General features: G+C 36.5%; 1 protein-coding gene across 1 annotated transcript; it reads right to left on the bottom strand.

Moving 5' to 3' along the window:
• Positions 1-222: 222 nt before the first annotated feature.
• Positions 223-46,092, bottom strand: LOC124594775 (glutamate dehydrogenase, mitochondrial-like). The gene is made up of 5 exons (XM_047133181.1): positions 45,916-46,092; positions 45,620-45,824; positions 20,882-21,024; positions 555-691; positions 223-382 (listed from the first exon to the last, which is right to left on the bottom strand). Exons 1-4 carry the CDS (start codon positions 46,090-46,092, stop codon positions 575-577), a joined length of 642 nt encoding a protein of 213 aa, XP_046989137.1. The 3' UTR covers positions 223-382; positions 555-574.
• Between the last annotated feature and the right edge of the window lie 14,856 nt (positions 46,093-60,948).

Below are 60,948 nucleotides of genomic sequence, written 5' to 3'. Positions count from 1 at the left end.
AATTATTTCAATTTGTATTTTTCTGTTTTCATTCTTAATTTTCTTTATCAAAATTGGTGTCAAATTCATTTTATAGAACAGTTCCATTTCTTCAAAATAAATGAAAATCTTTGTGTACCCTTGGTTTACTTTACAAATTTTGTATTCCAGTAATGTGACATATTGTACATACATATAGCTACACGAATCTTACAGTAATTTGAACAATCACATTTGTATCATTTGAAGTGTGTCAAATACAAAAAAGTCTTGCAAAAAAGGCTTCATTCAATATTAAACCTTTTAAAAAAGACCCCGTAGACATCAACTCTTATTTACTCATCCATATATTGTATAGCGGTGAAGTCTACGAGTCGCTCACTAACCTTGTGACACCCAGGAACTGAAATGTAAAAGAGTGAATATCAACACATCCAGAAAGCCTGAACATCCTTATTAATTTTAAATTTATGTTCTAAATAACTGATATGACTAAACAAATGAAACTGCAACACATTTTCAAATATTGTTTACCCTTGTAATAGAAACGTCTAATAAAAGATGACAACGTTTACCTGACATGTAGCTGAGGGGCTTACATAGCCAACCCAGCATTATCATAAGTTCTGAATATCTTTTCAATAGCATTGCAGTATGCTGCTGTTCTCAGGTCTAAGCACAATTGTAGTTCACTTGCTGTACGAAGTGTTTCCTGAAGAAAAGTAAACAAATTAAATATGAAATTAAATCCCAAACAAAAAGTTTCTTTGGATTCCAGGACTGTTATTACGTTTTTTCCCTTTAAGGTTTAGTAAATTCATTTCAATATATTTCATCTGGAGATTATACATGCTATCAATGTTGTCAAAGTTTGAACAAAGAAAGTAACTTGGAACACAGCAGACTAAAGAACAACAAAATTCAGAACAAAAATTTAATCTCAGTGTAAGGCTCTCTCTCTCTCTCTCTCTCTCTCTCTCTCTCTCTTAATTCCAGATGTAGTTCTCCACACTGCTCAATCATGTGCAAACTTCTTCATCTTTAAGTAATTACAGCAACTTTTACATTACTGTATTTGCCTCTTGGTCTCCCTCTACAATTTTTTCCTTTCATTCTTCCCTTTAACACTAAATTGATCATCTCATGATGTCACAGAAAGTGTCCTATCAATAAATCTCTTCTTCTGGTCAATTTATGCCACAATGATCTTTTCTCTCCAGTTCTATTCAGTACTTCCTAATTGGTTACATGAGCTACCCATCTAACCTTGAGCATTCTTGTGTAGGACTACATATCAAAATTTTTTAGTCTCTTCTTATCTGAGCTGCTTATCATCCACATTTCCCTGCTGAACAAAACTCTGTTCCCAAAAAATACCTTCAGAAAAAACTTCTTAACATTTAAATTTATGTTCACTATTAATAAACTTCTCTTCAACAGAAATGCTTTTCTTCCCATTGCCAGTGTACACTTCATGTCCTCTCTACTTCGGCCATCATAAGTTATTTTAATGTCCAAACAGCAAAACTTATCTACTACTTTTAGTGTGTCATTTCCTAATCTAATTCCCTCAGCATGAACTAGTTTAATATGTCTACATCCTACTACCATTCTTTTGTTTTTGCTGATGTTCATCTTATATCTTCCTTTCACGACATTGTTCATTGTAATCAAATGTATTTCCAAGGCTTTTGTTGTCACTGACATGTTTACAATGTCATCAGCAGACGTAAATGTTTTGCTTTCTTCTCCCTGAACTTTCATTTTTTCTCTAAATTTCTCTTTGGTTTCCTTCACTACTTGCTCAGTGTACAGATTGATTAATATTGGGGATAGGCTACAGCCCTGTTCCACTTCCTTTTCAACCACCACTTCCTTTGACTCTGGTTTCTGTATGAGTTGTCAATAACCAACATTTGAAGAGAGTTCGTAACTTTTATTCAGTTCTGCCTTAGTAAATTTTGAGGCAACCATTCATTCGTTTTGTGATTGGTGAATGTAGTTATTGTCTGCCATTCACACCTGTTTCCTAAGTTCTAATTTATACTTCTTTTTTAGTTGGAGGGAATGGAGTCTATCTGCTTCAATGTTCTTTGATCTATCAAGAAGGACCATTACTAAAGTCTTGGATATTTAGAGATCAGGTGCAAAACTCCAAACTTCAACTGTTTTATGGTTTTTCTTTGTGGTATATTTCTGCTTCTGGGCAACACAACCTAAATATATGAGAAGGAAGTTTAACAAATCTGTTTACTCATCATCAATAATTGTATTGAAAGCTGCGAAATATGGGCACTTAAATTTCTGCAGCTGTAACTTCAAAGCATAAGAAATCCTGATGTATTTGTATTGTTCACATTTGAATGCGACATATTTTGCCTGTGATTATTTATATTGGTAGTCTTTGTCAATCTAATTAAGCAGTACAGAAAAGGTGTGTTTCAGAGAGATTTATCTCTTAATTAAACAATGTAAAATCCAATGTAATAATATTATGAAAAGGATAGTTGCTACTCACCATATAGTGGAGATGCTGAGTCGCAAATAGGCGCAACAAAAAGAGTGCCACAAAATAAGCTTTCAGCCAACAAGGCCTTTGTCAAAAATAGACAACATACACAAATGCAACTCACACACACACACACACACACACACACACACACACACACACATGACCACAGCCTCCGGCAAGCTGAAGCCAGACTACGGTTGTGTGCAGGGATGAGTTGGAATGAGGATAGGGCAGCTACATGCAGTCAAGAGGTTAGGCGACGGGTTGGGGGGGGGGCAGAAAGGGAGGGAAGTGAAAAGAGTGGGTGCGTTGGTGGAATAGTGGGCTGTGTAGTGCTGGAATGGGAACAGGAAGGGGCTAGATGCTTAAGACAATGACTAACAAATGTTGAAGCCAGGAGGGTTACAGGAATGTAGGGTATATTGCAGGTAGAGTTCCTACCTGCACAATTAAGAAAAGCTAGTGTTGGTGGCAAGGTTGCCAATGGCACAGGCTGTGAAGCAGTCACTGAAATGAAGACTGTGATGCATGGTGGCACGCTCAGCAACAGGGTCGCAGTTTGTCGGTGGCCATTCATGTGAACAGACAACATGTTGGAGGGAAGTGAAAAGAGTGGGTGCGTTGGTGGAATAGTGGGCTGTGTAGTGCTGGAATGGGAACAGGAAGGGGCTAGATGCTTAAGACAATGACTAACAAATGTTGAAGCCAGGAGGGTTACAGGAATGTAGGGTATATTGCAGGTAGAGTTCCTACCTGCACAATTAAGAAAAGCTAGTGTTGGTGGCAAGGTTGCCAATGGCACAGGCTGTGAAGCAGTCACTGAAATGAAGACTGTCATGCATGGTGGCACGCTCAGCAACAGGGTCGCGGTTTGTCGGTGGCCATTCATGTGGACAGACAACTTGTTGGTTGTCATTCCCGCATAGAATGCGCCACAGTGGTTGCAGTTCGGCTTGTAGATCACATGACTGGTTTCACAAATAGCTCTGCCTTTGGTGGGATAGCTGATATTTGTGACTAGACTGGTATAGATGGTGATGGGTGGATGCATGGGACAGGTACTGGATCTAAGTCTATTAAAGGGATATGAGGCAAGGGGTTGGGAGCAGGGGTTGCATAGGGATGGATGAGGATACTGTGTAGGCTTGGTGGGTGGCAGAACACCACTGTGCAGGGTAGGGGAAGTTGTGGAAGTCATTTCTCATTTCAGGGCACAATGATAGGTAGTCGAAACCCTGGTGAAGAATGTAATTCAGTTGCTCCAGTGCTGGGTGGTGTGGCCAGATGGTGAGATTTTTGGTGGTGGTGAGTAACTGGAAAGATACGCTATAGAAGATTTCTGTCTGTACAAGGTTGGGAGGGTAATTATGATCTGTAAAGACCTCAGTGAGACCCTTGGTATATTTTGAGAGAGACTGCTCGTCAGTGCAGATGTGACCCCCACGGGTTGTGCCTACCATTCCTTGCACTCCTAAATCTTGCATGCTTCCTAAAGTACTTAAACCCTACAACCCAAGACACCCCATTGTGGCCGGTTGCAGTGCCACGAGAATTTCAGTGTAAATTCTAGAGACACTCAGCTTTCCACCGTCTTGAACACCCAATATTTTAAGTATGAGGGTGAGAGAGTGGAGATCTGTCTACCTTGACGCTGGCTTCTGTGTGTGCAGGAGAATAGAGCAATACCGATGATTGATCGGTGCGGACAAGTGTTTTCAGCATGCGTCTGAGAAGCTGCATGTCCAGTACAAAGAGCGAACACGCTCTATTCCTTAATGGTGTAATGACTATTGTTGTGAACAAATGAATTAGGTATTGAACTAAAGACACTTACACTTGACTTTTGGGTGTTGGACTTGCGAGAACCAAGAACTTGTTTCATAGAGGTTATTAAAGCAAACACATTATAATTGCATCTGTTAGTTTCTAGTGGTACAAAACGGGGTTGACTCGCGATATTAGAATGCTTGTGTGAATCTCGTGAAATTGTTTTATTGTGGAGATGAAAATATAACAGAGTTGAACAAAAGTATCCTGGGAGTACAGAGTCATTTCAAGAATGGAAAAGAAGACTATTTTGAAATTCCCATAACCAACTATAGTCTTCAGAGAAGAAGAGTTTGTGAAGATTGATGCAGCCATCTGACCTTAGAAGAAGATCACCGCACACAATATGCGAGTCAGCTGTGAGAAACGTGAGAGTCTTGCACCCCAGTACCACACTGTCTCTCTTGTCATCCGAAGACCATTAGAACGTAGTGACCTATTTAACAGGACCCGAAGAAAACGGAAATTTAAAGACAGAAACGGAAAGAAGATATTAGGCATTGCCATAGCAACCAAGCATAACAACATACGAGAACTGTTTCCAGTAATCGCGTTGAGTCCAACGAACAAATGGAAGAAAGTTGCAAGTGCAGCACTGTAAAAGACTTGAGAAAGTAATAGCGAAGAAAACTGGAGAGATGACCTCAGTTTTTCGAATAAGATGATTGGGTGTGGAGAGTAAGCAGTCTCCACACACGTACATTGGGCCGACACTGACACAGTAACCAGTCACCAACGCCAACTGCAGCAGCTGCTGCTCACCAGTGCTGACTCCACCTGTGCTTGCCTGTGATGACTTTCAAACCAACACTTGATGCCGCCAGTGCCAGTGCTGTCCAACGGAACTGATTACACATTCGCTCACCTATGCAGCAAGAATTCTATGCTGGGTGAGCAGAAATAAAAATTTTATTATTCTAGTAAGACATGTTACAAAATACTGTGGGGTGAATTTTTACTGTGTAATTGGTATAACTGAAATCAGTATTGGATGCTCACAAGAGCTAAAGTCTATAGAAGCAGGGACAGTATACAACAAGTTGGAGAGACGTCAGAACCAGCCATGGCTATGAGAATTGCTAAAGAAGGGGATGACAGGTCTGAAGTAGTGAATTTAATCAAAGCTCAAAATGCCCAAATGGCAACTTTGAGACAAAAACTAAATGCTAGATTAAATGACCCAAGTGCTAAGCTGGATGACCAGAAGGCTGATTCAGCCACTCTTAAGTGAAAAATGAGATGCTCAGAATGAAATTTTAAGTAATCAAAGTGAAACCTTTAACAGTCAAGCAACAAAAATAGTTTTATTAAAGACTGAATTTGGATCTATAAATAATAATGTAGAAAATCTGAACTTACATTTAAAGAGTGAACTCACTAGTTCTTTTAATACTCATATTAATCAGCTATTTACTGAATCTAACCATAGACAGTATGAGCGATTTCGGAATTTTACAAAGAAACCAGAATTTGATGCCAAAAGTAATAATATAGAACCTGAGCTTAATGAAAAATTAGAATCTTGTGAAATGTATGTAATGTTATATTTAATTCTGTAAGACAGGAAATGAATATTTTGAAAGGGAACACAGATCAACATAAGGATGTAATATCGATTATTCAGTGGAAAATTCCAGGGATGTTAGTGTATGAGCTGTTACTACACAAGCTGTCGGTTCACAAGTAAATAATGTAGAATTGAATGTCAGGGAAAAATTAGTCAACTTTGACATGCTAAATGTAAGTAGTCTGGCAGAACCTTTTGAAATAATTATAGATCAAGAAATTACTGAGAGTATAATTTTTGGAAACATATTGACTGTTGCTTTTTCCAAACTTAATGATAATAGAAATGTTAGAAATGATTCATGGAAAGAGTTCAAACCAGTCCAGGACAGATTAGAATATAGAATAACCTTACTAAATGTCATGCTTCCTAGTAAAATGGTAATTGTTTCTTGTCCGAGATATAATATTTGGAGTGACCTGGATAAAATAGGAGCAGAAACTGGGCACACGAATGTGGGGTTTGTGGAAGTCTTTCAGTGCCATGATCAGCCCTGGGTAAACACTGCTGTAAGGCATGTTAACACTGAGCTGAACGGGATGCTCCAGACATCTGCAAAGTCTCACATGAGCGTTGTTCTGGTTGATGCTATTGGTAGGTGGGGTTACACTACACATGGCCTGCACCTTAATAGGAAGGGGAAAGATAAGTTAGCTTCTCTATTAGCAGATACTGTAAGGGGGGCCACAGTCAACAAGGGGTGATCCCTGTGGTTATTGGGACCAGGCAGACAGGTTTTTTAGCTTAAACCCAAATTCCAGATAGACAACAACCAAGGAAAATAGAAGAAAAGAAACTTAATACACAGCAAATAGGGATAAAGCTAAGGGTGGTATCAACTTACTTCACCAAAATATGAGGGGAATAAAAAATAAAGTAGATGAGCTGATAATGTGTTTAGATGATGTCACAAATAAGAATAAGATTGATATACTTTGTCTGCCTGAGCACCATATAACTGTGGGGATGGAAAATGTCGGTATAAATGGGTACAATTTAGCATCTTACACTTGTAGATCTAGTATGGATAAAGGAGGAGTTGCCATTTTCATAAAACAAGGCTATAAATACAGAACTGTTGAAGTAAGCAAATTTTGTGTTGATCAGCACTTTGAGACTTGTGTATGTGAAATTCAGTTAGATAATGTTATGTTGATATTAGCAACAGTGTACAGGTCTCCACTAGGAGATTGGGAGCTATTCATAAAAAAGTTTGACTCCCTATTATACTGTTTGTCACACAAAAAGAAGAAATTAATCTGTGGTGATTTCAATGTTAACTTTCTAAGCAATTCTGATAGGAAAAGTGAGCTAGAAGTGTTGTTAACAACATATAACTTAGAATCAGTGATCAATTTCCCTACACGTATAGCTCAGGAGAATAGTACTCTAATAGATAATGTATTTGTACAGAGAGAGGATGTAAAACAAACACATGCTTTCCCAGTGGCAAATGGATTATCTGACCATGATGCACAACTGATTAACTTACAAAACCTAACAGGGTGTACACTTCAGAAATCATTAAGTAAAAGTGTGAGGGTGCTCAACCCGGTATCTATAGATCACTTCAGAGAAAGTTTGCGAAATGTAAACTGGGAAGATGTATATAATTAGCCAAATGATAATGATAAATGCAGCATATTTCTTGATAAATTTACATCTCTTTTTGAACAATGTTTTCCAAGGAAAATTACTAATTGTAACACAACAAACTTTTCAAAGAAACCTTGGATTACTACAGGTATTAAAGTGCCTTCAGAAAGAAAAAGAAAACTGTATGAGAGAGCAAGAACTAGTAAAGATCCAAAAGTAGTTTCACACTATAAAAATTATTGTAACATACTGAGAAAAGTTGTAAGGAAATCAAGAAATATGTATGTTAGAGAACAAATTAGCAACTCCAGCAATAAAATCAAATCAATATGGAGTGTTGTTAGAAGGGAGACAGGAAAAGTAACCACTGGGGTAGGTAGTATTACTGTTAAAGAGAATGAAACCATCTTAAACAACATTACACAGATAGCCAATGTATTTAACAATCTCTTCTCAAGTGTAGGAGAAAAAAATGGTGATAATAGTCCAAAAGAAAAAGCCAGGCAGTACATGGAAGAGACAGTTTTGAAAAATTTTACTCAGATTAAGTTCCATCTAACAACCTCTTGTGAAATAAGGAAAATTATTAAATCTTTCAAAAATAAATGTTCTGCTGGAGTATATGACATCTCTAACAAGTTATTAAAACAATGTTGAGCAATTACAGCTCATGTTTTGAGTCACATATGTAATGCATCACTGACTCAGGGTATTTTTCGAGACAGGTTAAAGTATGCCATTGTTAGGCCTCACTACAAAAAGGGGGAAACCACAGATGTCAATAACTATGGGCCAGTGTCCTTGCTTACAGTGTTTTCAAACATCTTTGAGAAAGTAGTGTACTCAAGAGTGGTTAGCCATCTCAACAGTAATGGGATACTTAGTAAATCACAGTTCGGATCTCAGAAATGCTTTTCCATTGAGACAGCAATATACAATTTCACTGTCCACATAATAGAGTCTTTAAATAGTAAAATGTCACCAGTAGGAATATTCTGTGACCTATCCAAACCATTTGATTGTGTGAACCATGACATTATGTTAGAGAAATTACATTTCTGTGGTATAAATGGAACAGCATATGAGTGGTTTAAGTCATATCTACAGAACAGGAAGCAAAAAGTCTCTCTATATGCTTCAAGTGATTCAAAGGAGTTTACCACTTCATCTAACTGGGGTGAAATTACATTAGGTGTTCCACAAGATTCAATCATGGGCCTGCTCCTGTTCTTGATATATGTGAATGGTGTCCCTTCCTATGTGAAACAAGATGCTGAACTGACACTGTTTGCTGATGATACAAGCATAATTATTAATCCAGTAAAAGAAAATCTGATAGAAAATGATATAAATAAGGCCTTTGGAAAAGTTATTATTGATTTTCTGCGAATGGGCTTGCTCTGAACTTTGAAAAAACACAGTACACCACTACCACCACCAGCCGCGGCAGCAGCTGCAGCAGATGAATCAGCATCATCACTAATCCCAGTAACAGGACCAAATACTAACAGGGTGAGTAAACGGAAATCAGTGCTTCCTTCCCATCTAAATGATTTTTTAGTGGTAGGCCAAAGGGGGAGGAAGATCTCAAGGTAGACAGACTCAGGCACAGATCAGACAATTTTAATGTCCTTCACTGCAATGTACAGTGTTTATCTAATAAGTTGGAAGTGGTGGAAGATGTCATAGAGACTTATCACTTAGATGTATTCTGTCTCGTAGAACACTGGTTAAAGCATGACGAAATAGATCTATACTGTCCTGAGGGCTACACCCTAGCTGACAAATATTGTAGAACTAATAAAAATCATGGTGGGTGTGTTATATTTCTAAAAAAAGGGATTAAATATGAACCAATAGCAAAAGTTAAAGCATTATCTCTAGAAACGTTATGTGAAATTGCAGCTGTTAGGTTAACAGATTTAAATTTAATAGTTGTAGCTTTGTACTCAACTAAGACTGGAGGCAATTCAACAGATGATTTTTTTAACAAGTTAGTGTCTTTATGTGAGACAGTCTGTAAGTATAAGTGTAGGATACTAATCTGTAGAGATTTCAATTTGAATTTTCAGTTGTCCACTATCTATAACTCATATGTAAATAATTTATTAAATTCTTTTGGTCTTTATATTACAACCACTGAAATAACAAGGCCACATTGTAAAGGTACTGGTACCTGTATTGACAATATAGTTGTATCAAATGAGTTAATGCATCTCAAGTCAGAGGTAATTAAGACCTGTGTATCTGACCACTGGCCGGCCGGAGTGGCTGTGCGGTTCTAGGCGCTACAGTCTGGAGTCGAGCGACCGCTACGGTCGCAGGTTCGAATCCTGCCTTGGGCATGGATGTGTGTGATGTCCTTAGGTTAGTTAGGTTTAATTAGTTCTAAGTTCTAGGCGACTGATGACCTCAGAAGTTAAGTCGCATAGTGCTCAGAGCCATTTGAACCATTTTTTTCTGACCACTGGCCACTACTTCTTAGAACAGATATAACAAGAAATTGTAACACTGACTCAGTGCACATGGCAGGAAAGAAAGTATGTGTCATCAGTTACGATAATCTAAATATGTTTCAGCCTCATACTGATAAAACTAATTGGTTGCAAGTTTATCGAGAACATACAATAGATAGAAAGGTGGAAGAACTCATATCTACTCTTTCTGTATATGCTAAGATGTCCTTTCCCATTAAGTTACTAATTAATAGAAAGGCACTTAGAGTAAATAAGGTCAAGGATGAAAAGGTGTTGAAGATCAAGAGGGAGTGTGATCAATATTATGACTGGTATAGAAGTACAGGTTCTCAAGTATTTAAAGACATGCTCACAGTGAAAAAGAAAAGATGAAGACAGGCCTTAAAGGAAGCTAGGTGTAAAAAACAAAAAAAAAAAAAAAAAAAAAAAAAATACAAGACCTATATGTATCGTGGAATAATAACACTGAACTTGAGCAGAGCTCAAATGCTGTTAATTTCCTTGGAATCTCAATTGATTCAAAATTATCCTGGGGTAACCATATAGAAGAACTGGGAAGCAGCATTAGCAAAGGAATATTTGCTCTAAGGAAGCTGCGTCTTTGTCTAAACATGCCAGTACTTAAAGTGGTTTATTTTGCTTTAATACACGGTCACATTTCCTATGGTACAATACTGTGGGGACATCAAAGCAAGGCAGCTAATGTCTTCAAACTACAAAAGCAGGCAGTAAGACTGATATGTAGCTTGGCACCCAGAGCTCACTGTAGGCCAAGCTTTAAAAAATTACAGATTATGACCCTGCCGTCAATATTTGTACTACAGTGTGTAATGCATATTAAGGAAAACTATCCGAGTTATCAACAGTATGACATGTGACATAATTATAACACAAGAAACACAAGAAACTATAAAAAAACACAAAAGTGCTTCTTATACAAGTCTACAAAATTTTTTAATGCCATACCCCAACATATCAGGGATCTTCCAATTCAACAATTTAAAAGAAAAGTAAAAGAATTTCTTCTTGAGCTCAGCATTTATGAAACTGATGAATTTTTAAGGGAGGCAAAGAATATGGTATGACTACACTTTGTGATCAGTTTTTATATGCTTCTATATATGAGTAAGTCTGTAATTGGCTAAATTTACTATGCAATATCAATTTGTACCAGAAGTTTCTCTGTTTTGTATTTATGTGAAGGTACCATAATTATTTGTGTAATATTTATATTGTGTAATATTTTTCTTGTTTTTGTAATTATTTGTGTAACATTTATACTGTGTAATATTGACTTTTGTAATGCCTCAGATGATCTCTGAGGTCTCTACAACAATAAAATCAATCACACAATTTTCGGCTGCAAAAACTATAATTCCTTCAATAAACATAATACATCAAAAGAAGTCAGTAGCCAGGATAGAGCATACTAAGTTTTTGGGTGTACATACAGATGAGAATCTTAATTGGAAAATTCATATTTTGGATCTCCTAAAGCGACAAGGTTCAGCAACTTTTGCGATCAGAATAACTGCCAATTTTGAGGATGCAGAAATTAGTAAGCTAATATACGTTGCATACTTCCACTCTCTAATGTCATATGGAATAATATTCTGGGGCAACTCAACAGTTAGGCAAAAGGTATTCACTGCTCAAAAGAAAGTAGTTAGAATAATGTGTGGGGTTCATAGTCGCACATCTTGTAGGCATCTGTTTAAAAGGTTAGGAATTCTTACAAATGCTTCACAGTACATTTACTCAGTAATGAAATTTTTTCTCAACAGCATGGACCAGTTTAAAATCAACAGCGACATTCATGATTACAATACCAGAAAAAAGAAATACCTACACTATCCTTTACTCAATCTATCTTTGGCAGAGAAAGGGGTATAAAACTTTTGATAAATTACCAGATGAAATAAAATGTCTGACAGACAGCAGTAACAGTTTCAAAAACAAATTGAAATCATACCTCCTTGACAACTCCTTCTATACCATAGATGATTTTTTGAATATGAGTAAATAAATCTGGAGATATAATATATGCATTTTGTGCCATTTAATGGAATGAGATAAATAATAGAAATATTTAGTTATAACACTATAACGTAAACAAAAAAAAAAAAAAAAAAAAACAGAAAAAAATTGTTTCCTGTGTGCATTTCTTGTGCATTTGACACGTTCCACATCATAATGGTTTTTCCGTGCTATTGATCAATGGAACACGTAACTAACTAACTAACTGTAGGGAGACTTTCACATAAAATTTAACGAGAAGTATTGGTCCATAAGCAATCGAGTGAAGTTAATGTCAGATCCATGGGATCTGGGTGGAGTCACATCTATCCCCCAGGGACGTTAACGTTCTGTGTTAACGGGCGGAGTGACAACCGCCGGCTCCTGAGTTGTTTTCGGTGTTCCTGCTGACATTAGTTTTCCTGCACCAAATTCCCTTCAATTCTTAAGCTATTCTGTAATCTATTCTTGAATTCTTAAACTATCCTATAATGTTAGTAATTAGGTAACTGGATATGGATACAGGATTAGGACCTATTTAAGAGAATCACAGATGAACAGTGATCTCTAGACATGAAATGAAACTAATAAAATATTGTTTGAGTGAAAAGTATAAAGTCATGGCACTATTCAAACAAAGTAATACCTATACTTCATAAACTGAACTGAGTACTTTATTTGTGTATATCACTCATCACTGTTTATGCCACCTCTCTTTACAATGATATCCCTAATGCCCATGGCCCTATGTTATCATAATGTATAATTTTCTATTTTTATATTTTATACTTTTTGTGAGATATAAGGTAAATGGGAGGGTTTGTATAACTTTTGGAAGAGGTGAGTAGTTTAAGTACAAGCATGAGTAACACCAATCACACACCCCACCTTTCTGACAACCCACGCAGACAAGTGTAACTAATTCTTCACCATTTGCCATTCAAGAGATGTTGCTAAGATAATTCTTCAGGGGCTTCAAAGGTGAAGGTGAGAGTGTCCATTCTGTAGGAGACATTTAACATCATACCTCCTCTGGCTTCTCACTCGAGTACCAGTGAAGTAGAGATCCTGGGGAACAGGGGTGGGAAGGGTTTCCTGTCTTTGGGGCCATCTTCTTTCACTTCCTCGATCTTAGCAACCATCTCTCCTTTTTTCTTTCTTACTTCTCTATTGAGTACCTATCTATCTTTCCCTCTTTCCATATGCATATGCTTCTATTGCTGAAGTCCTTCTCAATTTCCATGGTATAATATAACCTTCAACTTATTTCACATAAGTCAGCCGAAGAATCAGGATACACAAACACACTTAACCATACACACAACATAACACAAAGACAGAAACAGGGAAAGTACAAATTGAAATGTTGTGAGAACTGTCTAGTGTTGTAGGGTGAAAGTATGTGCACATAGAAAAATATGCATACATTGTTGTTAGCCGTGACGGTTCCACATCACATATATTTAGTACCGATGTGTAAGAACTATTATGATTACTGTTCCTATTGGTGACAGTTCCGTTAATTTTGTCGATCTCAAATATATATTTACATGTGCCATGCTAGACCTTTGAGAAAAAGCATAGTATCTACTGGGAGAGTTCCTCCAGGTTACAATAGGTAATGAATAAGAACATACTTAGAAAAAGTAGTACGGGAAGTAAGAATGAAGCAGCAGAGTATTCATGAGTTACGTACACCTGTCATTTACAATTGTAATAGAAACAGAAAACAGAGCTAACTCCAATATGGATTGAAAGGGTCATGTATTATAATTATGGTAAAATATGCATGGTCATTAGTAGAAAGAAAGACATTGTTAAAAGATAAAGACTTATCTTGTGTAATTGTACATAATGAATATGCATAAAATATTGCATGTTTGAGCTAAGGGGAGGGATATGTAGTGTCTCGAGAATTTCAGTGTAAATTCTAGAGACTTTTGGCTTTCTACTGTGTTGAACACCCAATATTTTAAGTACGAGGGTGAGGGAGTGAAGATGTGTCTACCTCGCCGCCGGTTTCTGTGTGTGCAGGATGGGTGTGTATCAGGAGAATATGGCAATAGTGATGGTCGATCAGTGCGGACAAGTGTTTGCAATGCATCCCTGAGAAGCTGTATGTCCAGTACAAAGAGCAAGCACATGCTAATCCTTGATAGTGTAATGACTGTATTGTTGTGAACAAATGAATTAGGTATTGAACTAAAGACACTTATATTTGACTTTCGGATGTTGGATTTGCGAGAAGCAAGAACTGGTTTTATAGTGGTTGTTAAACTAAACACATTATAATTGTATCTGTTAGTTTCTAATGGTCCCAGATGGGGTTGACTTGCGAGAGTTGAATGCTTGTGTGAATCTTGTGAAGTTGTTTTATTGTGGAGATGAAAATATAACAGAGTTGAACAAAAGTATCCTGGGAGTACAGAATCACTTCAAGAGTAGAAAAAAAGTCTATTTTCAAATTCCCTTAACCATCTATAGTCTTCAGAGAAGATTATTTTGTGAAGAACGACACAGCCGTCTGACCCGAGAAGGAGATCAGCTGCACACAATTCGCGAATCAACTGCGAGAAATGTGTGAGTCTTTACCCCAATACCACACTGTCTTTCTTGTTGTCCAAAGACCGTTACACGGGTGCTGTGCCCCCACTGAGAGAATCTCTGTTCTTATAGACCAACACCTTCAACATATTGCCAGTGACCTACCCTCCTGTATAAAAGATATCAATCGTTTCCTCCACTGACTTCCACAGTTCTTGTTCCTTTACTACATGCCACCCTGCTCATCACTATTTATGCCACCTCTCTATGCAATTATATCCCTAATGCCCATGGCCTTACCTCTATTGAACACTACCTTTCCCAACACCTGACGGATTCCAATTCTGGAGCCACCCATCCACAACGCATCTACAGGACAGGTGGTCCCTCTCAGAATATACCAAAGGTCTCACTGAAGCCTTTACAGGCTGTAATTACCCTCCCAACCATGTACAAAAACAAATCATCTGTGCCTTATCTTTCTAGTCACCTACCACCTCTCAAGTCCTGCAGTGTGGCCACAGAGGAGCATTACCCCTGTTGTATTCAGTACCAGCTAGGACTGGAGCAACTGAATTACTATCTTTGCCATGGTTTCGACTACCTCTCATTTTGCCCTGAAATGGGAAATATCCTACAGAACATCCTCCCCACCCACCCTCTACCCCACCGAAATGGTATTCTGCCATCTAGTTTCCAAACTTATTTTATTTGGCTACAGTTTTGGCGATTTACTACTCTATCTGGTAGCCAAATAAAATAAGTTTGGGAACTAGATGGCTGAAAAGTGTTTGATTTGACATCCTGTACTGAATAGCTGAGTCCCGCATAATCTCTAACCTACACAATATCCTTGTCCATCCCTACAACAATCCCTGCTCCCAACCCCTTGCCTCATGGCTCATATCCCTGTAACAGACCTAAATTCAAGACCCATCCCGTAACATTCACCCACCAACACTTACTCCATTGTGGTCACAAACATCACCTATCCCATCAAAGGCAGGGCTACCTGTGAAACCACTCATGCGACCTACAAGGAAAACTGCAACAAATGTGCTGCATTCTACATGGGCATGACAACCAAGCTGTCTGTCCACATGAATGGCCACTGACATCCGTAGCCAAGAAACAACTGGACCACCCTGTTGCTGGGCACATTACCCAGCATGACATTCTTCATTTCAATGACTGCTTCACAGGCTGTGCCATCACTCCCACCAACACCAGCTTTCCTGAATTGTGGAGGTAGGAACTCTCCCTGCAATATATCCTACATTCCCAAAACCCTCCTAGCCTCAACCTTCGTTAGTCATTGTCCTTACCCATATAGTCCTTTGCCTGTTCCCATTCCAGCTCTACACAGCTCACTATTCCACCAACGCACCCAGTCTTTTTACTTCTTTTCTGCTACCCCTCCTCTCCCCCCACCCTCCAATTAATCCCCCAACTTCACCTCACTGCCCTACCATCTCCTCACCTCATCCTTGCATCCTCCCACTACCCCTATCCAGCCATCCTTCCCCCCTCCCCCCTCCCTGCCTCAGCCTCTTTCTTACCCCTATATCATTGCCTCTCCCATCATGTGCTGCTGCTCATAGTCTTGCGTCAGCTGCCGGAGACTGTGATCACGTGTGTGTGAGCTTGTGCATGTGTGTGTGTGTGTGTGTGTGTGTGTGTGTGTGTGTGTGTGTGTGTGTTTATTTTTGACGACACCCTTGTTGGCTGAAAGCTTATTCTGTGACAGTCTTTTTGTTATGCCTATCTGTGACTCAGCATGTCCATTATACAGTGAGTAGCAACTACCTTTTTCATGTTATCTCTTAATCAACTATAACATCGTCTAAATATGCTAACAGTCTTGTTGAATTATTATTTGCACAAAACATTTTTGTGTCCTATGGACATTTAGCAAATGTGTATATATTGTTATTTTAACCCTAAATATGTATATTGATATCTCATACTGTAAACTTAAAAATCATATCATGTCTGTATTTTCACTAGCAGGAAATACGAGGGCCGTTCAGAAAGTAACCTCCGGTTGATTTAAAAAAATACACCAAGTTAAATAAAAATATTTTAATATATACATCTTACAACTACATCTTTGCACTATTTTTCTACATAGTCTCCATAGCGATTGAGGCACTTATCGTATCTCTTCACAAGCTTTGAAATTCCTTCTGCATAAAAATCACCCGCTTGTGCCTGGAGCCAGCCTGTGACCGCATCTTTGAGCTCTTCGTCGTCATCAAACCGCTGTGACCTGAGCCATTTCTTCAAATGCATGAAGAGGTGATAATCACTTGGCGCCAGGTCTGGGCTGTAAGGAGGATGGTTGATAACATCCCACTTGAAGGACTCAAGAAGGGCCGTTGTTCTGCGAGCAGAGTGAGGACGGGCGTTATCGTGCAAAAAAACGATACTGGAAGTCACTTTTTTATTGTTTCACAGTACACGTCTTGATTAATGGTCGTACCACGTTCCATGAATTCAACCAACAACACCCCTTTGGCATCCCAGAACACCGTTGCCATCAGTTTTCTGGCAGAAAAATCTTGCGAGGCTTTTCTTGGTTTGGTAGGCGAATTTGAATGTGCCCACATCTTTGATTGTTCTTTTGTCTCAGGGTTCACGTACTTAATCCAGGTTTCGTCACCGGTCATGATTCTGTTTAACAATGGTTCTCCTTCGTCCTCATAACGTGACAGAAAGTCTAATGCAGAGGCCATTCTTTGAGTTTTGTGGTGGTCGGTAAGAATTTTGGGCACCCATCGTACACAGAACTTACGGTAACCCAATCTTGCTGTCACTATCTCGTACAAGAGAGTCTTAGAAATCTGTGGAGAACCAGTAGACAACTCCGACATTGAGAAACGTCGATTTTCACGAACTTTTGCATCAACTGTCTGAACGAGTTCGTCAGTCACCAATGATGGTCTACCACTCCTCTCTTCATCATGAACGTTTTCTCGTCCACTTTTAAATAAACGTACCCATTCACGGACAACTCCTTCACTCATAACTCTTGGTCTGTACACGGCACAAAGGTCACGATGAATAGCTGCTGCAGAATATCCTTTGGCTGTAAAAAACCTTATGACAGCACGCACTTCACATTTGGCGGGGTTTTCTATTGCAGCACACATTTCAAACTGCCACAAAAACTAAACTAGCGCAGGTATGACGTTCACTCGACCACGGCTTGATGCCGACTGACCTGTTGAGTGCGTGAACGCACAGATGGCGTCGCTACTCCCCCCACAACCCGCACTGTGACCAATCGGAGGTTACTTTCTGAACCACCCTCGTATATTTGATGAGCTACAGTCACTGTTGTCAGTTTCAAATCTGATAATGTTACAGGAGATACATAAAATATACTTCCAATGGAAAAATTACAAATACCATGGATAGCACATTTTGTTGGAAGGTCATTACTGAGATATTTTGAGGAATCTCGATAACTGTCAGAACTCTCATGATTCCAGAAAAGTGTGAGAAGTCGGATTTTGTGCATGAAGTGTTGAAACACATTCCATTTTTGATGTGGGAAAGAAGATCCATCATTGAATCGAAGGGATAAAACCATTAGGGAATAATGTAGATCAAAAACTAACAGGCCTGTGATCAGAAACAGAGAAATGCCTTGATGTTGCATTAAAGCATTTAATGAAACTTCCACCTGCAGAACTGAAGCCAAGCACATGAAACTCAAAAACGTTCATATTGGAGGAAATTTTGACAAAATCAGAACTGGAAATGCCACTGATGCATTTAGATCATCTAATGAGAGTTATTTCTGTAACTCTTGCACCATTGCCAAAAGAGGCAGTATGGAACCTGCTGCTGAAATAAGGAAAATAAATACTGCACTAATTGCAACAGAAAAAATTACAACAAGAAGTGTGGTTCAAGAAACATGGAGGAAAAATCGTCACATATCAATTATACTCCAGTCTGACAGCTTTGGAAGAGGAATGGCTACAGAAATGAAGACCTTGTCAATACCATAAAAAGTCCAAAATGAAGATATTGTGAATACCAGTACAAGATTCGACCAACGCCTTATACGCAATGAAGATTCCAGAAATCTGTCAACCTATGACTTTCCAGTTTTCATAGGTGGGTTCAGTTGTGTGTTTCACACTGGAACAACTGCAGCAATGTCACTGTTGGAGACAGTGTTGAGGAACTTAACAAATACATGTGTTACAGTACTAAAAATACATAGACACTACGAGCTACAAGAATTATTGTGTGTAAACAGTGAGATACCTAATGCTAATAAATATTTTTAATCAACCTGCAGACAATTTAAGAATGTAATATTTACTGATATTTAGGACTGTATTACTTGTAATCATCAAATGTGAGTAACTGTAATTCCCTAAACGTTTGCCATAGAAGAATGGTCAAAGCCTAGGTGGGTTACAGAAAACTTTGTTGACCCAAAAAATACTTAATGTGGTAAATAATAGTTTATTCTGTTCTTACAAGTCAGACAATATGCCTCAACACTCTGAATCCGATTAGGGAAATGTGTAAGTCTGACAAAGCCCAGGATATATTGGTTTTAATCAAAACAAAGAGCATCAGAATATAGTATAAAAATATACTAAAAATAAATAACTAAACTAGGGCAATTGTAAATAGTGTACCTACCAGCAGCAAAAACAAGCCGATTCTGTTACATATAAATGCAGAATCCTTAAGAAGTAAAGTTACTGAATTCCAGCACTGGCAGAATGAAATTCAGTGCACCATTCTCTGTGTAAATGATCACTGGGTCAAAATATAGAAATAAATGTGTTCATACCATTTGTTGCCTGCCATACAGCCCAATGATCAGGAGGGTGGCACTTCTTTTCATAGCAGAACCACTTTGGTTGTGCCCCATGGTATCCTTAGATCGCAGTGATAAGTCGACAATGTTCTATGCTTTGTTGCAGCACATGAAAAGAGTTTCTACTGCTTGTCTTCACACTTGACAAACCCTCCATGGGCAAAAAGGTCACTGGATCCCTTCCCAGTTGAGAACATTTGCCACATTATGCATAGGGCCATTTTTTCCTGTTGTGTTTATTGGTTTCTTTGATGGTCACAATGAGTTACTGCCTTCTGAATATTTTTGGCATTATACCTCATTTATTTTAATTTTAACATCATGTAATATTCTTAAAATATTAAGAAGTGTTCACCTGCTAAGACATTTGCATGGACAGCAGTCTATGTGTTTAACATCTGTTGTGCCAGTAAGTTGGTTTTTAATATTTTCCTTGTTAGTTCACAGTTTTACTAAATCAGAGGCATGCCATCATTTTTAAGAAAAGTTTGTATTATCTTTGTAGGCCAATCTGAAGATGCCTTAAATAAGGCAAAACATGATTTTGGCGCACTATAAAATAATAAGGCTTGTTTTGCAACCCATATAGTTTCTCATTTCAAAACATATCAGTGATTACTGTAATAAATCATCTCATTATGAATTGGAAAAAGTTCAATGTATTATTCACTTGCTCAACTTGTGAAGCTCTTTCTCTTGAACACACCATCCAATCTTTGTGGAATAGTAATTGTTTGTCTTATCCATTTTGCTTGGTGAACTCTGCAGCTGATCCCATCATCAGATGGTAGAGTTGATTGCTTTGCAAGTTTTACATTTCTGTCCTAAGGTAATGTTATCATCTGACAATGGACTCAGGCCTGAAACTAGTAATGGTATACCAAAATAATTTCAAGAAAACTTGTGGGAGCAGCACTTTATCATCCACCACCCCTACCCTGCTATCTCTCCCCCTACCTGCCCAGCCTCCTCCTTACCCCCACTATCCAGTTGCCCCCATCATGTGCAGCTGCTCATAGTATGGCCGCAACAGCAGCCAGAGACTATGGTCATGTGTGTGTTGTGTTATCTTTGCACTAGTATGTGTGTGTGTGTGGGGGGGGGGGGGGGGGGGGGGGGGGGGAGGGGTGTTCTCTCTCCTATGAAGGCCTTGTTGGCCACAAGCTCATTTTCAGACAGTCTTTTTTGTTGTGCCTATCTGAAACTCAGCATCTCTGCTACAAGGCGAGTAACAATTACCCTTTTCATGATATAGTTTCTATACTTTTCTGTACTCTTTCTGTCCATGTTCCCAATTTTGTTTTTGTAGCTAGCAGAGATCGTCAGTATTACACTTAGTTTCAGCTGTTATGTCAACTGGTGAGTACCACAGTGTCAAGACATGATAAAAGAAAAAAGGAAATCACTAACATATGAAAAATAGTCATACAGTACCATAATCTGTGAACATCCACAACTACTAACACATACGAGTGACTACATTAGAAGGCAGAGTAAACTCTTAAGTTACTCACAACACCAGCTCGTTCTATTGTGTATCTCAAGCCAGCATCAACTATATCCTTCTCAGAAGGTTCACACAGTCTTTTCCTGAATGTTTCTGTTGGATTTATCTCACAGTCAATCTTACATTTTCTTAAAGACAGCTCTACTGACTCTGTAAAAAGATATAAGAAAACTGTGTTTATTTTTAGAAATAATACCTGATGTAAGGTTATGTTTTCCACACAGCAACAAATAACAATGATGACTACAACAACTAAATTTCTATGATACATGTATATAAAAAGCAGCATTAGTGTCTTTGTGGAATGCAATGACCAAATGTTAACAATGATGTTGACTAACTTCATTTAATTAATAGCACAAAGTAAAAGTCCACAATAAAGATTCAAAAGCAACTATTCATAAGTCTGGAGATAAATTATGGAAAGAGTATCAAGACGAGGGTTACCACTTTATCAAACATATTTCTACAGTTCTCTTAGTCATGTTTCCACTTGAAACAAAGGGGAGTAAAAATACAGAAGTGTGAAATGGAAAGAACATATATCTAAATTAAAATACCCCATGCCAGCAACACAGCATTAAATTTAATTCAGAGGAAAGATCATAAATAAGAGCCAGAATTTCATTAATAGCAGTATTAGTGTCATCAAAAAGTGAAAAAATGTGTACCACAAATAAAAAGATAAAATCAATCAAATATAATCTAGTACATTAATAAAACTGAGACAGATAAACAATTCAGTGATTATTTTATGAAAGTAAAAACAAACATTGTACCATCTGCTATACACAAGCATTACATTTTCTTCAAATATGTGTTGGTACTCACACAAAAATACAAAAATCAAAGATAACTAAATAACAGTGGTATTTTTCATGAGTGTTTCTAGCAGAATTCTAAAATTTTATTCTGTCTTGCACTATTTTAATAAACAATTAATGGGTCAAGGCATATCTCCTAACAAACTTAGGATGTCGTCCATCAAACTGAAAACTGGCTAATTACATTTAATTATTAACCCATTTCTTCCAATCTTTTCTAAAAAAAAAATTGAAAATTTGAACACAGGAACATACTTATTCATTTTTCTCATGACAGAACTTGGTACATGGCTCTCAACTCAACATTTTCATGTATTCATCAAAAGAATGCAACAAATGTTCTCACACATAAAATCATAAAGCTAAATAACTAAAAGTATTTTGCCTGGATAGCTCTGTTAGGAACAGTGTAGCCCATGAAAGGGAAGCTTCCAGGTTTTATTTCCTGTCTGCACATAGTATTGATCTGTCAATAAGTTTCAAAAATCATCCTCTTGGTATTTTCAGGTCTTTGACAGTATGGAGCATAAATAAAAATAAAGTAAGTTTGCTCCTCTTCTTAAACTGCATGAAAGACCAGTCTTACAGAATTTATCTTTTCTGCTGACACAAATAAGCTAATCCATGGCACAAACACAGTCATACCAGAAAACTGTACAGATGATAACTGAGCAGACATACAACTGGTTCACAGGAGATATCTGAAGTCTTGAGCTCATCAAGACTTTTATTATACAATGTCCAATGAGCAAAAGTAGCTTACTAAGAATAGTAAGACCAAGAGTAAAACTGCTTATAGAAATCCTTTGAGATGAGACAGATAATGTGCGTAAGTGATTTGATGAAATTTTATGGGGAAATTTGAGTCCAAGAAAATGATCTGTTTTATGATAGATGTTGCCACTAGGGCATCATAAACTAAAATGTCATGTATGTGAATGTGTTTTATAAAGTCATAAGGAATATTATATTCATTAATCAACCAAGTTCACAATTATGAAACTCAGAATAGGAAAATTCTGCATGGGGAAGTATTTATTTATGTGCTTATTCATCCAGGCATCCAGATCATAGGATGTGTCATCACGATACAATGGAAATAAATACCGTAACACAAATATACACACATATATAACATATAAAGATGTATTTTATGGGGAAAGGATTGGTAGTTGACTGTGGTAATCTTAAAGGATCCATGCTGACATTTGCCTGAAATGATTTGGGAAAATGATGTAGAATCAAAATGAGGATGGCCAGACAGAGGAAACTTAACCCCCAAATTTGTGTTCAGTGCACTATTTCTCTCAGTTTGGCATTTTTGTACAATGTCCTTTCAAATATACACAATTTTCTCAATGCAACTTATAATATAATATCAGCTTTGCATTGTTTCTTCACACCTCTTTATTCAATCACTGCACACACTATGGACACCCACTATTTTCTCCAGGATCACAAAAATACTGTTATGTTCCTCGCACTCTCTTCAGTCTGTCCAGAAAACTAATGAATCTAGGCCCATAAATATGCTACTATGCCACATGCACATCCCCATGACCTTCCTTCAGTCCTTCTGGAGAACTGAGTAAATGTACTGACTGCTATCATGAGTGAGATCTTGAGCTCAGGACAATGCCAAAACATTAGTTTCTTTAATATACATCTCATCACATGACTGAAGACATTACTTTATGATAATGTATTGTGATTTCATTATTAACCACTACTCTGAGTTCACTAAGTAATCTTAAGTTGTGTAGTGTACATTACTTATGAAATGTGTTTTAACTATCATTTTAAATAGATTCATTTTAGTAATCTTTTTCATTTGCTTGGGCAATTTAATACACAATTTTATTCCCTCATGGGAATACATTTTTGAATTACTTGTTTGTTTTTCCTTGGTAGAGTCCAAACTGGCTCTTGTTCCATGATTATATATAAACTATTAATGAGTCCCCAATATGTACAACAGATTGTTGGACAGATTCACTTAATGCAGACAGGACACCAAGTTTTTCAAATAATTCCTTATAATGAGCCTGACTAGCACTTTATGTTAGTATTCTTACGGCCCATTTCTGCAGTAAGAAACTTGGGTCTTCGATCCCAAGAAAATAATCCCGTGGCTAAAAACTGATTGTACATAGGAACGGTACGTCACCATAAGACACTGGTATTGCAAACTGACAATCCCAAGAGCCTGTGTGTGTGTGTGTGTGTGTGTGTGTGTGTGTATGTGTGTGTGTGTGTGTCAGTGGCTGAGAGATAATACACACAAATGTGTTTCCTTCTTTGAACTGATCATGTCCAATGGTGTAATGGTGTAAATGAAACACAGAAGCAAAAGTCTTTCATGAAACCACATTAAAGAGATATTTGTGTTCCAATGTTAGGCTTGTTATTGATAATTGTCATAAAATTACAGTAAGTAAAGTGTGTAACACAATACTTGTTAATACACTTAAGATGGCAGTCTTAGCAAACAATGAACAATTTACACTTTTTTTGGGACAGTCCACTGAAAAGTGTAAAAAGTATTGCTATTATTATTTTTTTATTAAAACTGTAACAGCAAAAGGGTCACAGGAATCTTTCAACTTTTATTTTAACAGAAACATAATCGGTTTTTAATGTCTTTCTACCAAACTTATTGACTTTTCCTCATTTCTTCTGCTCGTGCCATTCGTGTACTGCCATTTTCTGAATTTCCATGAGTTCAGGATTTTTTCATGAAGTATACACAGAAGTTTTTTGGGTCAACAACTGATGCCTCAAATGATGTAAAATAACTTTATAGTTCCCAGAAGGTAGGAGACGAGATACTGGCAGAAGTGAAGCTGTGAGGACGGGGTGTGAGTCGTGCTTGGGTAGCTTAGTTGGTAGAGCACTTGCCTGTGAAAGGGAAAGGTCCTGTGTTTGAGTCTCAGTCCAGCACACAGTTTTAATATGTCCGAAGTTTCAACTTTATAGTTGTATTTTGTCTGTAGCTCTTGTTATTCATCTCATAAGTGAGGGTTTCTATTTGTCCTGTAACAGGCATTTCAGTGTTGTCTTATTACAGAAGAGACACTGTGTGTTTGGAGAACTCACATATTAGATTAGAAAGTGGATTATCAGATTTGTGTGGTGAGTTTCTGCCAGAGACAACTGACACTCATCAATAGATGAGTGCCAATCTCAATTCTTTCCAGAACACTCTCAGGATTCAACTGTTGCAACAGTGAAGATGGCTGTGGAACAGAATGGAAGGTCACTGACATGCTGTTGCCTGGAGGGAGGAAAGCTTTGAATGTCCTGAAGGTGAGAGGACGATCCTTTGCACATGCCTACCAATTGGATGACTGTATCATTTTGATTAATTGATGCTGCATATTATGTAAAACAATCAAATTCTTGGATTAAATAAAAACAGAAAAACAGCTCTTGGACCAAATCACAGTAGGAACTGGAAACAATGATTGGAGTCATGTATTCAAGAGGTGCTTCTTGTGGCACAGGTATTCACTTGGGTGACTTTTGCTCATGTTCTTGAGGCCCTAATTTTATTGGGGATTAAATGACAATGGAAAGATTCTGCAAACTTAGAAAAGTTTGTCCAAAACTGCCTACACTCCTACTACCATGGTGGAAATATTAGTGATGAGCAGTTACCTCCAAGCAAACCAAAGTGCAGCTTTACCCATTTTATGCCAACGAACCTGACAAACAGAGACAGCTTCAGATGTGGCATCCAAGTAGATTTGCAATGGCTTAAAGTATCTTGATTAAAATGAATTCCAACCAGACGGCCACTATAGGGAGAGTATTTTGTTCCTTGCCTCCTTGAGTCATTTCTAAACCATGGAAACATAATGACAACAAACAAGTCCTTTGCATCCCTTCAGCTTGCCAAGGAACTCCAACAGAAGAAAATAACTTTAGCAGGAACAATGAACATGATTTGCCCAAATCTCCTCAACTATCTAGAAAACAATTATGACTTACATTCCACCATCGTCTTGAAGGAGAATGATAAGCCAGAGTGGAGCCAGACAGTGTACAAATGGAAGGAGAATAAGAGTGTCATTATTCTCAGCACACTACTTTCTGAGTTAGGAATGAGTGAAGAAGGAAAGAAGAAACCTGAAACTGTTATCTTTTATAATGATTCAAAGTATGATGAGGAAATTGTTGATCAAAGGATTCATAAGTATTCAACTAAGGTTGCTTGGAGGAGATGGTTGATGCAGGCCTTTCAGTATCTTGGATGTGACAGCAATAAATCTGTGGATCATCTGCACTTAAATAACCAAAAATAATCTGAAAGGAAGGCAGCTAATAAATGAACACATCAACAGGAAACAATAAAGAGTGAACCAAAAGCAAGCAAGCTAACTGACTGAAGTCACAGCTGTAGAACCAGACAAGTGAAAGAAGTGTCAAATTTCTCTTGCAAAAAGCAAAATTAGCAGGAATAAGTGGTGTTGCAGGCAATTGGCTACAGTCATACCTCCAAGACAGAAAACAAAAAGTTGTGTTGAATAGCTCGTGTGGAGTATATGACACTTCCTCAGATTCTGAATGGAGTTCCATTACATGTGGAGTGCCCCAGGGCTCAATTCTTGTGCCACTATTATTCCTGATTTTTATAAATGATCTACCATCATGTACAAGCCTGCCGTGTACATTTACATTATTTGCTGATGATACCACAATTTTTATGAGCAATAGAACAGACAACAATCTTGAGGAACTCATTAATCACATACTCTCAGATATGGTTAATTGGTTCAAGGTGAATGGTCTCTCATTAAATTCCAGTAAGACCAGCTTTATTCAATTCTGTACAAAAACAGAAAAAGAGAGAGAGATAAGTGTGACATGTGGTAATCAACCAATAGTTAGAACGGAAACAACAAAATTTCTTGGAGTGCACATTGACAAGAAAATGAACTGGTCTTCCCATATTATTGATCTCTGTAAGAGGCTTAGCTCTGCTACCTATGCTTTACGGGTTGTCACTACATGTGTTGAACCTAACACTGCAAAAGTGGCATATTATGGCTATTTTCATTGTCTCATTGAGTACGGAATTATTTTTTGGGGCAATCAGCCATTAGCAAGGAAAGTGTTCATTGCACAGAAGCGAGCTTTAAGAATTATATGTGGATTGCACCCAAGAGACTCTTGTAGAAATAGTTTTCGTAATCTTAAAATATACACAACTACATGCCAATATATTTTTTCTTTCATGTGTTTTGTTTATAAAAATATAGATATACTTCAACCAAACAGTAATTATCATGAGCATAACACACGGAGGAAGAATGACATACACAGTGAACTCAGAAATTTGAGCTTGGCACAAAAGGGTGTCCACTACACTGGAGCAAAACTCTTCAACACTCTTCCTCCCGGAATAAAGACAAAGATTCATAACAAGAGTGAGTTTAAGAAAGCACTAAAAATATTTCTGCTAGAAAAAGCTTTTTACAGTCTAGATGAATTTTTAACTAAATAAATTGTAATATTTTAATGTTATATAATACAAGTTGACATAATGCCACTAAGAATTTTATTTAGCCTGAACTCTGTATCTGTGTGTGCTCCGTATCTGTTTTCTGTAGTGTTTTAATGATTCTTAGAAAATATGTATTTTCTTTTTCTGTATTGCTGCCCAAAGAATTTACTGTATAAATTTTTATATAATTATTTACTCAAATTCTTGTATATGCTATAAGATTATCAGATTGTATTTGTAAAAAACTGACTCGTTCCATGTCCTTTGTATCCAACACAGTTGGACCTATGGAACACGAAACAAATCAAATCAAATCAATCAAATCGAAAGAAGACCAACAACTTCTAGGAGAAATGCAAAAAAGCCATCTGCATGAAATGTATATGAAAAGCACCAATGTAATTTCAAAGTTCAAAACAAAGTGAAATGACGATGAAATGTCAGGAACTTTAGAAATAGCTCACATTTGTGGATATCCTTTCATTCTATCCATCTTATCTCAGACTCAATCTGGCTCTATACTAATGTACAATCTGACTCCTCTATATTTCCCTTCATCTTCCTTCATCTGTCCTCAAACATGGTAGGTCTCTCAGTCTCGGTTTTGATTGGTCTGCCCCATTGTGATGAAGCAAGCTGGGATATTTTTTACTTCCCCTCTTGTTCTGCCATCTGCCTCCTTAACATTAATTTTTTCACTTTTAACTACCATTAACATATGTGAGTATAATCTGCATTTTCAAAAAAGAGAAAGGTTGGCCCTCAGCTTTAAAGAATATAACACCAGATCTAATTTTGTGCTTGGTTTTATGTAGTTGATTTTCTAATTTATTTGGATTATTCCTAGTTAGTATCTTTTGTTATAGAGTGAAATCAGTAATTGTTTTCTAACTTCAATTCTATTGTTGACTTGTAAACAAATATAAATTCTATAATAATTATAAACATTTGGAAGAACAGCTTATAGTATTCTTAAAGGATTTGTCTGGCTCTATTCAAAAACATATCATCAAAGCCAGCTCTTATTTCATTCCAAAGTAATTAACAGTTTTGTCAAAAGTATTGTTTGTGTAACGATATTTGTTAATTTCATGATTTAAACAAATAATTCGGCCAAATTCTCTTAGTAGAAGAAACTGTTAAAAAGAACCAATTTTTTGATGTATTCAGTTAATTTAATGAGTTAAGTTTTAATTGTAATTTCTGTAAATTAAACACTGAACAACATATAGTTTCAGCACCTATTATTGTGAGGATATATAAGGGCCCAATTTTTGGTACCAAGATAGTCAGTCCACTGCCAAGTTTCAGACAAGAAACCTGTATTGGTTAGAACAACAACAACACATCAACTTGACTGTGAAGTAAATGTAACACAATCAGGCTGTGTGTTAAAACAATGACAGTTTCTGTTCCGTATGTACCTCATTATTCTGAAAGAACTGAGAATTATGTAGTTATGTCTTTAAGTGCTAATAGATATTCAACAGTAAACTATTGTAGCAGTATGTGGATGTTTGCCTGCAACCTGTTAATGAGTCTTACCGAAAGTTAAACAAAAGTGCACTGGCCATATAACTGTGCATTACTGGGGGGTTGTGAACAGTGAAAGTAAAGAACTGTGAAACACAACTGTGCATCTATCGGGTACATCATTTACAGTAGACAGTACTTCACTTCCACCACCTATTTTTTCAGCCAGTATCACAATGAAGTACGTTGACACAGTACAATCAATAAAGAAATAAAGCAGGAGAACGTCACATTTGGTACCCTGCGGGTGAGGACTATTGTACGTAGCCACAATAAACTAGGACTTGCGAACTTTAAGCAGTGAACTCAAGAAGGTGCAGCAGCCAGTCAGCACTTGGGTTCTATGGAAGCAGCCATTGAGCATAGGAGCAACCAATCAGCACAGCTGACTGGGATAAACAAGACGCCTTGGCAAGAGAATTACAACTTGCAGATGATGGATCTAGATGACCACCGCAGAGCAGCAGCAGACGAGTGATTAAAAACAAGGTAATTCATTGCAAAAGCCATTCCATATTAAGTGATACATAATTAGTGGCCATAACAAACAAGACAGTGTGACTGAGAACAAAGCAGTTGAAGGTAAGTTGTTAAATGAACAGAAAGACATTAGTGGGACCGGTTCTGTAGAATATAGTGATTATAAATCAAACATGAATGTAACTTTGAATGATGGGGATGAAAGTCCTATTGCAGATGGAATGATAAAAGTATCATATACGTTATATGGTGATGTGAGCCAAATGGATGAAAACGATACTGAAGGGGATGAAATCATTAAGATTAAGGTGGAGGAACCTAGTAGGGAAAATCAGTGATGGTAAAAGTTTATGGCAGACCAAGAAGTGGAAGCGATGTTAACACAAATTATGAGTAGTTTGAGTAATATGAGTATGAAAGAAGACATTAGTAGCATGAAAAATGACATTCGCAGGGTGGAAAAGAAAACTGATAGCATGAGAACTGACATGTTTAGCTTAAAGGGTGAACTGAAGAGAGAAATAAAAAAGGAGATTAAGGCAGTCAGCTCTAATCTTTTAGAAGTAAATAAAAAGTTTGAGGCGGTAGTTAAAGACTGTGATAATACTAATGACAAATTAACATTATTCAGTAGTAAATGTCTGGAAGAGAGAAAGAAGCTGTGTGATGACAATACTAGGAAGGTGGAGGCTTTCGAGAAATTTTGTGCTGAAAGCAGAGTTAAACTCAAGAACCAAACTGATCACACTAAAAATGATTCAGAAACTGAGGTAGAAACCAAGTGTGCATTAGTGAGAGAGGAAAAACTGGTAAAAGTAAATGCAAATATAGACTCAGAATTGACTAAAATAGAGAAAAAGTTGGAAGTGGTACAAAATCTAAATCATACAGAAAGGGAAAGTTGGCCTGATTCTGACAGCAGTTGTAATGATAGCAATGATGAATCCAGTAATAATGAGGATGACGTATTTTATTTTATAATTGATAATTATGGCAATGTGTTAAGTAAAGAAAGAATAAAGGAGGATAATGTTAGGCCTAATGAAGAGTTAGAGTTTGAAAGTGGTAATGAGGAAGAGAACTATGCTATCTGTCATTTGACTGTATCTGATAATTTGATAAGCAAGATGATAGTTTTTCCAGGGAAAGGATTAATGAGGATTTATTGTATGAAGATCACATGGTAAGTAAAAAGGAAGGGTGGCACCCTGTAATAACAGCAAGTGTGTGAGGGATACATGTTAAGTGTTTACTGGATAGTGGTAGTGATTTGAACAGTGTTTCACAGGCATTTTTTGAATCTGTTAAGAACCCAGATGGTACAGTAGTGATGCATGTTTCTGGAATAAAAATTGTTGCTGCTACTGGTAAGCTATCAAAGAGTGTGAAACAAGGGGTACTATTAACTATGGATTGGAAAGGCATCTGTTGGTATACAATTTCTTGGTGATTCAAAAACTCAGCATTGATTTACTATTTGGAACTAATTTCTTGTGCAATTAGCATGTAGGGGGTTCTACATTCTGTGTTGGATTCATTATGTAGCAATAATGCTTACCCCAGCTGTCTCATTTTTCATGTTTCCTGAGGTACTCATACTCTTCTTCTATCGTACCTGTAGTTTATAAATGAATCAGAAACACTCTAACTTTGACTTTCATGTGATTTTGTACAGCAGGATACTTAAGTATAGAAATATTTTTGAAAAAGTTTCTCTAGTGTTATCTACATATATTATGTTGTGTTAGTTATAAGTAATGGAGTCATAAGAGGAGATTAAGGAGAAATTGGTACCATGATTAAAGAATTTCTGTCAAACAAAGAGGTTAGGTAAACAGATAATGAAAGGTGTGAGCATATCTGAAAACTATAATTAACATCTGAAGTAATCAGCTCATGAATGCACCAGCAGAGGCAATGTGCAGAAAAAATCCATATTCAATTCTAGGTACTAATATTAATTGTGGTATAGTAGAAATGCTTGTGTTCGGTGCAATCAGTATATGTGAGACAACTATCAGTTGCCTGCAGTAATGTGTGTGGGAAGAATAAGCAAGATTTGTATGTATATCACCCTTCTGGCTAGAATTTCAAGTATATAAATAATAGTTTTTCTGAGTGATAATTTTGCCTGATTGGTAATGAGAGTAAGTTTGCCTTAGCATAAGGATCTGTTATTCTGGAGTGTTTTTAGTAGAGTCAATTTTGCATTAGATAAGCAGAGAAGGTGTTTATTTATTAGAGAATGAAACAATAATGAAATAATAAAATAATGAATAATGTTAGGGTCTTAATGGTTAGGGAGCCTGTCTCTGCAGTAGGGATATTTTTTGAGAATGCACTTCTCTAGCTAATGAGGTATGAAAGGTAAGTAAAATAATGGAGCTGACAGACATGATTGGTTAATGAAAAAGATAACTGTATACATGCAAATGTGCTGTAACTGTAGTGATGATCTAAAATTTGAATTAGGAAATGTTGTGTACTGTGTACATTGTGCAATTCATGTCACTACAGCTGGGAATGAGAGTTTAACAGAAAGAGCAAAATTTTAGATAGGTAAAAGTCAAATAATTGGATCTACAGGTTATCTGAAAACTTCTATTGGTTTCCTGAAGAATTATGAGGTTAAAGTGGTAATACTGGAATGAAGAACAATAAGTTTTCTGATTAATTGATAAATGTGGTGCCAGAGTGATGTGAATACTCAGACTCAACTATTTGGTAACATTTTATGATTTGGTGAGGATTTAATTTTCTGGTTGAATGAGAGTGGTGCTCAGAGTTGAGTAGAGAAGTGGGGCAATGATTTGGTACAACTGCCATCCCCTTAATTATGATTTGAGTAGTAATTAAGTTATGTGATGGTGACTAATTTTTTTTTCATAACGTAATGATTAGTAAATCTATGCTATTGCACATTTTCAGTTTTTGCTATTTTGCAAATGGAAAAAAGACCCAAGTCTTTCAGGTTTAACCAGTTTAAGACAGTTATGACCTAGAGTAATGTTTTGCAGTGTAATGTGCACTTGATTTTAAATTTTTACTAGTCGCCACCTTTTGTACTACAGTCAGTTTTAGTGCTAATTATTGTAATGTTGTGAGAACTATGTAATGTATCTATTTATGAAGTAATAGCTATCAATTTTCACATGAAATGTTTTTTCTTAGATTTATTTAGCTTAGACTTAGTTAGAAGTAAAAGTAAGTGTACTAAAGTAGGGTGTTTTGTGTGATTTTTCCAAGTACTGTGGCGGAGGAGAACCACCTCCAAGGGAACTGCTAGCAGGACATTTCCTTACTAATTGCCACTTGGACCTGTTGAAGATGTGGGAAATTTGGTGAGAAAATGTGTAAAAGCTCATTCAAAAAGTGAAAGTGCTTGTGAAAATTACAAAACACTAAGCAAGTGAAATTTTCTGTCAAAAATGAACTACAATGTGCAGTGTCATTTAAGTTTTTGCTACCCATGAAGATAATTTTTTTTTTTGAGGAGGACAGGATTTCTATAAAATAAGATATATCTTTAAATGTAATCTTTGTTTACCCAAAAAGGACATCACTTAGGATGAAGGTGCCTAATTTTCATTATAACTTGTGGATTTTTGTGGCATTGTACAATACACTGTATGTAAATATGTTGTATGGGGTTTTTCATATAGCCAGTTCATATAAGTATAAATTTGAAGAAACAAATATACTGTAGTTTTGATAAGATTTCTTATGTAATATTTTTTTGTGTAGATTTTTAACTCACTGTGGTCATTGAATTGCCCAGTTAGCTATTTGCAATATCTATCTGGTCAGTCCAATGAGAGGATGATGTGATGAAGCAAGCTGGGATATTTTTTGCTTCCCTCTTGTTTTGCCACCTGCCTCCTTAAAATTCATTTTTTCACTTTTAACTAACTAACATTAACATACGTAAGTGTAATCTGCATTTTCAAAAAAAGAAAGATTGGCCCTCAGTTTTAAAGAATATAACACCAGATCTAACTTTGTACTTAGTTTTATATATAAAAACAAAGATGAGGTGACTTACCGAACAAAAGCGCTGGCAGGTCGATAGACACACAAACAAACACAAACATACACACAAAATTCAAGCTTTCGCAACAAACTGTTGCCTCATCAGAAAAGAGGGAAGGAGAGGGGAAGACGAAAGGAAGTGGGTTTTAAAAGAGAGGGTAAGGAGTCATTCCAATCCCGGGAGCGGAAAGACTTACCTTAGGGGGAAAAAAAAGGACAGGTATACACTCGCACACACACACATATCCATCCACACATACAGACACAAGCAGACATATGTTTTTATATATAATTTTTCCCATGTGGAATGTTTCCTTCCATTATATTGATATCATTAATTTGTACTTAGTTTTATGTATGTAATTGATTTTCTAATTTATTTTGACGATTCCTAGTTAGTATCATTTGTTATAGGGTGAAATCAGTAATTGTTTCATAACTTTAATTCTATTGTTGACTTATAAACAAATATAAATTCTATAATAATTATAAACATTTGGGGGAACAATTAATAATATACTTAAAGAATCTATCAGGCTCTATTTGAAAATATGTTAGCAAAGCCAGCTCTTATTTGATTCCAAAGTAATTAACAGTTTTGTCAAAAGTATTGTTTGCATAATGATATTTGCTAATTTCATAATTTAAACAAATTTGGCCTAACTCTTTTTGTAAAAGAAATTGTTAAAGAGAATCAATTTTTTGATGCAGTGTAGTTTCAGCATCTATTATTGTGAGGATATATAAGGGCCCAATTTTTGGTCCCGAGACAGTCAGTCTGTGGCCGAGTTTCAGACGAACCTGTGTTGGTTAGAACAACACTGCATCAACTTAACTGTGAAATAAATGTAACACAATTAGGCCATGTGTTAAAACAATGACAGTGTCAGTTCCATACATACCTGATTATTCTAAAAGAACTGAGAATTATGTGGTTATGTTTTTTATTACTCATAGATATCCAACACTAAACTATTGTAGCAGTATGTGGATGTTTGCCTGCAATCTGTTAATGAGGTTTATTGAAAGTTAAACAGTAGTGCACTGGCCATATAACTGTGTGTTATTGGGGGGTTGTGAAAGTAAAGAACTGTGAAATGCAACTGTGCACCTGTTGGCTACATCATTTACAGTAGACAGTAATGCACTTCATCGCCCTGTTTTTTTCTAGGTAGTATCACAACAAAGTCATCAACACTGAGGACAATCAATGAAGAAATAAAGCAGGAGAATGTCACATCACGTTAAACTTCTTTCAACCAATGCTTCAATCTCCCATAAATATTAGCCCCTTTTCAAATATGATATGAATGAGGAAGTCAGTCAGTTAACATTAGGTGGTCAAGGTATCACCTCTGATTGCTATTACTGTGTGATGCATTAGCTGAAAGGAACATCACAAGAGACACTTGATAGGAAGATTCCCATTTGCATAACTGATGTGCAGAAATCAAGAATTATATAAGCTAGTGATATGTTGTAAACTTCATTAGATCATATTTTTCCAATTGATTGTCAGTAAAGAATGAGAGTAAAACATAGAAGTATTTATCAGAAATGAGAGTAAAACAGTTAAATTTTCTGGAAGAAAATGATGGTATTTATTCAGCTTTTATGAAAGTGTTATGCACTAGAATGTTACAAATTGAAGGTATGGTAAGTGAATACCATTATCACAGGAACTAAGCTTAGATCATAAGCATGTTTGGTATGTATAAGCAATGAGGAAAAATGTTGAACTTTTAACAATTTAAATGTGTATTTTGATAAGATATGTACATCCTGTTATCTCAACAAAAAAGCATCTGAAACAAGAAGAAGTATGGCACATAAATGTGATTCTCAGTTCATATATTAGATAAATAACATTTTACAATTCCGTTGTAGAGTTCATGTCCTATCTTTACTACAGCAAAATGCTTGTTATGAGATTATATCATGCAACAGCTTTCTGAAAGATACATTTTTCCATCAGATATGACAAAATGCACATTTGAAGAGGGAAAGGAAATGAGTGATCTATAAAGATAAAGATAATAGATGTAGAAATATACAAAAGAAAATATTAAATCAACAGATATGAGAATGCAGTGATAACAGTTTTTTATGCAATCAAAATGAAGACAGTAGTTATACATTGTTTGCTGCAACACCTACTCTTCAGAATCATGGTGCCTCTAAGTATCTTCATAGCAATACCTGAAAATACAATGATCAGTGGAAAACCCACATACACTGAGAGAGCCTCAACAGCAAACATCAAAGGAAGAGAGGTGAAACCACAAAAGTTCTTGCAGAAGACCGAACAACAATATCCACTGGTAAAAGGCACACTGACAACTCCTACTTAATGTTGACACATTAAAAAGGCCTGTGAATGCCCTCCTCCCCTCCCCTTCTCCCTCTGTCTCCTCATTAAAAAATATACGTTCAGTTCATTCTATTTTTATTAACATTACATCGGATACATTAAATACAACAGCAGAAAATGAGTTTCACAGAAGCTAATTAACTTGAGAGAATACCAATCCACAATAAGAAGTACACATATATGATTCAAAAGAACAAAAGAAATTTATTAAACACTTTAGCAGGAAATGTGAAACAAGGCTCAATGAGAAAGAAGGTTACCAAAATCAAAGATATCACTGTCAGCGGCTATATTTTAAGTTCACTAAAATGTCTTTACCACAAGACTACAAAGATATTTGCAGACAGTGAAGTGTTGCTTAGTTGGTGTAATAAATGGATTAGAATGTGTTGGTGCCAAGACTGGAACTCTTGGGTAGGAAGAGAATGAATTATCCATATTATAGGCTATGCTGAGTAGGGATCAATGATGTGGCACTACTATGGTCAATGTTACTCAGTTATTGCATTGGGTAAAGCATTTTGGAGAAAATATGCTGAAGTATGCAGAAGTAAAGGGACAAAAGAGGATATGGGGAATTATTGTCCCATCTCCCTCCTTCCAGTCCTATGAAAAATCTTTGAAAATGCTGCTGCTATGCAGATTCAAAATTTTTGGAAGAAATATGATATTATTACGGAAAACCAATTTGGTTCCCAGCGTGGCAAAAGTACTATTGATGCAATTAACAAATTTATTGACAAGATCAGCACATCATTAGACAACCATAATAAAGTTGCAGGAATCTTATGTGATCTCACAAATGCCTTTGACTCTGTAAATCATGCACTGCTCATCCTTAAGCTTGACAATTATGGGATCAAGGGTAATGTTCTAAATTGGCTTACTTCATACTTATCAAATAGGAAACAAAGAGTGATTGTCTCATCAAATGCAGCAAATTACTATTCAAAATGGAAAACAGTAGTGCAAGGTGTCCCTCAAGGTTCGATTCTAGGACCTATTTTGTTTTTGTTCTACGTTAATGATATACTGAACAATATAAATGCTCCATCGATTTTATTTGCAGATGACACATCTGTATTAATTGAAAACCAGGAGCCAGAAAACATCCCTCTCTACATAATAAACACAATGAACAAACCAGAAACATGGTTCCAACTGAATGGATTAAGATTGAACATCCCCAAAAGCCACATGGTCCAATTCAGAACAAAACAGTCAAAGCCACAAGAAATTAAAATAACTCATAACAATCAGGATATAGAAGAAGTGGATTCTGTGAAGCTTTTAGGGTTAAACCTAGTTAAAAATTTAAACTGGAATAAACATTTTGACTACCTGTTAAACAAATTGTGTAGCTTTGCATTTGCTATGCAAATATTAGCTGGTGCATCAGACATGAATACAAGGAAAATTGCATGCCACAGCTACTTTCAATCAGTTGTAATGTATGGTATTATTTTTTGGGGAAATTCAAGCAATATATTCTGCATACTAACATTACAGAAAAGAGTAATAAGGAACATGTGTACTGTCCATCCAAGGACATCATGTCACCCGTTATTTGAAAAACAACAGTTATTAACCGTTCCCTCCTTATACATCTATGATATTATCATCTTTCTACACAGCAATTTAGAGTTATTCAAGAAAAACTGTTTCAATCACACGTATAACACGAGAAACAAAGACAATTTTATGCTTCCCACTCATCGCTTAAACCTATTATGTGCAGTCTCATCAGTATATGGCAATGAAAATTCATAACAAGCTAAAAGGAAAGAATGTTCTGAGTATGAACCTAGGGACACTGAGAACAAAGCTATATGATATACTTGTCAAATGCTGCTACTACACTGTTGAGGAGTTCATGAAGGATGAACTGAACATTTGAGCAGGATAAATTTACATATATTCTTGTGTGTAAATGTAGCTGTCCTTCACAAAAGGGAGGAAAGAAAAATAAAAGTTTATATTAATGTTAAAATTCTTTGTACTAATTAGGCCTAAGTTGTGTTATCCATTTTTTGACGAGTCTCCTGTACACTAATCATATGATTAGAAATTGTATGTTATGAGACGAATAAAACACTATTCATGATTCACTATGGAAGTGTTGCCTCATGTAGATGAGGATTACAGTGCAAATCCTGGGCTTGGTTTTCATAAATAACATCACAGAAAAATTTATCTTTTGCAGCACACTGTCAAATTCAGAGAGACCTTGTTCCACAAAGAGAGACTCCTAAAAATGATATGCTGTTGCAAGGTTCTCCTTTCAAGGGGGTAGAACCAAATAAACTGCAAACACAATCATTAATACTCAGTTAGCATGATAAGAGTACTGAATGGGTGAGTATGTGAACCGACTTACCAAGTAATATGTACTGGTGGACAATGACAAACTGGATACTTCACCTTGTTTTATACAAAGGAGTGTGGCACAAACACAGGAAGTGGATGGAAGAAAACATGGTTTGGGTTAGTGTGGATAATTTTGGCACCAATGTGGTGGTTTTAGCAAAAGAGTAATTAATTGCCAGTGTAGATGCTCTGGATGAGAATGATTTGGACAGATGAAGTATGGACCTATACCATTAACAAACTGTCAAATACATCTGTATTAAGCAGGAAAATACAGCATTTGAAGGGAGAATGTAGGATAGCACTGGAGAAAATGTTAATAAAGTTCGCAGATTTTTCCGCTCCCAGTGGACCATTAGTGGGGTTAGTCATTACACTACACAACAAGGGGGACAAACATATGGTTAATATGAATCAGTATAGAATTCCTCATCATTTGCAACCATTAGTGGAAGTTTATCAATCAAGAGTTAAATGATGAAAAAAGTAGCAGTCCCCGAGGAGCACCAGTTATCGTTGTGTGTAAGAAATCATTGGATGATATGAAGAAATAGGGGTTCTGTTGTGGCTGTTATTATTTAAATTGCAGAACAGCTACAGATGCATATCCTATACTGAATATAGAATAAACATGAGATAATTTGGGATAACGCAGGGTTTCTTCAGCAATGGATCTAGAAGGTGGTTAACACTAGTTGAAAGTAGTGCTGGAGGACCAGTCAAGACCACATTTACCATTCCCCGTGGGAATTTTGGGCTTAATAATGCACTGTCCACATTTCAGTGATTATTATATACAGTATTGAGCGTGCTGAATTCACGTCAATGTATGGTGTACTTAGACAATATTGCTGTTTTTTTCCAAGGATCTGAAGGGCCGCACCCAGTGGCTAGGAGTGTTTAAATGTTAAGTGTGGTGCATTTAACATTAACCATCAAAAAATTTTGCTTATGTTGACAAAAGTTAATTATGTAGGCCCATGAGTGCAATGAAATCGGCAAGTGAGCAGTGCTCTTGAATGCTTGCTTTGCTTCTTCATCCGGCTGCACGCTTCCCCCACTGACATGTCACACTGTCTGAGCATGAGGAGAGGGATGGGAGGAGGGGGGAGCGGGGGGAACTGGGGAACTATGACGTGGTGCATTTCAATGAAAATGCAGTCACATTGCCTATAACTTGGTTTCATATTTCATGAATTCAACAGAAGTCGTATTTTTCTTAACCCAAGTGGGCTTAGGGTAATGTACGGTATTTCTTATCACAACCTGCCCCTTCCACAATGCAGTTTTCTTTTTAAATGCAGTCCCATAAAATCAGAAGTAAATTATTTCTTACCTTGCATTGTCTTACTCTGGACAGTGTGCAGTCAAGTCCACTCAAGATGCAAGACCTGAAATCCATTCCAAATGTTCCAATTTTCATTCCTGCATTCCTTTTTCTTTCATAAATTCAATGATAGCGAATTTTAAACTGAAAAATCATTGCAGGTATGCACCTTGACCTAAACAAAGTACTTTGCAATAATATTCAAAGTCTGCACACTCTTTGTTCAGTTCCATCAAAATGTGTTGCAACTGACAGTACAGTAGTGCATACAATTGCAGAAAATTTACTATTCATACCACAACTTCATTATGTGCTCCATGTCTGCAAATTTAGCACAAAGTGCTTCTTGATTTACAGAAAAATGATTCATATCTGGTGACTGTTGTAACTTTTTGCTCATTCACCATGAAATAAATATTCAAATGTTCAAATTCTTTCTGCATAGTGATTTATTGTCATTCCACAGCAAATCTGCAGTACCATTTCTCATGTGACAGCATAATAGACATTGAGAATACTCATCTTTCTCTTCTGTCATTCCCATTCACTTTTAAAGGCTTGTTGTGATGACAAATCACTAAACTGCCTCTTTTTGTGTAAATAGCCACTGGACCTGTCAACTTCCTTTATTCTGGTACCACAAACAAATAGCGTAGGCTAAACAGCACTGACACCATGATTCTGCTAAACCTAAGTGTGTCATGCTGACTGAAAATTGCTACACCGCAATGATAAATGAAATGTTGCCTGCACCAAGTACTTCCAAGAAGAACTGAGCAAAGCCAAGACATTCTGAGCCTCTACATCTTACTTGCTTACAGTTTTGCATGCTGTGGCCAACCCTGATCTAGGGCTTGTGACCAGCTAAGATGGTACAAAGACAGGCCCAATATTTTCAAGTGTAATGCATGGTTTTTCAGTACCACAAACTAAAAACCAACAAGAGTCATTTTTAAGATAACAAAATTATCATACGGAATTTGTAAATTGATTTGCTGATATTGCCAGAGCATTGACACATTTATTAAAGAAGGATGTAAATTTCCAGAGGACAACTTGTGTCAACACACATTTGAGAACTTAGAGGAGGCACTAATAACTAACCTCTATTATTACAAATTATGAACAAGCGTTTATCCTGTCCTGTAATGCAAGCAACCAGGTGGGCAGATGCATTTGAAGTCAGTAAGTTAATGGGGAAAGACCACATAGTAGCACAGTTAAATAAAGTTGAGTAGAATTACTTGACCACAGAGAAGGAAATGTTGAGTTTAATATTTGGAATCACTTTCTTTGGGTGTTACGCACGTGGCATAAAATTAGAGTCATAACTGATCATGTGGTATTGAAGTGGCTGTTAGTGTTGGTATCGCCTTTGAGCTGGTTGACTCAATGGGTATTGTAATTTAGTTAATCTGATTTTGTGGTAGCTCACAAACAGGAAAAGAAGCATGACAATGAAGATGAGCTATGCTGAAAGACTGGGGTCTTATGAGTGCTTGGCTGAAACCTTGCAGAACGGCAGAAACTAAATACTGCTGGTGCAGACTGCCACCTGTTCAAGATAACCACAGTTTGTTATGGATGACAGAGTACTATATAGAATGATGATATTCAGATAACATATAGGGCCATTTCTGTCTTAGGCAAGACTAGGCAGCCATCTATGGCAACAAAATTTTAGGGGCAGTAAAGAGCAGAAAAAATTAATTTCAAACAGCAAAAAACTGAACAAATTAGGGGAAAAAATGAAAAAAGAGGAAAAATTAAAACACTGAACTGTTTTCAAGAGCATGGAATGGTTACTTCATAAGTCTTTACTCTTACGAAAGTAAATGCATTGCCTCCATCTACCTCAAAACTAAAGCAGCTGCTACTGAGTATGAAATAGAAATAAACATTACCTTGATTCATCTCTGTCAAGCACTGGAGTGGGGCACTGGAGTGGGGCACATGTTCTGGCCTGCAATAGTGTTGGAACTTGGTACCATACCTCCCTAAGTTCCTCTTTTTATTTTTGTCTCTGCAGATCATTTGTCAAGTGTCAACTGTATTCAGTGGTTTTGGATTATGGAGATTACCTAGTTTGATGCTTCGGCATGTCTCCAATCAGTATAGAATAATTTCTAAATTCAACGAAAAATTCATTTACACCAGAAAATAATTTCACATCTTTATGAAACTATTTTCTTGCAATTAAATAAAATTATTAAATTGATGCCAAATTTGATTGCACTGGTATATTCTGTTGAGTTATAGCTTAAAATGTTGGGTACACTCTTTCCTATTTCAATTACTTGGTGAAATTTCAGACACTGAAGACAAAAATTAAGAAACTCAGCAGATTTTTTGTCCTCAATCAGTTTTAAAGAAATTGAGGACAAAGCATGAAAACTGAGGATTGTCTCCAGAAAATGAGGACATATGGTCACCTTAGTTTGATGACTAAAAGTATAATAGGAGATCTGTGTTGTTGTGCCATTGGATGTTGTGGTGAGAAAATATTGAGGAGATCAATGATGGTAAAAAAGAGTGGATGTCATTTTTCAGTTCTCATCTAGGGCGGAAAAACATCTAGCAATGGTATCATGGTAATGGCACTGCCAAAGAAGATGTATTAAAAGTGACTCACAATCCCGTATTTAAAGTGGCTCACAATCACGTGTTATCAGGACACAGGACACAGGGGACAGTGAATCATGGATCATATGATAGGTGAATGATACTGCTGCAGGACACAAAGACAGGACAGTCATCATTATTTGAAGAAATGTGTTCCATGTGCATAAATGCACATTTAACCAAACACTAGTGCACATGTGCTACATGACAACTATCATAGATCACTTTTCATATTAAGTTGTGATGATTCACAATGGAAATAGGAAATTTGTGGTAAGTCACTATGGGACCAAACTGCTGATGTAATCGGTCCCTAGGCTTACACACTACTTAATCTATCTTAAACTAACTTACACTAAGGACAACACACACATCCCTGCCCAAGGGAGGAATCAAACCTCCGATGGAGGGGGGAGGGGGGGGGGGGGAGACACACGTGAACAGTGACAAGGCACCTCAGACCTCGCAGCCATCAAACACCAGACACAGTGATGATTGGCATCTTAAATAAGCAACTGAGGACAGCAGTACAAGAAATGGTGAATACTTTGTTATCTCTTGTTCCTAACACAATAATTACAGATCAGGGCATCTATTTCTGTGCAAACTAGTTGAGTAACTATGTCATCTGTTGGGAATCTAGAAACTATAAACTAGTTCCCTGCATCCAAAAGTGAAGGGGTGGACTGAGTGCATTCACCATAGCAATGATAACATGATGAGCTATTATATCAGTAGTCACCACAGTGATTGACACTTTTATCTGTCCTATACCGTGGCTGCATATATGATAACTTTGAGCTCTGATGCATGAGGTGGTGTTCAGCAGGAAGATGTCATCAGCTTTCAAAGTTATTAAACCTAAAATTTGGAAAAATGCTATTTGGTATAATTTTGTGAAAAAGTTGCGATGTATGTGGATGATATTTCGAAACTAGACACCTCCTTGTTTATGATAGTATACACAGCCAAATTATGCCCTACAGCAGGGGTAGGGAACTTGTCGCCCAGAGGCCAGATTTGGCCCACAATTGGTTTCAATCTGGCCTCTGGGAGAGATTGGTGGGACACAGAACAAGCACTCTCACTGTACTTTGTACTCTGCCCAGGATGCATTTTCAGATATTTCTACTTATGCTCAGCTCACTTCTGGTTTGCATCTCATGATGCAGACCAGTGAAAGTTTTGCTTACTCCACATATGTGCAATGTCATTTCACCACCACTGGATTGGAACAACAAAGAGAAACATGTTTCCAGTGTGAGCATGAAGCTATGGACAATGTGTGCATGTAGAGTGTGAGACAAACAGCTCACTACCTTGAAGGAGCACTGGCAAAAGTTTTTCATCTCTGGATTGGTGCTGACAACACAAAAAGGTTTTTTAATACTTACTACCTATGTCTGTGCTACACACTGATAGATTGCAAATGTTAGCAGTAAGTGAAAATGAGATGAAATTACCAACTACTGGTAAAATGTGCTGATCTGAATAACAGAATTATGGGCCATAACTTGTTGAATAAGTTAGTAACCTGTCATCAGTTCATGCATAAAGTTATGTGCTTGTTGTTTTTTAATTTAATAAAAATGTTTCTTTGCATCTTCCCTGAGTTTATCTGCAAACTGTCTGGCATTAAGCACAGAAAAGTACCTTCTTAATGTCACCAATTCCAGGTGAAACTGACAGATGATTATCTCTTTACCATGTACAAAGATAAAACTGCTTGCTTGTAGTGTTGTGAAACACTACCTGTTGTGTAGGAATAGAATATGAAAAGGCACTTTTCTACAAAATAAATTGCTGAAAAACAGCTTATAGGGCAACTGCCGAAAGGTAATTAAAATATGAGGCATATTCCAAAACTAAAGTCTGTTTGGTCATAGAACACAAGCTCAAGAGAAAAGGTTTTTATTGACAGTAATATTTCACTATAGATCTACTTTACTTTTCCACATAACTGCCATTCATATCCATACAGTTCCTGTAACAGTGCACCAGCTTCTTTAATCCCTTCACATAGAGGTCTGCTGCCTGGGAATTGATCCATTTGGTGATGGTAGTCTTGAGTTTGACATCATTTTGAAATTGTTGTCCACCTAGCCAGTTTTTTAAATGCAAGAAGAGGAAATAGTCACTTGGTGTAAGGTTGGGATTGTACAGAGGGTGCTCAAAAAGTTCCCAATGAAAATCTTGAATCTTTTCATCAGTTTTTGCAGCAGTGTGAGGGCATGCACTGGCGTGAAGGATGATTATGTCAGACGATAGTTTCCATAGCTTCGATTTTGGATCACATGTTAGAATTTGGCTTGGTTAGCATTTCACAGTATACATCTGCTGTAATTGTTGACTCACAGCCCATGAAATTCATCAAAAGGACACCCTTTTTGTCCCAAAAAATGGTAGCCATCATCCTTTGATTTGAGAAGGGAAACTACTTAAACTTTTTAGTTTGGGTAAACTCGAATGGTGCCACTGCATCGACCCTTGTTTCGCTTCTACATTGGTGCATATCAGCATCACCCTTTACAATGGGGGAAAGCAAATCATATTCATCTTGCCTATAGCTCTCCACAAAATGTCATGCACTATGATTTATTTGCTCTTAGTGCTCCTCAGTGAACATTTTTAGAACCTACTACACACACAGTTTGTTATATCCAAGCTGTTCAGTGACAGTCCTGTAAACTGATGTTTGAGCAACATTTTAGAAATCATTATCCAGACCACTAATCATGAACTCAAATCACTTTGAAGCTTTTGGCTCACTTGATCAATGACATTGTCAGTCCAAATACTAGGCCTATCACTTCACTGTTCACGGTCAACATTTGTGGAGCCATTTTGAAATTCTCAAACTTCTTTGTCATTTATTATTTCAGGTCCACACACTAGGCATAACTCACGATGGATTTCAGCAGCTGAAGATCCTTTTTCCAGCAAAAATCAGTGCACTTCACAACTGATGGGATCTAAGATTGTCTTGGCCATTGCGATCTGCTCTCACTGACTGGTAAATGACTACTGAATCAAACCAACATAGCACTAGTTTCCCAAGGAGTCATCAGATGTGCTGCACACATGAAACATCATTCAGGCCTATGATCAGTAAAATATTTGTCAACAGACCTTAGTTTTGGAAAACGCCTCATATTAATTTTTGATTTCAGGCAACCAAAGTGGGTTGCAATACCTGTTATCTGTACTGTAGCTCAGATAATTGGTGCTAGATTTGGAGGTTCTTTTTATTTTAAATCAAAAGGACAACTGCCATCTTTGGCAAGATAATTGCATCTGCCATATTAGATTTATGCAATGTTGCCATAATTCATAATTTTCACTTTCATCTCATTGCTATCAGTTTTACTGTTCTATGGGTGAACATTAAATAAATGAGCGCTCACAAATGCTTTTTTGTTGCTGAATTTGTTGGTGTAGCATTTCAATAAAAGGGAGCCATTCATATCCATGCATTTCTTTGAACTTCAGGAGAGCTGCAGTTGTGTCACCCGATGAAGTGGCCCACGAGCTTAAATAAGTATGTGAATTGGTCCGCAGATCACCGAAGGTTGACCATGCCTGTCTTAAAGGATTGGTACTGCTTAATACTTGAGTGTCTTGTTGTGGCAGTATGTTGAAGATTTTCAAGCCAATACAAAATAACAGTTGAATAAAAGCAAACTTACGCATTAAGCTGATATAGGAATCTGTTTCATATTTAAAATGCAGCCTCCCAAATGAAACATGGTTAATATTCTTCAGAAATTCAAAATATGATACAGTTACACCACCAGCGCTGCAAAATATGTCTGGAAGAACTAAAATTTTGCGGTCTTGTAATATTTTGTCTGCAGCTGGTGTAACTGGCCCATTAGCACCCTCAGCTACAATCTGTCAGAACAAAAAATGCATAATTGTATTAAACACTGGCCATATATATATTAAAACTGAAACTGATATATTATTTAAGGGACTCTCTCACCTTAGCTCTAATTTCATTGGCATTTTTACACGTAATACACTTCTCTATTGCTGCAAGCACAAGAATATCACAATCTTTGAATGCAACATTTTCAGCTGCTTGTGCATTTGGATAACCTTTAATTGTACCGTGCTCTTCCAAATATTCGACAAGATCCTGCAACAAACGCTTGAACATGACACAGCTAGATGTGGCAAAGAAGTGACATGGAAAGTTCTGTATATTCTTTTATCTTTTCCATGCAGCAGAACAACCTCTACAGAAATATAGTACAACAAAACATTAATGACAGTTATTACGTACATAATGTCATTCTAAAAGTCAGCAACTATTATGAAATAAGAATCTGCTCAGCAAAGCATCTAAAATAAATACTAAACTGCTAAACTGCATCCTCTTCCTAATAACATAATTAGATTTGCATGTGGAACGTCTGATATGGCCTGTCAGAACTTCCTCTCTACCCACCCTTCCCCTCTGATTAGCAGAAACAATGTCTACAAATATTTTTTATGTATATTCTACTTTTAGCATTACTGTAGAGGAGTTGCCTTCTACATTTCCCTCTAGGTCCATGAAAATTGTTCGCTCATAATTCAACACGTCCTATCAATCTGCACCCACACAGTGCATTATTATTACTACAACACATTGCTTAGTTATGTTACATAAAAGATGTACACCATGTTACATGTTGGTATATATTACATTTTTCACCTTAATTGTTGTGTTAAAAATTGATCTATATCAGTTAAAAAAGTGCAGTAAGCAATGAACAGTGGTGGAAACTGTCATAAATGAAATAATCAATGTGAGTAGTCTGAAAGACTACCAAACTGAATGAATGCGTCACTAGTTTACAGTTTATTATTGGTACTTTAAAAATACAATATGTATCATACTGCTTACACATACAAAATGTTGTTTGATAAAATTATAATCAATACAAGTGATCTAACCACAATGTAGATTAAAATATGAGGATCAATCAGGAAGCCTCAAGTACTGAAGTGCTCACAGTCGTAAAAAGACTATAATATTGCATTGGTAATGATAGCATATCACATTAACTGTAGAGGAATGTGGAAATACAGTGCAAAAGCAAAACCACTAACTTATATAGTTAATGCATCCTTTAGTGATGGAGTTTTCCCTGAACTCCTGCAGTTGCTAATGTTACCCCATGCCACAAACAGGGACTGAAAATGAAGTAGCTAATTACAGGCCAATAGCTCAATTCGGCATATATTCAGGAATATAATCAGAAATTGTTTTATGCCAGATTGAAAATTTTTATTGGCAGATTTTCTTTATTATGAGACCACAAGCATGGCTAAAAAAAAAAAAAAAAAAAAAAAAAAAACCACCCTCCAAGATGGCAGCCAGGGTAAAAGTTAGTATGTGTCTTGCCAAAAAGAAAAGTAATTTTTTCTGTTAAAAGAAACCATGTGAAAACTGTAAGGACAAAACTACTAAACTGAATGAATGCATCACTAGTTTACAGTTTATTATTGGTACTTTAAAAATGGGTACTGTGAAATTACAGCTTGAAAAATGTGAACTGAACACACTGACAAATTAGCCAAGCATAATGTAAACAGTGCAAATCTGCCGAACGAAAGTTGTGTTGAAGTGTTTTGTGAAACGACACAAAACGACTTCCAGACAATAAAATACAATAGCAAAGTGACTGTGATTTCAGACAGCCATGGCGATGGTCTTGCAAATAAACTAAGAGAAAAAACTAATATATATTCGTGTGTAATAGAGAAACTGGGAGTCCCACTTGGTGAAATTGAATAGATGATTGCAGATACATAGGTAAAAAATCTAGATGATAGAAGACTTTGTCATACTTTTGGAGGTCTCAAGAATGTGTAGAAAAACAAAATGGCGAGTGCTATGCACGATCTCAAACAGTGTCTGAAAAATATCACACATACAAATGTCTTAATTGTGAATATTCCGCATTGCCATGATCTTATGAGGCAGTCGTGTGTTAATACAGAGATAGAGGAAGTCAATCTATAATGACATATCCGGGGAAATTGGCACAGCAAGGCTAAGCATGAAACCAGTTGAATGGTGCCACCTGCATTAATCTGTATAGAAAGGTCGATAGGCAACAGGCGACCTTTTTCCTACATACACTGCAACAAGCTGCCAGCTTTCATCTTGGAACTTTGAATGAAAACATTATAGGTAAGCCTCCAACTTTTTACTTTTATTCACAAATATTCGTTCATTAGTATTGTATGTAATTAAATTTTTGAGGAAAGTATAAGTTACCTTGTAAAGCTTACTTTTAGCTATATTTTGAGAGAGAGAAGGTTCTGCTAGAGAACGCAGTAGTTAAACATTTCTCGAACGGATCAAAGAAGGCTTTTCAGGCTACAATGACATACTGTACATTGTGTCAGGGTAAAATGACACAGTATGTCATTTTACGTTGTGGATTCTAGTTCTATTCTGTGTGATCTTTGATATTAATTAAGATACTTATTTTATAGATGTGTTTAAATTTAACAACAATAGCAGTAGGTCATTCTATAATAAATTAAATGAAACATTAAACATGAATTGATAAATGTCTGATGATACACAGATGCAAAGAATTTATGAAGGGCAAATATGAGAACATTAATTTCCCCTTTCATATGGCGTACAATAAAGGAAGGAAATCTTCAATGAATTCTTGGGATGTGGTGAAGATGCAGCAGGCTATAAATGCTGTTACCAGTGGTGAGATGGGATAGCTGCGATCACTGAAAGCATTCGGAATTCCCCAGGCCATGCTTGTAAGACGAGCTAGGAATGTGTATGCTATGAATGTGTATACTTTCTGAAAACTCACCAGGAATTTTCAACATCAAGTAATCAGGTTCATAACCATGAAACAAGGAACAGGGATGATTTTCACAGAGACACCCACAAAGGAGCTCTCTACCAAAAAAGTGTAAACTACCAGCCCAAAATACTTTTTAGTCCATTGCCTTCTACAATAAAGGAAATTAAAGAATTTCAAAAATTCAAGGTAGATCTTAAACAATTTTTACTAACACATAGTTTTTATTGCATTGGAGAATACCTGAATATGGAAAAGTAATATTATTTATATATACTGATATAAAATATTTGTATTTATTATCCAAGTTTTTGAAACAAATTAAAGATAAGAAACTATATTGTAACTGACTACATCCATACAACATATATTGTTAACGGATGAATAAAGAGATTGATTGATTTATTGAATACAAACAAAATATTCAGTGTTGTTCAAAAGGACTGGATAGATTCCAGCAAACTATCAACACTGTATTCAAGCGTTACCTAGTACAACACTTAAAGCTGTTGGAGTTGTGCCTGTTTGGTATGACTATGAAGGAGGTGAGACAATTTGAATTCCAAATAGCCAAGAAAAGAAAAGAGCTAACTTAATTTTGCAAAAGAAATATTGTATGAAAAAGACCTTTTTGGTGGCAATAGTTATGCTTCGAAAGATTGTCTTCGTAATGCTTGGAACTGCACTCACATTCGAAACCTGGAAAATGCTGGTTAAGGTGTCAGCAGTGTAATTTGTGGGCACGCAATGAATGTAGTGGAGTAAGCCACAGAACAAAAAACTTTATTTGCTATATCTTCAAATAGATTTGATTGGTGAGAATTATTTTTTCAAAAAGAGAACTAATTTTGTTTCTTCATGGATTCACATTCATAATCCTACTTTCAGTCTTCACTTTTTTGTATGACTGAACTGAGAAACCTTAATTGATACTGTTGAACAATTGTTTTAGGAGTAGCCTTTTATTTTTTAATTACAAATCTATTAAATATATCAGATATCTAACGGTTATTTGAATTTCTTACTTTTTCTTACTCCTGTCATTTTACCCTGACATCAGCCTAAAATGATATATTATGCACTTTTTACAAGAATGTCAAAAACATATGATTTATATTAATTTAAAAACATGGCACCATGATGGTGAAACCGTGAATGAGGCACACTCCTGATACAGATTTTATTTAAAATTGTGGTCTATGACAGTAATGTCCAAAAAACGAAATGGTATGTCATTTTAGCCAGACTTCCCCTACAAAGTGCCAATAATCAGTTTGTTAAGTTCTGGAGACATTTTAAAAACATGAAATGCATTGACATGAGTAATATGGGACGTGGATTCCACACACGCAACATGGAATAAACCTGAACGGCTTGGGTGAAGAATATCTGTCAAATCTAATAACCAAGGAAATAAAAGACACCAAACTAACTTCAAAATCAAACCCATAGTCACAAAGCCATCACCAGACCCAATAGAAACAACAAAACACCTCAAAAAATGTAGAAGTGATAGAACCATCAACAGTAGCAGCAAAACATGCAAAAAATGCAAGGAGTCAGCAGAAACAACAGTGGATAATGAAGTGAATGACAAGAAAACTATAGCTGCTCATCGTCCAAGTGATGTTTTAGGCGAAGACAAGAAAAACGAGAAGTCTTCAAGGCAAGAGATGCTCCGTGTTTCTCAGTTCTCCACCAAAATATCGAGTCCATAAGAAATAAAGTGCAACAGTTAGCAGTGTAACTGCAGACTATTGATAGCTCACTTGTCTGCATAACAGAACATTGGTACAGGGGATCTAAAATGACACATGTAGCTCTAAGCTCATATAATCTAGCATGCCATTATAGAAGAAGCACTATGAGAGGTGGTGGATCATGAATATATCTAAAGGAAGGGATTGTGTATAAAGTCATAAATGATGTTATTTCATTAAGTGAAGGAAAACATGTTGAAATATCAGCTACAGAGATAAGAAAGCCACCTATATTCTGAAACTAACTATGTTATGTATTTACTGTTCTCTCAATGATAACAAAGATATATTTATAGCAAAACTAATGGAAGTATTGGACATGGTTACTAATCCTCAGGGCAAAATTCTCATTTGTGTACATTTAAACATTAACACATTGAACTCAGATGGGTTCTGAAACACATTTTTGAACATTATCTAAAGCTATGGAATATCACCACTAATTAACACAGCCGCTAGGGTAACTAAGCATCCAGCATAAATCATTGTCCAGTTGAAGAAAGAAAATTGTTATGTTGTTGTAAGTAAACTGGGCCTTTCATATCGTTCCAGACAGCTCTCAGAATTAGACACAGCTATCGAAAATGAAACTAAAATATTCACATATAGAAAGGTCTTCTCAAAGCAAAAAAGGGTTGAATTTATCATGCAAATGAACAATGAAGCATAGGAAAAAGTGTACTTAGAGACTAGTACAGACAAAAAGCTTTCAAAATTACTATAAAAATTTAAATTGTTTCAAATAAGTGTTCTCAAAAGAACTACAAGTCACTAAAAGACAAAACAAAAGAAACTGAATGACCAACAGGATAAGGAAATCCTCTCTAACACTCAAAATATTCAGCTGCATAAAAACAATCAAAATGACCCTGCATTTCAAAAATACTAATAACATCCAAAAACATATATACAAATGTTTTATTAACAGCAAAAAGGTCTTACAATGATAAGATTATATAAAAGTCAGCAAACAAAATAAAAGCAGCCTGGACTGTGTGAAGACATCGCTAGCTGTGGCCAATACAAGAGGTTTTTTTCTGTTTTCTTTCATGCTTTCTTTCTCGTTTTGTAGTTGTACATGAATTTATGGTGATATAGCATAGAGTTTATTTTGTTCTACGGGGTGTTCAAAAAGTCTCTCCACAATGTCGTATGATCGTTAGCCACGCATGCCGTATGCCGCAGTGAATATACTGAAATGAAACTCAGTGAAATACAAGTTATTAATTTATTGAATATTCGTTTTTACATACAAATTTTCACATTAAATGTTGAATGTGTCCCCTCTGTTGTTGAATACACCATTCAGTTCATCTAACCATGTTTCCAAACACAAGCTGTAACATTTTTTCTGTAACAGAAGCAATGAAAGTGGATATTGCAGTTTTCAATTCATGGGTGGATTTTGGGCAGTTTTTATAGACAGTTGCTTTCACTGCACCCCAGAAGAAAAAGTCAGGTGGTGTTAGGTCAGGCAATCGTGGAGGCCAAAGTCCCTGTGAAATAAATGTGATCACCAAAAACATCAGCAAGCAGTGACATTGAAACAGGAGCTGTATGTGCGGTTGCACTATCTTGTTGAAAATAACCATTCAGTATTTCACTTAACACAAGTTCTCCTATGAATGGGTACAGAATATCACTGCAGTATCATTGTGCGTTCATTGTTTCATTGAAAAATATGGGACCCACAATCACACAGCACGCATGCCTGATAATCATAAGGCACTGCAGAGAGACTTTTTGAACACCCTGTATAATGTAATAAGTAATTCTTTGCAGAAAATAATAATATGCAACTGATATTGTTTCCCTTTTGGACATCAGTAATTAGGTTTTCTTGTCTACAGAATACGAAAAGTATTTTGATTCTTTGTTTACCATTTACTGCACTAATTTGGATTAGAATGACTTTGTAAAGTTAAATGTATACTGAGATATTGTACAAGTAGAGCAGAGCGATCAGAATATCAATTGAGAGGTTCAAGCAGTGTGAGTAGAGCATGTGTTGCACTCATGTTTGTACTGAGGAGACAGGAGGTTAAAAGTGTGCTGACTATGTCGTGTCTTGAAATAGTCTGTACGAAAGAAACTGATTAACAGTGAGATACATTCCTGCACCTTCCTGTAATGGAACGTAAGAAGTTAAAAGTGGACAGAGAAGTTGGACTGTGTAAAACCGCCAAACGAACTGTGTCGTGTAACTTCGATGATATAGCTAAGGACAGATGACATTGTAGTTACCGTGTTCTGGAAAGAACTGTGCTTGCTATGACTGTGCCGTGTGCATTTTAAATACTTTATAATTTCAATGCATAATCACACTGTCACTGACGACTGTGTGCACGAACTGTTAATTGTGTTACAGGCATATAGAAACTGTGTATTATGAGGATGCATGTTACTGCCAACAGTGGTGAGTTCGCAGTCGCGTTATTAATGTGGTAAATGAACAGACTGTAATTCCGCAATCAAAATAACTTTAAGGCCCTTTACTGATCTGTGTGACTTCAGCGTTCTGACCCAGAAAGAGTGGTTGACTCAATATTCTTCTTGATATATAGCAATGATTTTCCCCAGAGTGTTAAACACAGTGAAACAGTATTGTTCGCTGATGACAGTAACATTCTAATCAGTGAAACATGTTAGCAGAACAAGGTTAAGGATTGAAAAAGATAAGTAACAGATTGTTTATAATACTTATATTCTGATAACAACACATTACATGGAGCTCACTTAAGAGAGTGAACATCAAGTGCAAAGATAGTCTGCTCATCATACGCGACGTATACAAACGAAAGAACCAAGGAGCCAGATTACCAACGTAACACTATCACTTAATATGGACATAACACTACCACTTGGTGACAATTTCAATATATGAACAAGATACATGTGTTGCTCTCTGGCAAGTGGTTTAGTTAATACATCAGCAGGCACTTCCTTTGACTGCAAATACTTAACAAAAATCTCATTTCTTTTAACAAATTGTCTAATAAAATGTCCTTTAGCACAAACATGCTTTAATCTAGATTGCAACACAGGATTTTGTGACAATCTAATAGAACTCTGGTTGTCATGGAAAATAATTATCATTTAACAATTCACTTATTAACCGTCTCAAATAAAGTGCCTCTTTGGCTGCAGAATTCGAAGCTGCATATTCATCTTTGGTAGTTGAGGTCACTACATCCTTCATTTTCTTGCTCTCCCATGAAATTATGTTTTTCCCCGAAAGAAAAGCACTTCCATATTGTGACAACCCTGTTGTTAAATTATCTACAAAATTCGATTCAACAAAACCAGTTGTATTCAGATCCTTGAAACCTCCTCTGTCAAACACAATGCCATAATCTAGAGTACCCTTGAGATAATGAAACACCCTTTTTGCTGCCTTCCAGTGAACACTAGTAAACTTAAATTGTACTGGTTTAAAACAATTTCTGCATAAGATATGTCAGGTCTTGTATTAGTGCTGATATACAGTAAACAACCTATAAGCTCTTGATATGGCACTTGAACTTTATCACCCTGCATATCCCAAAGCTTTAATCCAGCTTCCATTGGTGTTCTAACAGGAGCACAATCGACCATATCAAAGTGTTTCAGCACATCTGCAATATAACCCTTCTGGTCAAGTTTTAAGCTACCTTCCTGCTAGTTTCTGGTTATACACATACCCAGGCAGGACTTTGCTATTCCTAGGTCTTTAACTTCAAAATTGGGTTTTTAACTTAAAATTCTCAGACAATCCCTGATACAACTTGTCTTTCATCACACTGTTGTTACACAAGATATAAAAATCATCTACATACAAAGCAATAATTGCAACATTTTTACCTGACTGTTTAATAAACACACAATCTTCATTGGTATTTGCAACATAACCTAGGTCTAAAAGCGTACATTTTGCTTTTTCATTCCATTGTCTCACTAATTGTTTCAAACCGTAAATGGCCTTAGTTAGTTTATAGACTTTAACTTCACTCCCTTTTAAAAATAAACCATCTGGTTACTTCATGAGAATAATTTCCTCCAAGTCCCCATACAGAAAAGCAGTCATAACATCAAAATGACAGATCTTAAGATCAAGATTTGCAGCTAAACTAATGAGAGCTGTAAGAGTACTACATATCACAACAGATGAAAAAGTCTGACAATAATCAATACCAAGTTTTTGTGTAAACCCTTTAGCAACAAGCCTAGCATGGTGGACTGTTGTACCATCCACATTCCTTTTCAGCTTAAATACCCACCTGTTACCTACAATACTTTTGTTACTCTTTGGTGGATCCACAAATTCCCAAACACCACTGTTCTGGAAACACTTAGTTTCCTCTTTCATGGCCTTTATCCGGTCTTCTTTGCCACTCCTCCACATGGCATCCTCCAAGTTCGCAAGATCTTCTCCCAAACTAGAAAAATCACTTACCAAATAGGTGACATAATCTGGGTACTCCTTGGGTTTGGGTACATGGGCTGACCTTCTGGCTGGATGGTCCTCTTCTAAAGCATCAGGGTCCATTGGCTGCACCTCAGTCTCTTCTGTGTCTGCCACAGACTGAGCATCTGGGATGTAGTGTGGGTCTTGATCTCTGTCACTTCCAGCACTGCTGACTTCTTCTTCTTCCTCTGGCTCTTCCCATTCAGTATACTGTTCATTTGGCCAAAAAATACAGTAATTTTCATTATTAACAGCTGGTGTCCTGGTATTGTCAGTAATGCACTCATTCTCCAGAAAAACAACACTCCTTCCCTTGCACTATTTTCTTAGGGTTTTGTGAATCAATTAGTCTGTAACCTTTGGCCATTTCATCATAACCTACAAAATTAAGTTCTTTAGCTTTGGCATCCCACTTTCTTCTGTTTTGATCTGGTGTATGGAGAAGAGCTTGACAACCAAACACCTTTAAATGGTTCAAATGAGATACTTTTCCAGTCCATAATCCCTTTGGAGTCTTACCATTAAGTGCTCTGTGAGGAACATGGTTCTTTATGCAAACAGCTGTATTGCATACCTCTGCCCAATACTGCTTAGGCAGACCAGATTCAAATAGCATGCACCGTGTCATCTCACAAATTGATATGTTGCTCCTCTCCAAAACCCCATTCTGTATTATAGGTCACACTAATCTGATGCTCTATTCCATTCTCTCTAAGCAATAAATCAAAATTTGAGTTCACAAATTCACTGTCATTGTCAGATCTAATTGATTTTATCTTTGCAGCAATTATATTTTCTACCCAAGTTTTAAACTCACAGATAAATTTAAATGCTTGATCTTTGCTCTTGAGAAAATAACAGAATGTCCTTCTGGAATAATCATCCACTAGTACATACATTTTCTTAGCCATACCATGTGACATTTGCTCCACGGGGCTACATAAATCCATAAGTACACAGACGAGCAACTCACATGCACGTTGCCCTCCAGTCTTAGGAAATGGGAATTTCAACATCTTACCTTGTACACATGATTTTTACTTGTCAAAGAGTTTCAGAGTCACAATGCTCCAACTTTATGCCACCCCTCTGCAAACACAGCTTAAGTCCAGTGCCAATTCCAACATGACCAAGACTATGGTGCCTAAGTCTTCCAGATTACTAAAATTTTTATCAGCGAGAGCATGCTCATCTGACAACACAGGTTCAACATTTTTTAGTTTACAAATGTCATTTGACTCTGATCAAGAAAAAAGTATCCACCACTTCTGAGCATCTTACATCCATCTTTGTCAAAAACAACATTTATGCCTTTCTTGACTAAAGCAGAAACTGACAACAAATTTGTCACTAAGCCAGGGACAAGAACAACATTCTTCTTTGAGGATATATCTGGTAAATTGACAATAGCATCACCTTACCCTTCGCTCATTAATTCAACATTATCAGCACACTTCACAATTTTTTGTTTACTACTTTCTGTTTCAAAATCTTTAAGCCATTCCTTTCTTGATTTCATGTGTGATGATGCTCCAGAATCTATGACACACTCATTATGGTTGAAATCTGACATAACAAGTTCAAAAAACAACGACTTTTCTGTCCCCTTTAATTCTTTCTTTGACAAGTCTTGCTTCTGAGGACATTGGACTAGAAGTGACCATACTTCCAGCAACTGGAACATTTCACTTTCTTCTTTCTTACTTGTCTTTTGAGAAACCCTGTTGTGATTTCTTATAATTCTTTGTAAATAAGGCACTATCACTGCCATCTTTGTCCAACTTGAGGTATTCTTTCCACACTACTATCCAGCAACTTTGCTTTGATATTTTCTGATGTGAAATTCTCGTACAGGACTCTATACCCATCCGGTATGGTACACAAACTTTTGGTAAACCTCTAAGCATAATCAGTGCAATTAGCCCATCATCAACTAGTTTGCCCATGCTCTGCAGTTTGTTGGCTACATCAAAAATGTGAATAACGTAATTTTGAATATTTCCTTCACATTGGGATAATGCAGTATCCAGCAGAATATCCCAGAGATACATCCATCTGGTTTTATTCTTACCAGCAAGCAGGTTTTCCAAAGTATCCCAAGCTTCCTTTGCTTTTGTTGTGTTTTCCACGTGTGCATACAGAAATTTATCCGCATGCAAAAGAATAAGTGTCCACACATCCATACCCATCTCTGCATTTGTAGCAGTACTTGCACCTATGGTATAATCCCATAATTTCTCATGCATTAGAATGAGTTTCATTCCAAACTTCCACGTGTTATAATCATCCTTGTTTCTCAGCTTGTCTACCACTGGAGTAGTGGTTTATGTCAAACTTACATTTGAAGCCATTTTCAGGCACTTGAATTCAAAGCACTAAAATACTTGACTGATTTCTTCTGAAAAACGAGAGTTCAAATGCTGATGAAGTTGACAAAACAGAAATCAAAACAAGTATCACACACAACATGGTCACATAACCTAACATGCTTCATCAGTTATTTATCTTCCTACCCACACAAAAAACATAGTTCACTGCATAGATTTACCATTCTCGGCCCATAATCTGTTAGCAGAGCAAGGTTAGGCATTGAGAAAGATAAGTAACAGATTGTTCATAGCACTTGTATTCTGATAACAGCACATTACATGTAGCACACTTAAGAGAGTGAACATCAAGTGCAAAGATATTCTGCTCATCATACTCAACACATAAAAACAAAAAACCAAGGAACCAGATTACCAACACAACAAAACATAGAACATAGCTGAAGAAACACTCATGAATATATGCAGATGGGTAGTCAACAACAAATTAACTTTAAATGTAAAAAACCAGAAGTATTACTTAACATATAAGCAAAAAACTCAAAAATAACTCTTTAAAAGTGACAGATGGGCACATTGAATGTGTAGCACAAACAAAATTTCTAGGGATGCATGTTGTCGCACAACTAAAATGCACTGAGTGTGTTTCTGCCCTTGAGAAATGAATAGCTTCAGCATGGTTTGCACTTAGAATAATAAATTCTGGATGTAGTAGCTCATGCAACAGAACAACATATTTTGCGTATGTTCATTCTGTCATGAATTCTGGGATAAGACTGTGGGGAACAACTGAGCAGCACAGGCAAACAATGTTTAAGCTACACAAAAGGGATATACGAATTATGAAAAAAGTACCAAGAGAACTTACTGCACTGAGTTCTTTAAATCTGTGGGAATCTTGACTGTTCCATGTGGATACATTTTGCAAACAGTGATCCATATTTTAAAAATGTTGATCAGTACACAGCAAATTGGTCTCTACATGAACATGGAAACAGATACAGCCAGCACTTACATCTCGATAGAAAAAACAAAACAAAAACCCAAAATAGTGTGCTATGTAGTGGAATTAAACTATACAATAAACTACCACAATAGATCAAAAATAAAAGTGAAAAACATGCCTTCAGGAATATTCTAAACATTATTTATTAGAAGAGCTTTTCTATACTGTGAATGATCACCTAAAATGTGTAAACTTTGTAAACAATTGTGTTAATGATTAGTTACTGCAATGAACAGGCAATTTACAATATGGTCAATAAAACAGTGAAATATAATATCCAAATGGGTAACCTGGTGAGGCATGAAATGTATGTATCTATTTATGTGTGTAGTTGAGTATGTTTATGAATCTCTGTGTTTATATTTCACATATTTACACGTAGACAACATCCATACAGTTTACATTGTATATGGATGGAGGGGTAAATAAATACATAAAACAAACTGATCTTTAAAATCACCAGAAAATACACAAATTACTATTGGTTTTTTCTTACTCCTGTCAAAAGCCTTTGAAGTTAGCTACTAAAGACATGAAAGGAACTGAAGACCAGTGCTGAGAATCATATCTGTCAAACAGAGTACAAAAAGTTGAAAAGAAATTTGAGAAAAAGAATACTAATTTTCATCAGTGTGCTGTGCACTCCTCTGAGGTAGTGTCTGTTAGATATGGTGTACCATTAGCTTCAGTTGATGTGCCCATGCTGTTTCTGTTAAATATTTATCACACAAAGCTTACTTCAAGGCATACTATACTACTTGCTGATGACACAAGTATTGTGTTAACAAGTACTTAAGAAAGTGACAATGACCAAAAGATTTAAGCAATTTTGCATCACTTAATGAATGGTTCCATGAGAACAATCTCACTGAAAATGTATAAAAAAATAGCTAACATGAGAATCAGCCTCTCATCTCAAAAACAAGAAATCCAAGGCATACTCCCAAACAACAAAGTGCTGTGAAAGTAAGTACTGTTAACTTCCTTGTATATGGCTTGAAGAAAATCGTAAATGGCATACTCCTGTCAGTTACATATCAAATAAACTGCGAAAAGGTGCTGAAAATTTGAAACTTAAAACCTCAAAATATGTGTGGTGATGTCACACTAAAATTTCTGCTCCCTAGATGTTGTGTATGAATGAGCAAACATATTGTGTTATGGCATTATTCTTCTATTGATTGATGTTATGTAAGACATTATTCTATGAACCCACATTTTATTTATATCTTGTACATGACACTTGTCTCTGCTACTATTTTTATATCTTCTGTTAGAGGAATTCACTGGGCTGCAGGTCACATTGGGACACTGTTGCCAATGTTATTGTCATGGCTGGTGCAGTGTACATTCCTCATTGCGAACCACAGCTTCAAGGAATACACCAGACAGAAGATTCCATAAGCCTGAATGAACCATGGAGAACAAGAGAACATCAAGAAGTCCAGGCCACAAGATAATAAGTAACATCTGGAATTACTTATGATTCATGATTATCAACCAAATATATGTCAAGATTCATATGACAACAGATTTTATCACCAAGAATTAATATACAAGGAGAATGCATGAGACCATTTAGAGGAAACAGTTGACAGCTGTAACTTGGCATGGCAGTGCTGCTAGACAATACCTAAAGGGGGTAACAGTTGAACAAAACATCATCAAGAGACATTACATAAAGGCAATAAAAGTGACATACACCAACTATAAAGAAGAATTATACAGTTTATTTGATATTTTCAATTGATTTGAAGGTGAAACTGAAAGGAAGTTTAGCTTAGCTGCATAATAAATGGAACATTACTACATGGATAAACACAGAGAATTACTGAAATACTGAATGTACAAGCAGATTTGGGGCCATTTGATACTAATCTCAGTGATTCAAAGAAGAATATATGAAGCAATTAACAAGCACCTCACAGAGGAGTTTATGCTGGAAGAGGAGGAGAAGAGTGTTTGACATTCCATTGACAGTGAGGTTGTTAGAGATGGAGCACGAGCTCACATTAGGGAAGGACAAGGAAGGTAATCATCTGTGCCCTTTCAAAGGACCTATCTCAGCATTTGCCTGATGTGATTTAGGGAAATCATGGAAAACCTAAAACAGGATGGCCGAATGCACATTTGAACCATCATCCTCCAGGATGGGAGTCCAGTGTGCTAATCATAGCACCTTGCTTGGAGAGGTAATGCTACATCACTAATTGTATGATCAAGGGTATCACGTACCAACATCACTATGATACAACACAGATTGCATCCAAACAACTGAGCACAAGCTGACAATGGGCAGCACAGTTGCAGTTCAATGAATTGCTATGAGGTGATGCTTTGAACACACAGTTATGCTAGCTATGAGGGCTATGGTCAATGCCATTTCACAGTAAGCATCTGTCAAATAGCTGTTCTGCTTGTACCCAGCAATGCCAGCTATGAGAACTATGGCTGACATCAGTACACAGAGAACATCTACTAATAGCAGTAGAATCTGTTGGATGTAAGTAAAATTTAATTAACAATGTTAAGTGTTGTAATCTTATGGTCATATTGGCATTTGTGCACAAAATAAAAATTTTCAATCAATTATTAAGACAAAGTCAGCTGCAATTACTTAACTTCAAGACAATCAATAATGGACAGGTAGA

This window comes from Schistocerca americana, chromosome 1, assembly GCF_021461395.2.
Source record: "Schistocerca americana isolate TAMUIC-IGC-003095 chromosome 1, iqSchAmer2.1, whole genome shotgun sequence".
In the NCBI taxonomy this organism is placed as follows: Eukaryota; Metazoa; Arthropoda; class Insecta; order Orthoptera; family Acrididae; genus Schistocerca; species Schistocerca americana.
This window is presented reverse-complemented; position numbering and strand designations above follow the sequence as displayed.

Coding starts and splice junctions, on each gene's coding strand:
- LOC124594775 (XM_047133181.1), bottom strand. CDS start 46,092: ATGTTCAAGCGTTTGTTGCAGGATCTTGTCGAATATTTGGAAGAGCAC. Junction 21,025..45,619: donor TTCCTATATCAGCTTAATGC/GTAAGTTTGCTT, acceptor ATCTTTTTACAG/AGTCAGTAGAGCTGTCTTTA. Junction 692..20,881: donor CAATAGAACGAGCTGGTGTT/GTGAGTAACTTA, acceptor ACTTTTCTTCAG/GAAACACTTCGTACAGCAAG.